Raw genomic sequence first — 72,089 nt, 5'->3', positions numbered from 1 at the left:
CAAAAAAAAAAAAAAAAAAAAATCTATATTTTATGTGAAATCCCTCAATCTTGAAATGTTGGCAACTAATTCAATTAGAAAAAAAAAATTGGATGAAGGGCCATGTCAGCCAAACCAAACACATCTGGGAGCCGGATGAGGCCTCCAGACCATGCATGTGTGACCTCTGGGCTCTAATTTCCTGACCTGTGACTGCAAGCTGAGGGGACAGATGGAAACAGCGACTTCAACCACAACAATGACAAGAACAAAACCCTTTTGTCTGTGCTCTGGGCTAACCCAGGTGTGGTGCTGAGCACTTTATATGATGAACTTCCTTTAATTCTCATGCCAATCTGAGAGGCAGGCCTCACCATGCCCACTTTACAGATGGGAAGACTAAAGTCTCCAGGGAGGGATGTAATTTGGCCAAGGTCACACAGCTGATAAGTGGCAGAGCAAGGATTTGATCTTGGGTCTGTCTGACTGCCAGCACTGGGCTGAAGTCATGAGATTTGCTTTCTTGTTGTTGTTGCTGAATTCATTCACTCATTCATCTTTTCCATAAACCTTTATTGAACTCTTACTATGTGCCAGGCACTGTGCTCAGTGCTTTGCAAGGATTAAATGAGGGAATATACGCAAAGGGCATAGAGCATGTAGTAAGTGTCCAGGTTGTTAGCTACCTAAATGGGGTGTGTCCTGCCCAGGCTATGGGGGCGGGGGGGATGGAGTGTGGAGGAGGTTGAAAAATATGAGTAATGTGTAGCCGCTCCTTTTTTTTTTTTTAATTTTTTAATAAATTTATTTATTTATTTATTGGAGGCGTTGGGTTTTTGTTGAGGTGCACGGGCTTCTCATTGCAGTGGCTTCTCTTGTTGCGGAGCGTGGGCTCTAGGTGCGCGGGATTCAGTAGTTGTGGCACACAGGCTCAGTAGTTGTGGCTCACAGGCTCTAGAGTGCAGGCTCAGTAGTTGTGGCGCATGGGCTTAGTTGCTCTGCGGTATGTGGGATCTTCCCAGACCAGGGCTCGAACCTGAGTCCCCTGCATTGGCAGGCGGATTCTTAACCACTGCGCCACCAGGGAAGTCCCATCTCCTTTTTTTTTAATTGAAGTCTAGTTGGTTTACAATATTGTGTTGGTTTCAGGTTACAGCAAAGCGATTCAGTTATATATATATATATATATATATAAAAATAATATATCTATAAGAATATATATAAAAATATATTCTTTTTCAGGTTCTTTTCCATTATAGGTTATTACAAGATATTGAATATAGTTCCCTGTGCTATACAGTAAATCCTTGTTTATCTATTTTATATATAGTAGTGTGTATCTGTTAATTCCCTACTCCTAATTTATCCCTCCCCCCTCCTTTCCCCTTTGGTAACCATAAGGTTTTTTTCTGTGTCTGTGAGTCTGTTTCTGTTTTGTAAATAAGTTCATTTGTATTATTTGCTTAGATTCCACATGTAAGTGATATCATATGATATTTGTCTTTCTCTCTCTGACTTACTTCACTTAGTATGATCATCTCCAGGTCCATCCATGTTGCTGCAAAAGGCAATATTTCATTCTTTTTAATGAGCCTCTTCTTTTGAAGATGCCCAGCCTTGTGGGTCTCAGCTAGATGTTTCATTGACTGTATCCATGAATTGGGGATTGACTCATCTCTAATCTGTGAAATGGGTACAATATGGACCCAGTCAGAGTCACTGGGCACAGAAGTTCAGCTCAGGGTGGCAAAGCTCTAGATGGTAAGTACTAGGAGGAGGCCTTGCTCATCTTGGTCCCCCCAGGGACAACAGTGATGCTTGTGAAGGTGACTAGCCAATTTGGGAAGCTGGCGGGCTTGGGCAGAAGTCTTCTCTGTGGGGTCAGGGGAGTCTGGACAAAGGTCCCCAGAGCAATCTGACATTTACAATTTGCAAAGCACTTTACAGTTTGCAGGGCCAGAGAGCAGCCAGCTCTCCCTTGCTCTCAAGCATTCGCTGGCTCCCCTTTGCCTCTTATGTTGCCCACAGTGAACCTTGGATAAGAGTTTGAATGTGTGAGTGCACATGAGCAAGACCGGGCCAGTCCTTACTCATCCACCTGGTCATGGCTTCAGCTCCACGTGGAAGGCAGTTTGGATGGCGTTGGGTGGAGAGAGTCCAGAACCTGGCATTCTGGTAAAATTCCAGGGGGATCTAGGAGTTGGGGATGCCCTGTAGAGAGGCAAGGTCAATCCAAGTGCTGACTTCTGGGTTTTATTTTGGTCCCATTTCACGACAAGAATTCCTGCTGGGAGAGTACCTTCACAAGCTCGGGCTGCCATGACAAAATTACCACAGACTGGGTGACTTATAAACAGATATTTATTTCTCACAATTCTGGAGCCGGGAAGTCCAAGATCAGGGTGCCAGCATGGTCAGGTTCTGGGGAGAGCCTTCTTCTGGGTTGCAGACTACCCACATTTTGCTGTATCCTCACGTGGCAGACCCAGGAGAGGAAGCAAGCTCTCTGGTGACTCTTATAAAGACAGTAATCCCGTCATGAGGACGCCACCCTCCTGAACTCATAAATCCTAATACCTTCCAAAGGCCCCACCTCCTAATACCATCCCATGAATTTGGTGGAGGCGGGGAGGGGAGACAAACATTTAGTCCATCACAGGGAGGGAGATCCCTCAGGTTAGGGGGTGAACACCAATCTTGACAAAGACACCCACCATATTTTATGTTTATTGCGTGTTTATTATATGATGGGCACAATGGAACTTCACTTGCCTATCATACCCATTCTACAGAAGGGGAAACTGAGGCTCAGAGTGATGTCATTTAGCAGATGAGTGGTGAAGCTGTATCTTGAACCCAAGCTTGTTTGCATCCAGACACTGCTTATAAGAGCACATCCTGTTTACCCACAGTCCTCGACAAAGCAGACGATACTGCCACACCCACTTCACGGGTGGGAGAGGAAGCCCATCCACAGGCCCACAGCAGTGCAGAGTGGACCTAGGACTCAGGTCCTCTTCCCAGCATCACCATCCCACAGCCCCAGCCCCCTGCCGTGGCCAGTTCAACCAGTGCTTCCCATCCGCCCACTGGATGAGGTTAAAGGCTGATGGGACACGAACTGTCTAACCAGCAGGGTTTCTAAGGGCTCCCTGAAGCCCCCAGGCTGAGGGTGTGCAGGGTGGGCTTGCAGCCTCTCCGCAGGGGCTGTTCCAGAGCCCGGAGCCCAGCTAGCCTCCAGAGGTGGGTGATTTGGAATCAGAACACATGGCTCTTGCTGGTATGTAATGAGCAGGGAGTGAGCTGGTAGATATGCTAATTTCATTATTCATGTACATAATTACAATCTAGAAGTTGGCAGCTTTCTAGGTAATGACAGGAGGGAAGGGGAAATTTACCTAACTTTTGTAATATATGTGTAGTATTATTTAACTCTTAAATTAAGGGACTTAATTCATTGCACGAGGCCCACAGATGTGAGGCACTGATGCAGAACTTCACCATGTCTCTCCACCCAGTAATCCTCCCTTCCTTCAACAAATATCCACCATGTGCCAGGCCTTGTGCCAGTTTGAGGGTTGCTACGGTGATGGAAGCCCAGTCGGATGCCCTCGGCATCTCATGGTCCAGGATGAGGATGAGTGAAGCAAGAATTTGACAGCGCGGCGCGAGAGGGGCAAGATGCAGGAAAAGCAGGGAGTCAGAGAGGGCTTCCTGGAGGAGGAGGCATCAGCACTGGTCTTGAAAGGTGATGAGTAAGAGTTGTCCATGCTGAGAAGAGAGGAAAGGCATTTGAGATGGGCGATAGGTAGGGGGAATAGCTTGGGCCAAGGCCAAGAGTGGAGACCCTGCGACATTTTTGAGGATGCTAGGCTGGAAAAATGGGAGGGAGGGCTGGCGTATGGCTCTGAGAACAGGCCTCTCCAGATTCAAATCTTGAAAGCAGACGTGCTCAGCCTCAGTGGGAACCCCTGTGTGCCGGTGGCTGATGTGTCTGGGGCCCATCCTCTCCCCCCACCTCCCCACTGATAAGGCCTGGGAAAGGGCGATGGCAGGAGGGCTCTTTGAGGCCCGTTTGGTGTCTGCTGGCCATTGGCGGAACACCCAGCTGGGGGAAGTGGGGCTCAGGCCTGGAACAGCCCTACAATGGGCGAGTTTGGAGCTCAGCCCTCTGAACTGGGCGGGGGCATGTCCCGGAGTGGGGCCCCTGTCGTCCCCAGCAGCCCGGCGAACAAAGCCAGCTTTGGGCTTTCACCCAGCTGGATGCGGGGTTTGCAGAGGGGCCTGGTCCCGATGGGGGTGTGAAATTCTTGATTAGGGCTGGCCATGGCCTGCCCCCTCCCCGATGTGGCTCTTCCTGCCCCCTCCCCACATTCGGGGGAGAGGGAACAGCTGCACAAACACAGGCTCAGGCAGGGAGGCAGCCGGGATGTGAGAAGCCGTCTGTCCTGCAGCCGCATGCCCCACGCCCCATGCTGGCGCTCACGGACGCTTTCCTGGGAGAACCTGCATGTGTGTGGCACTTGGGCCTGCGTTCTGGTGGCCAGGAGGGTGGGAAGGTCGCCGCATGAGTGTCTGTGCGTGCGCACGTGGGCAGAGGTGCATGCTGAGGACGTGGCTGAGTGTGTGGAACACATATCAGGTTATGGGTATGTTGACCGTGAGTGCACACAAGTGTGTAAATGCAAACGACTGGGAGTGTGCGTGAGTGTGAGTGTGTACACTAAGCACCCACGTATATACGCGTGCACATGGGCAATTGCGCACACACACACATGCAAATGGGAGTGAGGTGTGGCGTGTATGCACATGTGTGCTTACGCTGGCACATGTGTACAAGAAGTGGATGTGTGTGTGAGCACATGTGTGATTGCTTTGGAGGGTGTGTGGGTAAGTTAGGCTGTGTGCATGTGCATGCCTGTGTGATTGTGATGGCCCGTGTGTGTGGAAGGCATAGGTGTGTGTGATCGTATTTTCTGTGTGCATGTGTACACATGTGTGAAATTGTGTTGGCCTGTGTCTACGTGTATATATAAGTTATAGTGTGTGTGTGTGTTGTGTGTGTGTGTGTGTGTGTGTGAGATGCTTGCCCTGGAAGGAGCAGGGGCTTATTTGGCATGTCGTGGCAGGTGAAGGTCTGAGTCAGGGTTCAGGGCCCATGTGCCAACCACATGGAATGTCACCACCTCCTGGAGTGCCTGTTCCCCCTGCCCGGCCGTTGGCATCTCCCCCAAGGCCCCCGTTCCTCCCTCTGGCTAGTCCTCTGTGGCTGCGTTCCTTGGAGGGAACGGTTTGTTTTCCCTTCCAGTCCATCCTTCTATAATTGCTTCCATGTATTTCCCTTGATCTGTAGTTTGCAATCCATCCCCGCCCTCCTCCACTCCCCTGCCCAGGACCTAGCTCCATTCTGGGACCGCAGATGGAGGGCCCGCAGCCGGGCAAGGAGACAACGGAGCTAGGTGCGGACCACGACGCACAAGGCGCCTCTCCAGTCACGGAGCCCTCCCAAGTCTGCTGGAGAGCGAAGACTTTTACATGAAACAACAGGACCCTGGGATCTATTATGTCCATTGATTAGACAATCTGCCTGAGGCTCACAGAAGGTGGGCAGCTGGCAGAGCCCCTGGGAACCCCAGCTGGGATGGGAACTTAGATCGATTTCCTAATCCATGCCCTGTCATGCCTTTCCCACTGCCTCACGGACCCACCTCGCTGCCCCCATCCTGGCCACTCTTTCTCCACCGGACCTTCCTCTCCAGGAAAGGGGAAAGGATTCGGGATGAGTTTGCAGTTCTCCAGGTTAAAATGGAGACCAAGGAAAATTTATACAATTCCACTTTCCACTTCTCTCTGGATCCCTCATTGAGCCCGTAATGTATTCCCCCTTCTTGCTAACACACTTTTTAAAATGTTAATAGACTGTAAATTACTTTTCTTTTTATACTTCTTAAAATAAGCGTTTCCTCTTGTGGATGGCAAGGCAATGCTGGAGTTACGGGCTTGGTTTTATTACTGTCGAGATGAGATGGACTGGAGAGAGCTCATACAGCTTTTATAGGAACTATTTTATTTATAAGAATTTTCCTAATGTCAGATGGATGTGACATGCCTGGTTTCCTTCTGCCCAGCCTTGAGAGAAGAGCAGAATATAGCATGGCTGGGGCCTGGGTCAACGTGTCTTTGCCTTGGAAACTCCAGAACTGTGGACGGAATCTGTTCTTTAGCAGCCCTAATACAATCGTCTTCTAGTTTCTACTTGCACACTTCTGGTGATGGGGAACTCACTTTCTACCAAGACAGCTGGTCTCCAGTGAAAGGTCTAACTCCTCTCCTACATTAACATCACTTACTGGTCCTAGCTCTGCTCTCTGGAACTAGAGAGGAGATACTAGTGTCCCCACAGAACACTTGGGAACCTCCCAGGGATTTGAAGGTGGCCACCATGGCCACCATGCCTTTTTCTGCATCTTCATTTCTCTGCATGAAAAAGCTCCCCTGGTTCTTTGAATATTTCTCCCTCACTTCATCATCTCACCCACCCTCCAAAACATTCAGATTTTTTTCCTCCAAGGTCAGAAGGATTATTTTAGCTTCTCTTAATTACCAAGACCAGCATTTCCCATTAACACTCCTGGGAAATCCCAATTCTGGTCTTGTTTGTAAAGATTACCTGCTCAAATGAATTTGGGGAATGCTGGGCTAAAGAAATAGAAACAGGTTCCTTTGCAGCAGGACTTATCAGAGCCTTTACACAATGAATACACATGGCGACTCTCCAAAGTGGGTGCAGTAGGCAGCATATTACAAACTCAAGAGACTTGGAACTATGGATTTTTAAAAGACATCCCAGAGGGTATGTGTACCCAAAACTGTTCGGAAATGCTCTACGGTGGTGAATTTCAAACAAAAAATAATGCCCGTTAGCTCATAGAAAACCAGCACGTTGGCTCTGGCATAACAGTTCCCCATGGTGGTCTCTGCTTTATTGTGGCCCCCTTGGGGGGCCAATGCAAGGTTGGCAGATTCTCAGCATGGCGGTGGGAACCTTGCCTCCCCCATGCCAGGTTCAGTTTTCCTGTTACTAACCTTTCAAAGTCACCTCCAGGCTCTGTCCTGCTGGGAAGCTATGGTTTGGGGCAAGTGGGTTTGGGCTCATGGGACAAGTCATGTTAGAAAAGGAATCCAGCTCTGCCATGTATTACCTATGGGACCTTGGCAATGACTTCACCTCTCTGACATTCAGACTCCTCATCTATGATCTGGGATTCATCTCAGAGCCTTCTTTGTGGGGCAGACGGAGCCCGATGCCTGGCACACAGGAAATGCTTGAGAAATGTCAGTGGCTCATTCACAGCTTTCAAAAGACCTCATCTGGTGCCATCTCCTCCCAAGCATTCTCACTCCAGCCAGGCTGAACTTCCTGCACGGCCTCAAGTGTGCCAAGCCTGCCCCTACCTCAGGGCCTTTGCACACAGTGTCCTTTCTGCTTGGAACACACTTTCAGGCTGTATCCTCATGGTGCATGGGAGATGCTCAATAGAAAATGGCTGAACCGCTGTGAGTTGATGGCCGTTACGTATCTTCCCCTCCCCGAGGCCACCCAGCTCATGCCCACAGTCTGGCAAGGCCTGAAATCTGCCGTTGTCCTGCCTTGAGAGAGCAAGCAGGCCCTCGCACACATCCACCCCCACAGGCCCATTTGAGCAGCTCTCAGGAACCCCTGGTGCAGGGAGGCTGTCGGTTGGGGGTTGGCAGTCACACACCCTGGCCACCCAACCCAGCCCATGGCCCCTGCCAAATGCAGGTGATGTGATCAGGGCAGATTGCTGTCCCTTCCCAGTTGCCCGTGCTGGCCACCAACTGAATCATTCTTGAACAATTGGTCACAGGCTTGTTTCCTTAAAAGTGATGTTACCTCTAATTATCTCCGACAGGATGTGATGCAGGTTCCTCATTTTCCCTTTTCAGCTCATCAGAGCAAGTGTGTGCACCATGGCTGAGATAATTGAATCTTCTTTAAACCAACAGGCTGGAAGTGGGGTGGGGTGGCCTCCCCAGGGCTGAGCGGGCCTCCTATCATGACCCCATGAGGCCAGTCTGGGGCATCTGCCGAGAACAGGCCAGTGTCTACGGCGCCAGAGGCTCTTCTCACCCAAATGTCACCTGCCATTGATCTCTAGCATACGCGATATTCCATTGTTTGTTGAGGGGGCATTGGGGTTGAGAGCCCAGTGGTCTGGGTTCAAATCCCAGCTGGACCACTTTAGAGCTCAGTGATCTTGGGAAAGTTGCTTAACCTCTCTGTGCCTCAATTTTCTGGTTTCTTCATCTGTAAAATGGAGGCACTGGTCGTATCTCATGGTTGTATGTAGAAGAGTACCTGGCACATAGTAGGTGCTGTGTCAGTGTGGCCACTACTGTCAAGAGCCCCCTTTTTTGGGGGGGATCGTAGGCAGAGTTGGGAGGGTGATTTTATGGAGGATCTATCTCCTTTGGGAATTATATTTTCAAGTTAACCTTTCGACCCTTTAGGCTGATGCTTCTGGGAAATGGGTGAATCCAGTCATGGCTGCAGAGAAACAGAATTCGAGAGATAGAACTTGGGACCGGAAATGGTAAAATAGTACGAGTCCCAGGAGGTCATTTGGACCAACCCTCTTGCTTTTCAAATGGGGAAACTGAGACCCACAGCAGAGTAAGGACTTGCCCAAAGTCACATGGGGAGATGGTGATAAACTCGGTGGGAACCTAAGACTTAATGAAAATTGTCAGGATAAAGAATATGCATTTATTGAGCACTTATTCTGTGCAGAGCTGCTTGCGCTGTTTTAACCCCCTCCACAGCCCCATGAATGAAGTAAATCTGGGTGCTGTCCCCATTTCTCAGATGGGAAAACTGAGTCTCTGAGGTAGCTCTGAGCAGCATTCAGCTTGCAAGTGCAGAAGCGGGATTGGTGTCTCCACTCCAGATCTGGCATTCATATCCATTTGGAGGGGCTTGGAGGATGGAGTGAGGCTGGAACCCCTTCTGTAGTTACATAGTAGACCGTCTGCTTCCCTCGGCTGAATAGATGGGGCTCCAGCTATGTGGAACCATGACTCCCAGGTGGAAACCTTACCCTTCAGCAAGGACTGGTCCCCTTCAGGAAGAGGCAGCCCTGGGGGTCTCTCCTGACAAGCAGATACTCTTGTGTGGGCTGGACCAGTGGGGGTTTCCTCCCCAAAGAGACAGTTAAGGTAAGGAAGATAATTTTCTCCTTCTTCCACAGCATCTTGATGTCTGTTGGGAAAGCCGGGACACAGCAGACTGGAACAGCATTGCCTGATGATGCCTTCCTGCCCACCGCACCCTCCTCTAGGGCCTTTGTCCACACCCGGCCCTGCTCATCTGCCAACCACGGATGCCCTCACGTGCGGAGCACACCGGCCCCCGTGCAAATCTAGCCAGGCTGATCCCTGCCCCGGCAGCCGAAAGTCTCCTAATAAACAAGTGTTGGTTTGTTGAACAGGAGAGACCCTTGACGTCAGGGGTAGAACTTACTGAGAGGAAAACACTTCATTTCCAGGGCAAGTGTTGCTTGGCTGCCCTGAGACTCAAACATGTTCTCAGCCTCACTGCCTGCAGGGCTGCAGGACACCAACCACAGGAGGAAGAGGCAGCATGGGTGTGTCCAGCTTCTGGGGCGGTGTGGGGTTGAGGGGCAGCTCAAAGAGCACTGGACCAGGAGTCCTGAGACCCAAATGAGAGAGAGCACTAACAACAACAACAACAATAATAATAACGATAACCAGATGCTTGTCCGTTTATTGAGGGCTTACTACGTACCAGGCATGGTGGGAACATCTGATGCACCCAGCCCTTTGAAGAAGAAATTTTCTACCGTTCCCAATTTGTAAAAGGGGAAATAAGGCTCAGGAGGTTGGAGATGACAGGAAGGCTTCCCTGCGGAAGTGGTACTCTGCCTGGAGTCTGAAGGATGAATTAGATGTTAAGTAAGTGAGGAGGGGGAGGGAAAAACGTTGTAGCCAGCAGGGACAGCATGTGCAAAGGGCCTGTGGTGGGCATAAGCCTGGTGAGGCTGAACCCCGAGAGGAGCAAGTTCCATGTGTTTGGAGGGAGGGGTACTGTTGGTTACAAGGAGCTGGCAGGGGCTCGTCCCTGTGGCTCCTATGGGGTTTGGGTCTTTATTCTAAGGCCTCAGAAGCCATGAAATCTTTAAAGAAAGATGTGACAGGCTCAGATCTGGGTTTTTGAAAGCTCCCTCTGGTGACCCCAAGGTTGGGTGGACGGTGGCCTCAGGATGGGAATGCATACAGCTGAGACTTCATGTCAACAGTCTTGCCCAGGGCAGCCCCAGGGGGAGGCTGGGGCCTGCACAGCCTGTGAGGAGGCAGGGAGCCAGGATCCTCCCTTACCCCCAAGCTGGTGGGCTCATTTACATGATCCCAGCTTAATTCTCCCAGGGTATGCAAATATATGCAAACCACGATCCAGGAGAGGCAAAAATAGCAGGGCGCATTAGCATCCCCCACAGGAATATTGTTTTATGCAAAAGACGGGCTTGGGGCCTGCTGAGTGGGCGGCAATGGAAGATGCCAGGGAGTCCAACCTCCTGGCCTGTGCCCTCCAGGGTCCGGGCCAGGCCCCTGCTGCCGGAGAGGTTCCAGGGTCCGGGGGCAGGTGGTGGACGGAGGGCCCTGGCTTCCCAGTGTCCAGGGCCCAGGTACGGTCTCCAGGCTGGGAGGACCCCGACCTCAGGGCCGCACTTGCCCTGGCCTGGCATCCACCCTCTGCCGGTCTCGGGTCTTGTCTTCCTCCCTCCCATCTTCCCCGTCTGGCTTCTCCCCCCTCTGCTCTCTCAGCAATCTCAGCTTCCGCTTTGCTTCTCTCTGATCTTCTTTTTTCTCTTCTCAGCTTCCTCTAGCCCTTCCTTTTCGGTGGCTTCTCTCTGCCCAACCTCCTGGTGCCTCTCCCCTGAGAATTCGCTCTGAGGTCCTTCTCTTGGTACTTGTCTCTCTCTGGGTCTCCATCTCCAACACGACTCTCTCTGTCTCTGTGACTCCCTGTCCCTTTGTCCTTATCTGTCTCTGAGATTTCCTGTCTCCCCTTGTCTCTGTCTCTCTCTCCGTCTCTCTCTGCTTCTGTCTGTCTGTCTTGATATGCATCTTTCCCTGCCTGCCGTCTTTCTGGCTCTGCCGGTCCCTCTCTGTTTTGTTTGAATTTGTTTCTCTTTCTGGCTCCCTTGTTCTCTTTCTGTTGCTGCCTCTATGCTGCCTCTGCTCTTTCTACTTCATGATCTTTCCGTGGCTTTTTCTCTGTAGTTCTCAGCCCAGCATCCTCTTCCTTCAGGGCATCCTGGAGAGCATTCAGGGACAGACAGCAGCATCCCTGAGCTCGTGTCTGGTCCAGGACCCATGTGGAGAGGTGCAGGGACCCCTCCACACACCTCCAAGTTCCAGTGGGCACCAGACCCCTGACTGCAACCCAGTCCAGCCAGCTGTGGAGCCCAGTCTGGACAGCTCTGGGTTTTGGGAAGGGGCTGGGTCTTTCCAGATCCCTGGAAGCCTAGGTCTGGCTTAGGTCAGGTCATACTGCCTGGGAGTTGCCTGAGACTGGGGTACTGGGGAGAGAGGACAGGAATCAGCCAAATCCTCTCTGGACAAGAGCAAGTTCTGGCAACAGGCACTTCCCAGCTGTGCAACCTCTGCAAATGGCTTCCTCTTTCTGATCCTCAGTTTTCATCTCTTTAAAATGGGTTGATCCTGGTGTCCAAGCCTCAGCCTTGTTGTGGGACTGGCCAGCTGCATTGGCATCATTTGCGATGTGTGGCGACACTCAGTAAATACTATCTACAACTGTTATTGTTATCATCCTCTCTCCTGTAGTTCCACTTAAGCTCTCTGTGCCTCGGCCTCCTCATCTGGAAAATGGGGAGAATAGTTCTCACGTCATTGGGCAGTTGTGAGAACTGGATGAGGTAGTTGCAAACCTGGTACATAGTAGGTGTTCAATAAAAGGCCTATTTTCTTTTCTTCCTTCTCGGACTAGCTGTGTGATTTTGGCAAAGCGCCTGCCCTCTCTGGGTTTCAGTTTCCTCATCTGGAATGAGTGCAGCACAGAACACCCTTTCAGACTGGTTTTGCCTCCTCTGAGGTCTTTTGGTCACACTATACTGGACTGGGGTTCCTGGGTTGGCTGCCAGTCGGCAGTGACTCCACAGTGCCGCCAAGTGGTCACCCAGGTCACCATGGTGCAGGCTTTGGGGTCTGGGGCTGGGGGCAGGAGTGGGCCTGACCTCTGTGACCTTGACAGAGCCAACAGGCCCATTACACAGAGGGGAAGAGATCTGCCTAAGGGACCACTGGCTTGTGGTCCTGGAGCTGCCACAGATTGCTGGGTGACCTTGGGTCAGTGCATTCCCCTCTCTGAGCCATGCTTTCTTCCCCACATCAGACCAGAACAGAAGTCCCTCCAGCAGCCATGTCTTCCATCCTCATGGCCGGTCCAAGGCTACATTACCTTGATAGTTCACATTTTTACTAGGCACCTACTCTGTGCTATGGACAGGGCAAACAACAACAACAATGACTATGATAATAATAGTAAGTCATCATCAATAATGAGAGCTTATTCTAGGTCTGGCCTTATGCTAAGCATCTGATCTGCACCAGCTCATTTAATTAACATGAGGTAGGACTTTCTAAGAACTTTACAGAAATTAAGTCGTTTAATTCTCCCAGCAAAGTGAGGCTCGGGGAGGAGAATTGACTTTTTGTCATTAAATGCGTTCACTATGTTTTTGTTGAGAACCTACTACGTGCTTAGCACTGGGCCCAGTGGTGTAGAACACAGATTCAGTTGCGGCCCCCATAGGTTCACAGTTTAGTGGGGAGACACACAGCAAGCAAAGAAAACAGCAAAGAATACAACAGTGGGAAATATAAGAGATCTAAAGGAAAAGAACAGGGAACGGTGAGAGAGAAGAGGAAAAAAAGCAGGAGAATCAGGGAGAGATAGCTTGGAGAAGGTGGTGTTTAAGCTGAGATCCAAGGGAGGATTAGGAACCTGCAAAGGGTGGAGTGCAGAGGCTGCTGCAGGAACAGCCTGTGCAAAGGTCCTGCGGCAGTGACAAGTTTGCCCCATCGAGAAACTGACAGGAGACCTAAGGTAATCCTCGAACCCAGGGTCGCCTCTGCACCTCCAAATTCCCAATGAGGTTCATATCGGGGTTCTCAGAGTCTGAGAAAATCTCCAGGGAGCTTTAAAGAAAAACCTATGCCTGGACCCTCCCCAGGGCAATCCCATGAGACTCTTTGAAGGTGGGGCTGGCTCAGGTAATTATTTTAATCCTCTGGGTGATTTCAATGGGGCAGACTGGGGGTCCTTCAGACTTCAAGGCTGGGGTCTTGCTAAACTTTCCTGACCCAATGGCTGGGGTATGCACAGGGAGAAGGGTTCCTCTTGAGGAAAATATTTATCAATAATTTTCCCCTTGGTAGGCCCAGCTCTGCCCCCTGGATAAGACTCTGTGTAGAATCCTGGCTTATCTCACAGATGCCATGTGACCATAATGCTGATGTGTTAACCATAAGGGCCTCCTGGGGTAATATTTGCACTGTAATAACCCGCACAGAGCCAGACCAACTCCCCCAAAGGGCTATCCAAATAGGGCAGCCTCAGGCAGGCCCCTCTGAGCTGTGCCCAGGACCATCTGTCTTCCTCTGGCCATTCCTGGCCCCCATGGGACTGCCTGGCTGGAGAAAGAGATTCAGGTCACATTGGGGCTGGGGGAGAGTGTGCTGCAATGGACCGGCAACGTCTGCCCTGGGTGCAGCTTGGCGTTTTTGAGTAATCAGTGCTGGTTTACTCTATCTAGCTACATTCAGGCCTAGCACATGGGCTCACCCCCCACACCCCAACCCCGAGAGGCAGGAAGGATCCAAGCCCACTCCATCACTTGCTAGTTGGGCAGCCTGGTGAGGCACTAACTCTTAGAGCTTTGTTTTCCCATCTATAAAATGGGGTCACTGATTATATTAGTTTTCTAGGGCTGCCATAACAAAGCACCACAGACTGGATGACTTAAACAGCAGAACTTTATTTTTTAACAGTTTAGGAGGCTGGAAGTCCTGGTGTCAGCAGGGTTGGTGTCTTCCGAGGCCCCTCTGCTTGACTTGTAGATAGTTACCTTCTCCCACTATATTCACAGGGTCTTTCCTCTGAGAATGTCTGTGTCCTAATCTCCTCTTCTTGTAAGGACACTAGAATATTGGATTAGGGCCCACTCCCATGACCTTATTTTAACTTGATTGTCTCTCTAAAGGCCCTATCTCCAAACACAGTCATATTCTGAGCTACCAGGGGTTAGGATTTCAACATGATATGAATATGAATTTTGGGGGGGACGCACTATGAATTTGTTGGGGGACACAGTTCAGCCCATAAGAATGATGGAGCCTTTACCTTGTGGGGGAGGTGGCGGCCCTTTGAGAACTGCCCATCCGTCCACAGCAAACATCTCGGGAGTGATAGCAAAGCATCAGGCACTCTGCTGTTCCTTCTAGGTGTCTGCTGCTGTATAACAGACCATCCCAAACTTAGTGGCTTAAAACAATGATATTTATTTCGTTCATGGATCTTGAGTTGGGCAGGGTTCAGCATGGATATCTGGTCTCTGCTTCATGGGGTGCCAGTTGGGATGGCTCAAAGTCTGAGAGTGGGGACTTCTGAAGGCTTGTCCCCTCACATAACTGTGGTTGCTGTTGGATCGGGGGCTGTAGGCTGAGACTTTAGCTGGGGCTCTTGTGTGAAACATTGCACATGGCTATGTCCTCCCTGTGTGGGCTGGGCTTCCTCACAACATGGCGGCCAGGTTCCAAGGGCAAATGTCCACATTACCTTTCACGACCTTGTCTCAGAAGTCATGTAGCATCTGCTGCATTCTTTCAAGTCCATGCAGTTGCAAAGACCTGCCCACTTTTCAGAGGGAGGGGAATTAGTCTGTATTTCTCGTTTGGCAAGTTCTGAAAATGTTGCTGTAGTCATTTTTGGAAAACACAATGTGCTCTAATTACAGATGAAGCAGGCCAGGCTCAGAGGAGGAAAGACTCCCCAGGCCCACACCACATAGGATGCCCGTCCTCCCATCATCCCTGAGAGCCCCTTGGAATGTGTCCACCCCCCACGGTGGGGACCGAGAGGTGGCCTTCCTTCCCCAGGCCCACACAAAGGCCTGTGGCGGAGCCTCCATCTGGCTTGTGGGATGGATTTGTCACTGGGAGGAAAAAAACCTGATTTTCTGCTTCTTTTTTCTCAGCTTCTTATTCACGTGTTGCCCGGCAGGGAGCAATCAGGACTCTGTGGTCCTCCTGGCTTGCTTAATTCATCCAAGACCCCTCCCTCCTCCCCCCTCTGCCCTCTCCCCTGTTTGTCCCTCCCTGAGTTTCTCTCTTACCGCTTTGTTTCTCTCTCCCTCTTTCCCTGTCTCTGTGGCCATGTGTCTGCCTCCTCCACAACGTACACCCACTGACACCCTGCGTTTCATTTCTGCGCCCTTGCAGGGATTACCCTCAAGGGACACAGGCTGCTTAGTGCCTGGGCGTGTTTGCTCAGGATGCCTGCCCTGCCCCAGCTTTCAACCCACCGTGCTGCTTCCAGAAGGAAGCCAGGAAGGAATGTGCCAGCTGCCTTCCTAGCTTATTTTATTTAAAAAATGTTTTTAATTGAGGTGAAATTCACATGGCACGGAACTAACTGTTTTAAAGTGAACACTTCAGTGGCTTTTAGTACATTCGCAAGGTCATGCAACCATCACATCTATCTAGTTCCAGAACATTCCCATCGTTCCAAAATTACCCATCAACAGTTCACTCTCCAGGAGTTCCCTGGTGGTCCGGTGGTTAGGACTCGGCACTTCCACTGCCGTAGCCCGGGTTCGATCCCTGGTCGGGGAGCTAAGATCGCACAAGCCCATCTCTGCCCCAGCATCCGCTAATCTACATTCTGCTTCTTCGGATTTTCTTATTTAGCACATTTCATATAAATGGAACGGTACAATCGGTGTCCTTTAGTGTCTGGCTTCTTTCACTTAGCATACTGCTTTCAAGATTCATCCACATTGTTGCATGTGTCAGTACTTCATTCTTTTCTTTTTTTTTTTTTTAATCTTATTTATTTATTTTTGGCTGTGTTGGGTCTTCGTTTCTGTGTGAGGGCTTTCTCTAGTTGCGGCAAGCGGGGGCCACTCTTCATTGCGGTGCGCGGGCCTCTCACTATCGCGGCCTCTCTTGTTGCGGAGCACAGGCTCCAGACGCGCAGGCTCAGTAGTTGTGGTTCACGGGCCTAGTTGCTCTGCGGCATGTGGGATCTTCCCAGACCAGGGCTTGAACCCATGTTCCCTGCATCGGCAGGCAGATTCTCAACCACTGCGCCACCAGGGAAGCCCTTCATTCTTTTTTTATGGCTGCAGAGTAGTCCATTGCATGGATAGACCACATTGTGTTTATCTATTTATCCGTTGATGGACCTTTGAGTTATTTCCATGTTTTGGTGATTGTGAACAATGCTGCTATGAACATGTGTGGACAAGAATTGCTTGAACACCTGTTTTCAATTCTTTTGGTTATATATCTAGGAGTGGAATTGCTGGGTCATACGGTGATTCCACGTTTAACTTCTTGAGGACCTGCCAAACTGCCTTATTGTCTTACTGTGCAGAGCTTAATGATACCTTTAGAGGAATCGCATTGGTGTCTGTCTACCATCAATGTCCTATCCATTTCTATCTGAGAGTTAGCAGGGAGACCTCGAATCAGGTGCTAGCTCTTTAGTGATGAGATACTACTAGAAGGACTATGGAAGGAGAAACCAGTGCGGTAGTGGACAGGGCTGGAAGGTCAAGATTGTGGATTCATTCATTCATTCATCCATCCCTTCATTTACTAATTCATTGGTAAAACGTTTACCTAGCACCCACCATATTGCAGGCTCTGTGCTGGGCACTAGGGAGAGATGAATAAGATAGATTACATGCTCGCAAGGGGATCACAGTCTGGGGGTGGGCAAAACATTCACATAAATAAGCAGTTAGGAAAGAGTATAATACAGTCCCACATGGAGGCTGTTTAAGGTATTGGAGAAGCAGCTGCCTGGGAGGACCAGGCAAGGCTTGACAGATGGGCACCTCTTTAGGCTGGGGATTGAAAGATGAGTAGGAGTTCATCCTGAGGCCAAGGCAGGGAGGGACACTCCAGGCCTAGGGAACAGCATGAACCAAGTTGTGGAATTTGCAGTTATGGTGAGTCTTAGGTGTGCCTGGGGCACAAGGTAAATCTAGTGGAAATAATACTGAAATGGTTGGTATGTGTTTATAAAATAACCAAAGCTTATTAATAATATGCTAAGGAGTTTGAGTTTTAATCTGGAGGTTGTGGGGAGTCATCAAAAGATTTAAACCCGAGTGATTAGGGGCAATAAATGTAGCTTTCATTTCCCTATCTATAAAATGGAAACATTTTAGTAGCTTGCATCTGTCAGGATGAACTGGGCTATGCTGCAGTAACAAATATCCCCCCAATCTCAATGGTATGAAATAATATTTTTCTCTGGCTCACACTATATGTCCATTGCAGGTTGGCTGGGGGATCTGCTACACATTTCCATTATCTGTAGCTTAGAACCTTGATGGATGGAGCAGTCACCTTCTGGAGCATGGCTGGCCGCAGTGGCAGAAGGAAAAAAGAGGGGAGAATCTCAGTCCCAAAGCTACTATGCAGGAAATATATGACATATGACATTGAAGCCAGTCCCATGCCACACCTATCTCTAAGTGGGCAAGGAAGCACAGCCCTACCATGAGGAGGAGAACAAGACATATGAGGTGGGCAACGTGAGTGACCACCACATAGGTCCTCTCTGAGTTCCTTCCTCATTTATGAAAACAGAAATTTTGCTCAGGGATGTTCACCGCAGCACTGGTTGCAATAGCCTAAAGCTGGAAGCAACCAACATGTCCATCAATGGGCCATTAATTAAATGTTGCTACAGGTACACTTTGTAGTATCACGCAGCCATTTAGAAAGAAAATTAGGCAGATTTTTATTTGCTAAAATGAAAAGCAATGCCACAAATATTTTGTTAAATTAAAGAAGTCACTCCAAGGTGTAGAACATAATGTCTGGTATGATCCAACTCATTAAAATACATATATATATATATGTGTGTATGTGTGTGTGTGTGTGTGTGTGTGTGTGTGTGTGTGTGTGTGTGTATGATTTCCAGAAAGATAATGCAATAAATAATTAACATTAATTAGCTCCAAGGATAGGGACTGGGGCAGGGACTCTGCTGCTCTGTTCAATTCTATATCCCCAGAGCTCAGCACATAGTAGGTGCTCAAAGATATTTCTCAGATGGATGAATTAATATTTCTAAGGAGAAGGAATTTGACCTTTTACTTTTATGTCCTTCTGAGCAGTCAGAATTTTTTTTAATCTTATGTTAACATAAAACACAGAATGTAATTTTTTTCTCTCTTTTTTAAAAGAAAATGGGTTAATTCCATTTTCTGATCTTCCTCTCCCATCTGCTGCCATGAAGAAGACAAAGACTTGGGGTCACATTTCTCTAAAGATGCACAAAGAGAAGTAAATAAGTGTAGCTTTTGAAAAATCAGGGGAAAAACTGCCATGTCAGTCCTATAAAAAAAAAAACCCAAAAAACAAACGAGGGTGTTCCTGCTAGCCGTTCCTCGTGCGGCGGTGATATTCGTCTTGGAAGGCACTCAGCAAGGCCTCCCTCGTCTGCCTCCCAGGATGAGCCTGCCAGGGGAGATGGATCGCTCCTGAGGTCCCCCTGCAGCCCGCACTACATGAGGGTTCAATTACGGAATCCATTCCTACATTCCCGCCACCGAATGGCACCGGGCATCTGTGCGACCCTCCACCAGGATCTGCAGCCCGCTGTGCGGAAGAAGCAATATATTTTTTAAAAATCTTATGTCTTTTAATTGCTTATGGGCTGATTTCTTGCCTGCCACCCCCTTCCCTCACCCACCCCATCCCCCCAACATCAGAACCTCGTTTCCCTGCAAGAATAATGTTCTTGCTGGGAAACAGCTCAGCTTCACTGAATCATGGGAATGAGTGTAACTAACTGCAGGGAGCAGTGAGGTGGGGGTCTCTCTGGGGGGGATGTTGGGAGATGGGAGCTGATGGCCAGTGGTGCCGTGACCTCCATCATCTCAAAGGTGGAAAGACCTTGCTCCGTACCATGAAGCCTTGTCATTGGGTCCAGACAGTCTGGGTTCTAATGCTGACTCTGCCCATCCACAGTGGTTGCAAGCCTTGGCAGAATGACTCCACTGCTCTGGCCTCACTTTGCTCATCTGAAAAATGGGCGTGAATAATAGCAGCTCCCTCATAGGGTGTTGTGAGCATTTAAGGACATAGGGATTGTAAAATAAGTGTTGAAGTGTGCTTATTTCAAGGCATACTTTTATTTCATTGTAAAATGACTTTGGGATAGACTGGCTAGAGATGGAAGAGTGATTTTTCAGATGAAATCAAGTACCCCATCTTAGAAGATTTATATTCAGAAAGCCAACAGCCAGCTCTCTCCCTCTCTCCCAAGTCTGATGGATGAGCTTCCGAAAGTGGAAGTAATACTGGGTGAATGACCTCAAAAGTTCTTTCTAAAACTTACATTTAAGTGGAAATAGAGAAAATGAACATTTACTGAGGGTCCATGTGCCAGGTACAGTGCAACTGGCGTGTGTATCAGGGGCTGCAAACCACCCATCTGTTTTGGTAGGATCTGTGGGCTAAAAATAATTTTTTACATTTCTAAATCATTGAAAAAAATCAAAAGAAGAATACTATTCTGTGACACATGAAAATTATCTGAAATTCAAATTTCAGTGTCCAGAAATAAAGTTTTATTGGCACACAGCCACACCCATTCGCTCACATTTTGTCTCAGGCTGGTTTGATGCCACAACGGCGGCATTGAGTAGTTGCAACAGAGACCATCTGGCCTGCAAAGCCGAAAATATTTAATATCTGGCCCTTTACGGAAAACGTTTGCTGACCTCTGGTATATATCACGGCACTGAGGACTCAAGGTAAATAACTCTGCGAGGCTCGTTATTATTGACCCATTTTATGGGTGAATAAATTGAGGCTTTGAGAAGGTAAGTGATTTGGTGCCAGGGTTGTGGGAAAAGTGGTAATTGAGTGACATTATTGTTATACCCATCTTGTAGATGAGGAGACCGGGGCCTGCAGAAGATAGAGCAACTTGCTCAAGGCTAACAGTGAGTAAAATAAGGGCAGTGTTGGCACCAGAATCTTGCTCTTAAGACTGGGGCCATTTTTCTTTGCTCCTGCCTCTCTTCCACGGGACTTAAAGGTGACTCTCCCAGAGTACCTGGGAGGGGCTGTCACTGATGGCTGATCCTGCATCTGGAGGACACAAGCCCCTGCAAGCTGGGGACTGAAGCAGGGCTGCTGATGGAGTGGGAGCGGGTGGTGGTGCTGGGCCAGGCTTCCAGGAGGGCGAGCGGGGAGAGGAGAGCTGGAGTCGCGTGTTTCCTTTGCAGTTTCCTCCTTGGACCTGCCATATCTCTGCCCATTGTTCCAGCAAGGGAAGCAGGTATAACCGGGATGCATAGAACACGCGTTCTTGTCACCACTTGGTAAATAGCTAATCCCTTGTGTCATAAGTCACATTCTCCAAACACAGGCTCTAAAAAGACAACCCTCCTGGGAGGAATCACACTATATTTTGACCTTAAAATGCTTTTCATCTGGGGTAGTCCTAGCTCCCCATGTGGAGGGACTTGGCCTTCCCCCTCCCCACACCCCGCACGCTGAGATTGATGTGCGGAGACAGAGAATGCAGCAAACTTCTATTTCCAAGCATACACATAGCAAAGGGAATCCATGAGAGGTATGGGTCCTGGTGTCAGACAGACAGGGTGTGAATGTGGACTCTGCCTATGAGCCATTGACCTTCACCTCCTTAGCCTTCTCAGTTTTGTGACCTGTAAAATGGGGATATTGAGAGTGTTGTCTTTCAGGGTTGGCAGTGCTTATACATGATAAAGTATATAAATATTTAGTTCCTCCATTAAAAAAATAAAGAAAGAATAGAATCTATTTCTAAATGTGGAGAACTACTGGACTAAACCAACCTAGGCATTTATAGGTCCGGTACTTGTGGCTCAGAGAGGGTGAGTGATTCACCCAAGGTCACACAACAAGTGAGGGGGAAGGTGGGAACTAAGACCCAGGACAGCCCTGGAGCCTCTTCTACCAGATCTCAGAGTTTTCAAGAAGCATTCACAGGAACAAGGTAGGTCCAGGAAGGTCCTGATTCAGGCTAGGGTAAGGTATATGTTATCTACATCCTGACTGTAAAGACTTGCTCACTGGGTACGGGCACATCAGGCCCCCTGCGGAGGCCTTTGCCCACGCCGTCTCCTGTAACCCTCACGGCAGCCTCTGCTGCATTCCTGCTCCATGCCCTCTGGGAACATTAAGCTGGGCACACGGTAGGTGCTGGGCAAATGTCTGCTGACTGAACAACCCCCACTAAGAAGACCTCCTTAGCCCCAGAGTCCAGGACAGAAACTGAGGCCCGGGGATGTGAATGTGGAGTCCAGAGCCTCACAGCTGGTTTCAAGTCTGTGACTCCAGGGAAAATTCCAGAGAGCCCTCCCAGGTGGGGGACATCCAGACACCTGGGCGGCCGCTGGAGCTCTTCTCCCACTGGGGAAGAACAGTAACAGGCAGGGAGAGGAGCTCAGGGCAGACCCTTTTGGGACGCAAAACACGGGAAATAGAGTATAATTTCCCTCTTTTTAGGTTGGTTTGGGGGAGGTCTCACTATGGAATGAATAATTTGCTTTGCCAAATCCAAGTCTCCAAGCCCCTCTGCTCTGGGTTCTGCATTGATATGCTAATACGAGAAGCCCAAAAGACCACCTCCTGGGTCTCTTTGCTCCCAGAGCATTTGTGGAGGCGCCTTTGTGCTGTTTAGGGGTGTGTGTGTGTGTGTGTGTGTGTGTGTGTGTGTGTGTGTGTGTGAGAGAGAGAGGCATAGGTGGGGGCCCTGGAAGGAGTGATGAGAACCTGACTATATATGTGCGTGATGGGGATCAAGGGATGGGAGAGAAACAGGTGCCATTCAGAGAGGAATGGCCTTTCAGAGGGAGAAATATCACTTGTGGCGTAAAGGGAGCATTTCAGTGTTCACCTACCCTTCCTTCCTTCCTTCTACCCACCCACCCATTTACTCACTGACCTATCTACTCTCCTACCCACTCAACTGTCCAACTACTCACCCCTCCATCTGTCTACTAATACATCTACCTACTCATGCATGCACCTACCCTTCCACCCATCCACCCACCCATCCACCCACCCATCCATCCACCCATCCATCCATTCATCCATCCATCCACCCACCCATCCATCCATTCATCCATCCATCCACCCACCCATCCATCCATTCATCCATCCATCCACCCACCCATCCATCCATTCATCCATCCATCCACCCACCCACCCATCCATCCATCCATCCATCCATCCACCCATCCATCCATCCACCCATCCATCCATTCATCCATCCATCCATCCACCCATCCATCCATTCATCCATCTACACAACCATCTGCTGTCCAGCATTTTCATCCATCTACTTTTTCTTCATTCCACCCATCCACTCATCTGCCCCCCCACTCATCCTCTATCCACCTTTCCATCCACCCATCCATCCACCCATCCATCCCCCTACCCCAACTCTCCGGCCAGCACACACCAATGGCTTGCAAGGTGACTGCTGGCATGGTTCTTCCCATTTTATAGATGAGGAAACCAGGTAGAATGACAAGGGACTCAGGTTCTGAGGTCAGATGGAGCTGCGCTCAAATTCTGCCTCTGCCGTTGGCTGGCTGGATGACCTCAAGCAAGTGGCTAATGCTTTGGAGCTTGCTTCTCTCTCTGTGAATTTGAACTGGTGATGGCACCTATCTCACAGCTGGTATAAGGAAGAACTGAAGAGCCACCTGAAATGTGCCATGCATGGGGCTGGGCATGGGCAACGAGCTCAATATATACCTTCCCTTGTTATTTGTTGAGCACTTACTGTGTGCCGGGGATGCCATACGTGTGCTCTCTCATCACTATTACATTGGGGCTGGTATTACTCTACCCACTCTTTTTTTTTTTTTTTTTTTTTTTTGACTTCGCCACACGGCTTGTGGGATTCAGTTCCCTGACAAGGGACTGAACCCGGGCAGCAGCAGTGAAAGCCCAGAGTTCTAACCACTAGGCAACCAGGGAACTCCTTCATCCCACTCTACAGGTGAGAAGATTGAGTCTCTCAGAGCCTAAGCGGAAAAGCAGAGCTTAGCACCAGACCAGGGTGGTAGGTCTCCAAATTCCACCTTTCTTGTACTCCACCACTTGGACGCTGGCCCTCACTCTGCCCCAAGCACGAGGTGTGGCCTCAGGAAAGTCCCTGAACCTCAGTTTCCCCATGTGGGCTATGAATATGAGGGGATGGAATAAATGATTTCCAGGGCCTCACTCCGCTTGGCGTGAGAAGGGCATCCAGTCAGCACACGCTGATGGAGCCTCAGAGGGCTCTGGCCCCACAGCACGGCAGGCTGCGGCCATCTGAGGCTCAGCTCCACACCCGCCCCACACTCTGAAGCTGACAGGAGAGGGGATGGTTCAGTTCCCATCGCTGTCCCTCCCTGCCTGGGCCACCACAGGGAAACGGCTTAACTTCTGGAACCTCAGTTTCCCAACCTGTGAAGTGAGGCTAAGGAGGACCCTCACTTCATTGGGTTGCCGTGAACTCAAATGAGATCGTGCTTGTAACCTGATCGGGAAGGGCGCCGAGGGCAGAAGGAGGGGAGCAAGCAAAAGCCGGGAGCCCCGTCCCCCACCCACCTGCAAGGTCAGATCATTACATCGCTCGACAAATACGTACTGAGCACCTACTGTGGGCCTGGCCCCGAGCTCAGCACTGGGAATGCAGAGGTGACTGAGACGCACAAGGAACTCGCTTTCTCCCGGGAGGAAGCAAAATAGCCACGGCCACAAGAGGATGTACAGATTACTTTCAGAAGTGGAAAAAATTGGAGAAGAATTTAAAGCAGGTAAGAGAATAGCCTGCTTGGGTGGGCGCAGTGTGGAACGGTGATCAGGGAAGGCCTCCACGAGGAGGTGCCGTTTGAGCTGAGAACTAAGTAAGCAATAAGAAGAACGGCCTCGCCAAGGTGTGTAAGGAACAGAGTTCCAGGCAGAGGGAACAGCAAGTGCAAAGGCCCCATGGTAGGATTAACCTTCTGGGGAAATCAGGGGCCTTGTAGACCCTCCAGCTGGGGCACCTTCACGTGGCTTCCATTACATTCAGAGCAGTAACTAACCACCAGCGCCATCTTTTCTGCTCCCTGGGAGAGTGGGAGCCTGCTGACTCTTTCTTATAATTCCCCCTTATTTTACCGATGTGCATTTCAAAATTACGTCCCCACATCCCAAGGCCCCTGGGTAGCAGGTATATTTCTCCAAATCCCAATAAATAAATACAGTAAATCCATGTGTTCCGGGGATTTTTATGGGTCAGCCTGCCGGAGAAATGGGCTGGTTGCCTCGGAGGGCTGAGCCGACGGAGCCGGCGAGGTAATTAGCTACTGAGTTACGGGGGCCACTTGAAGTCTAATTATTGAGAGATCTGAGGTGCCCACCTTTTGGGTCCAGATTTACATGGCGCTGGGCGGGCTCCTCGGGTAGGCATGTCCGTGGGGAAGGGCAGCTGGCGGGTCTGAGAGAGAATCTGAGAGAGAATCTTGGAGGATCAGAGGGACACCTAGAACGGGGTGTGTCTGAGCCAGGGCAGCAGAGCCTCCAGGGGGAGCCCTCTGGATTCTCCCAGCGGGTTCCTGCCGCGTGTTCACACCTATGATTCCATTTCGGGCCTCTGGTTTAGAGTCACCTCGTGATATCTACTTGCTCACAGGTCTCTCCTCTCCTTCATTCATTCACTCAATAAAGAGATCAGGAGTACCCATCGTGCGTCAGATGTAGACACAAAGGTTCAAGAGGCGAGAGGGAACCTCTTATTAAACCAGGGGCCGGAGAAACAGTCAGTGCATAACGTATATTTTTTGCAAGAAGGCAAGTGTGCTTACTCAGTGTGACCTTGTTTTGCTCACCACTTGAATTCCAGGCTGTACGGTGTGGACTGTGTGTGCACGTGTGTGTGCGCACACACCAAAACTGAAAGGCTCCCATGCACCACGTGGCTGCTGGAGGCTCCGGGCATTCAGGGCCCGTTACCCATCACTCTCGCCTTTGGCCTGGAAGGCTCTGACAGCCACCTCCCAGCTCCCTCCTCTTCTCTCCTCCCCACTCGAACCTGAATCCGCCCCCTCCCTCCACACACGCAGCCCAGGATGAGCTGCTGACAGTAAAGCAGATCTGGTCACCCTCCTGACCTCGCCCTCCAGTCCTGGCCCCTCCCGAAGGAGAAGCCAGAGTCCTAGAATGGTCTACGGGGTGCTGAGTGATTTGAGCCCTTATGACCCACCCTCACTGGCCTTTCCCAGCCACACGGGAGGGCCTCCTCCCACACTCCAGGCTCAGTCTCACCTCTGGGCCTTTGCACGCACGAAGTCCTCTGCCAGGAGCGCTGGTCCCCCAGTTAAATGCCTGCCTCCTTCCCTCCTCTCTTTCGTGTCTCTGCTTGACTCTAATCTCTCTGCCCTCCTCTGCTCTATTATGTTCAGCCTTTATCACTACCTCTCGTGCTACATATTTATTTGTTCCTTGATTATCATCTGTCCCCTCCCCCCTCCCCCTAGAATTTCAGCATTACGAAGGCAGACGTTCAGGCTCTTTATGTCGCCGCTACGTTCTCAGTACACGGACAGCGGCTGGAACATGACTGGTGCTCTACTGATAATTCTTTGAATGAACGAAGGTACCTTTGCATCTACAACATCCAGTGCAGTAGCTGGCGTTCAATAGGGGCTAAAGGTTGTTCAACTAAATGTGGGGACCAGTAAATAGAAAATAAGCTAAAAGGAGATCAGTAACATTATGCATGGATGATCAAAGAGTCACAGGAGAGTGGGAGTGTCATGGGGGTCTTAGGAGGTGGGGGATCTGTTGGGGGCATTTTCCAAAAGCTAATGACACTCAAGCTGACAGATGAAGAGTGAGCAGGGGTTTGCCATGTGCCTCGTGTGGCTGAAGGGTCCAGGAGAAGGAAACATCACATCACTTAGGGAGACCTGACAGAGCCTAGTGTCAACATTTGCAAGAAGGAAGGATGGACCCAGGGCTGAGACAGGGACCCAGTCTTGGAGAGGCTTGAATGTCAGGCTAGGAATTAGGACTTGAGGGCCCCGGGGAGACCCCATTTTGGGATGCCAGAGCAACCTCTTTGATGCTTATGGAGATAGCATGGTAGGAACAAGACAGCCCAGGAAAGAGAGAATAAGGGCTGATCTGAGTTGGTGACACTGGAGCCAAGGAAGGGAGTAGACCTGCCCCCACTGCCGAGGTGGGGCAGGGTGGTACAGATGGAATCCCTACATGGCTGCAGAGACAGTACGTGGAGAGACTAAAATTCCATCCTCCCCAAACCGGCAAAACGCAAAGAAATCCTGAGTACCTGGCTCCAAACTCAATTAACCAGATTTTTTAAAAATTGTAATTGCAGCCCTCATCTTTCTCCTCTTCTTCCTCCTCTCTTAAAAATTTTTGTTGTATATGATTTTTGACGGCCAAAGACCCTCAGATGCTTGACGTGCTGTATATTAAGCAGAGTGGCAGCTGTGATATTGCCAAGCAAAACAAAATACAAAATTTACAGCAGTAAGTTCTTCTCTCTTCAGGGTGGTTAATTATCTTAATTACTTTTATTAACTTTTATATTTTAAGATCCTAAATTGCTTATTTTTGCCTCTCCCGCCAAAGGCGACCACATATCTTTTATTAGTGCACACTGAGTAAAGAGTCAGATGCACATCTTTCTGGTGAAATGTAAAGGAACTTTGATTTATACCTGACTTCTCCTTGTGATGTTAATTGTACGAACTGGTGAGAACAAAGTTCTGTGAAATATCGGCCGATGGCAGGAAACACACACGTGTGCGCACGTGCACACTCTCCAAATCTGACAAATGCTTCCCTTTTCTTTTTTTATGTCTCCTCCTCTCTCCCCTGCATTCTTTGTGCGATGTGGGGAAATCCATTTCTCTCCAGCAAACCTTAACTTGGGAGAAAAGAATTACAGTCCTCGCAAACTGTCATACTTTCCCGGGGAAACGGGGTAAGGAGATTTGGTTTGAAATAAATCCATTCACGGTTAACATTTTAAAGCAAAGGGGAAGAAAGGGGGGGAGAAAATCACCAGGCACCTAGACCCGAGGATATTTCAGGCTGGGGGATTCTGCGACAGCTCAACCAGCTGAAGATGGACGCGCTGTAGCCTGAGTTGAGGCAGCAGTGGTGGTGTCAGAGGTCAGATGCTCAGTAAGTGACTTCATTAAGACTCAGTTTTGGAAGAGATGGCTCAGAGGCCACAATCCAAAGCCAGAGCCTTGGGTCCGGATGTGTCCTGGAGTTTAGAATTATTGCCGGGGCTTTGAAAGGAGTAGCTCTCTGGGGAGATCTCTCTGTAGAGTTGTGACTCAGAGCTACAGCTTGAGATCCAGGTGGACTTGGCTTTGAATCCTGTGCCTGCCAAGATTGAGTTGTGTGACTCGGGCACACCCCCAAGCCTGTGTGGGCCTCAGCTTCCTCATCTACACAGTGTGGATGTTAATAATACTCTCTTCTTGGGATTGTGGTGAGGACTGACTAAAAGGGTGGCGTGTGTACAATGGCATGAGTTCTGCTGCCCCCTCAGTGCGATGGGAAACTAAAGCTCAGAGAGGTCAAGTCACCTGCCTAGGGTCACACAGTTTCACACAGGGAGATGATTACATCATTCTATTGCCTCTTCTGATTCTACCTGGGGGCTAGGGTTCTGCAAACTCAGGCTGGGAAGCTTCAGGACCACCTGGGAAGGGGTGTGAGACAGACACCCAGATGGGGGAGGGCAGGGGTGGGAGTGGGGAGCTCCGCTGGAGGGGTGGGGAGAAATGTCTGTGGTTTCCTTTGTTCAAAGGGGAGGTGGCATTAGAGAGGGACAGGTCTCTTAGCTCAGGCTGCTATAACAAAAATGTCATAGACTACGTGGCTTATCTACAGGAGAAATTTATTTCTGTCAGTTCTAGAGGCTGGCAGTCCCAGGTCAAAGTTCCGGCATGGCGGAGTTCCACTGACTTCTTGTGTTCTCCCATGGTAGAGAGAGGAAGCACGTGCTCTCCTGACTCTTATAGGGACACTAATCCCATCCGTGAGCACTCCACCCTCGTGATCTCATCTAATCCTAATCACCTCCTGAAGGTCCCACCTCCTAATATACCACCCCACAGGACGGATAGTGTCCCAACATATGAAGCTGGGGGGGATCCAAGCATTCAGTCCATAACAACAGGTATCCCCTTCCTGCCTCTCTTCAAAGAGAGGAAGGTCAAGTTCATGAGCATTTGGGGGAAGATTTTTTGAGTTTTGCCTGTGGGATTGGGGCCCCGTTACCCCAAGCAACCCCCCAGGGCTGCCCAGCAATGGACCCCAGCCTGGCCTGGGCTTGGGGCACCTGCCAGCCCCTTTCTGACCATCTACTCTCTCCCTACCACCCCCTGCATCTCTCAGGCTTTACCTCTTGGTGTCTGTGGTTCTTGGTGAGGTGACCCCTTCCCCGCCCCGAACTTATCCAGTCTTAGCAGCGAAAGTCCCACATCCCATGTGCCTTTTTGGTCCCAGGCAAACTGGGACAGTCAGTCATCCTATATCTTGAGCCCTTTTCTCTCAAGGATTCTCTGGTCCTTTTTCTGTTCCTGTCTCTCTGTCTGGCTCCATCATTCTGTCTGTCTGTCTCCTACCATCTCCCCTTTCTCTTATCCGCCCCTGCTCCCCTGGCGTTCCTCCTTCCTTTCCTCCAGACTCTCCACCTCCTACTCTTTGGCAAGAAAAGCACTGCATTTGCGTCTCCAGAGAGGGCCGGGCAGCCAAGTCTAGAGGAGGGATGAGGGGAGGGCAGGGGAGGAGCCTCTGTCTGGGAGGAGGGAGGGGGCTGGCAGGTGGAGGGGAAGGGCCCGCATCCTCCAGCCCCGCAGAGAGACTTTCTAAATGCTCCCGGTTCTGCACATGAGGCTGTTTCCATGTTGTGCCAGGGCCACTGGAGGGGCCTTTCCCGGGCTGGGGGTCTGGGGACAGGGAGCCTGGCCCCCTTCTGCCAGTTCTGTGAATCTCTCCAGGCTTTTGGGGGACCTGCAGCAGGAGACACGAGGGTGTAAGAAAAGCAGGTTTCAGGGTGGAGAGAGCGGGAACGCCGCTGACCCCTGAGAATTCTCAGGGGTAACCGCTTGCCCTATGTGGCTGCTCAGGGTTCTACACATGGCTAGTGGGACCCAGGGACTGAATTTTAGGTTAAACTAGATTTTAATTAGTTAAATCTAAAAACAGATACTCTATTCAGTTATTAGAAAATGTTTAAGTGTATTTGGAACAACGTGGCCACGTGAATCTACATTTTCAAATGAATTGAGACGGGCCATGAGGGTAAAATATACACTGGATTTCAAAGACTGGGTCCCAAGAATGAGTGTAAACCTCCTGATTAAACATTTTTAACTTTGGTTGCAAGTTGGAACAATAGTACTTCTGATACATTGGGTTGAAGAAAAGATATTAAAATTAATATCTCAGGGTTTTGGGGTTTTTTTTTTTTTTTGCTTTTTCAGAGGTGGCTTCTAGAAAGTTTAAAATGACATATGTGGCTTGCATTATGTTCCTCTGGGACCGGGCTGCTCTAGGACTTGAGGTCTGTCCCTGTCACCAAGGAGGTATTCCACAGGCCTCACTGCACTGAGACGTGAGACCGCTTTCTTTGTGGTTGCTTTTAGCCTCTGGACTGTTCTCTTATTGTAGAGAAAAGAAAATGTTCCATCCAACTGAAATTCACAATTTTTAGAATGGAAGGATGAATGAAACCTCAGACTGGAAATGTCAGTTTCAAGGCTCCCCTGTCCATTCATACCCCACTCCATTCCTGCCACTCCTTGGGGATCAGGCAGCTGAGGGTGATGTCTGCCTGGATTGGAAGCCATTTTTATGTTTATTTTTTATTTTTTTGTTTGTAAAATTTCTATTTTATTTTTGAAATTTTTATTTTATATTGGAGTATAGTTGATTAACACTGTTGTGTTAGTTTCAGGTGTACAGCAAAGTGATTCAGTTATACGTATACATGTACTTATTATTTTTCAAGTTCTTTTCCCATTTAGGATATTTCAGAAGAGTGAGCAGAGTTCCCTGTGCTATACAGTAGGTCCTTGTTGGTTATCTATTTTAAATACAGCAGTGTGACTATGTCTAGACTTTGAGGTCTTGAGTCTCTTCCTCTGACTGCTGGCTAGAGGCTCATCCTTAGAACTGGTTGGGTGGTTCCCCGGGCTGGTATGACTTTGCTAGGATGGCTCTAGCACCCTGAGGAAGCAGAAGGGGCTGATCTGGCACCCAGATAGATACACATGGTCATGCAGGAAGCTGACATGTAGCTCAACAAATATTCTTTGAGTGTTTCCTGTGTGTCAGGCACCAACCGGGCAGAGAGGGGGCTGTGACACTTCCCAGTGTCGGTGGGGAGACAGACATTGAACAAACACCTACACTGCTAAGCATGCTTGGTTACATGCATTATCTCATCTGATCATCACACCACTACCATAAGGTGAGGCTTACTGCTCTCCCCATTTCACAGAAGAAGAGCCTGCGGTCGGAGAGGTGGAAGCCTTGCTCAGGGTGTACGCACATTGGAGCTGGGGCTGCAAGCCTGGCTTCTGTGGCTCCAGAGTCCCGTAAACCCCGCCTCTGAGCTGCCTCCCCAGTGCTCCCAGAGGGGTCGGGATTAGGGGCGTCCTCTGCCCTCTGTGACCTCGCCTCCTTCCAGGACTGCCTCCTCGCCTAGCTGCTTAGCTTTCCTTCATAACACTCTCCGAATCCATCATCCCTGCTTTTAATCGAAACCCTTCGTGAACCAACATGTATTTTTAGCCTGCACCACCTCTTGGGATAATGAGTCTCACATGTTTACTTCCCACTGAGTAAAGCACTACAGCACTTTAATTTTTTCCTAAAATGCCTTTGAGTGTCCCTGTAGTTGTAGGTGAGGGGAGGGGAGTTGTAGGGGAGGGGAGGGGCGATATTTATGTGGCTTCTCCTCCACCATGGACCTCAGTCTCTCTAGGGCTGGCCCTGCAATGGAGCCCTTTAGACCTGCATCTGCACCTCCCCCCCGCCACCCCCAGTCCTGTGTGTGAGGCGGTGGGCAAGAGACTTCACCTTGCCAAGCTTGCTTTGATCCTCTGTACCTGGGGAACAAGGAAACTGATCCTGCCGACTGTGGGTGCCACTGATGGGGTTGTGTGACGTGTACAGGGAAAGGAAGCCTCTCTGCCCACCTTTGGTGAGGCAGTATTTCTTGCATACAGGTAGAGTGATAAAAGTGTGGATGGGGAACCCTACTTCTAGGCTGTGAGTTGTGAAACGCTTAGAATGCCGGCCAGAGGCCTCATAGTGGCCCTGATACCTCTCTGTCCTTGTCCTCTCCACTCTCCCTTGGTCACTCTGCTCCAGCCCCACTCAGCTCTTCCAAGCCAGGCATACTCCTGCCCCAGGGCCTTTGCATAGGCTGTTCCCCCTGCCTGAAACTCTCTTCCTTGCAATAACTGCCTAAACACCTCCCTCTGATCCTTTTAGTCGTTCTTCAAATGTCACCTTCTCAGTGAAGCACCCGTGGACCACTCTATTGAAAATCACAACCCCTCCCTCTGGTCCCTGCATTTCCCCTGCTGTGTCCTGCGTTTTTCTTCTATAGCATTTATCACCTTCTATCAAACTCTGTAACTTCCCTACTTATGAGTTTCATTTTGTCCACCTCCTCAGGGGCAGGGATTTTTCTTTGTCTTGTTCCCTGCTGTATCTTCAGCACCCATGATGCTGCTTGACACACACCAGGTTCTCAATAGATGTGGGTGAAATGAATGCATCGTCTTTACTCTCAGCTTCCCAAGTGGTGTTTGCACGTTGGTAAATGTTATTATGCAACAAAAGCAACAATAACAGTTGTTGGGGGAATGTCCATGGCCAAATGCATTTTGGAATAAACTGATGTCTTAGAGGAGGACCTTATATTGAACAGGATGCATCAGACTCACATCCTTGCTGGGAAAAGCCAATCTAGACCCACCCACCCACTTCATATGTCAGGAAACTGAGGGTCTTGGTCTCTGAGTCTTGACCCAGATCTCTGACTCTCTAACAGCTCTGCCTGGTTCTCCATACCCACCCTGTATCCCTGCTCCCATCTACCCCGTTAGTAAGGGGGTTCTTAAAGATCTCACGTGGGTGGCCAAAGTCTGTAGGAAATGGGGGGGACCTTCCCAGAGCATGTGGGGAAGCGCTGACAAAAATGGTTCCGAGAAACTTCGATTCGGGTTTGCCTTCCTTTATTAGTTTGTGGCCCAGATTTGGAGGGCCATTTAATTTTAAAAGATTTGTTATTTTTTTTAATATGCAAAACTGAATGGGCTTTGATTTTTTAAAATCTCTAATTTTATTGAAAATGATCATGACACTGTTATGTGATGACCAATACTCAGGTTGGCACTGAGGACTTTACACCTTGATTTCATTATAAGTTCCCCTTGGTGGTCTCACAAGGCATGAATGGGCCCATTTTACAGATGAGGAGACTGAAACACAGAGGAGGTGATTTACCTAAAGTCACAGCGCTGGTGAATGGAAGAGCAGCTGAATGGGATTCAGCCTAGCCTGCCTTATTCTGAAGACTGAGATTTTTACCTCTGTGTGGGAAGGGAGATAAATGATGGGGAAAAAAACCTCATAATTCTTAAGAGAAGAATAGACTATGGTAGACCCTCTCCCCTTCTCACCAAAACAAAACAGATGAGATGCCTTAATTTCCATTTCCGTCAATATAACGAGAGGGTATTTTATTGTTTTATTTAGAGTCTTTGCCCTGTGCCTTTTTCTTTTCTTTTTTTTTTTATACTTGACATCATATTTGCTATGTAATCTTGTGTCTTTTATCCTTTTCAATTACTATTATGTGACAATTATGTTTCCATGTTGTTACTCATTTTTGTAAACATTTCAATGGCTGCATAATATTCTGCCTACAGATAAGTCATAATTCATTTTTCATTTTCCCTTGGGTAGACATTTAGGTCACTGCCCATTTGGGGGCTCATATATAATGCTACAAGGAGCATCATTCTGTGTGCATTGTTTTCTTTCAATATCGAAGGTGTTCCCTCAGGAGCTGGAGCCCAGCGCCAGGGCATGTCTGCTTGTGAAGAGCTTAGCTGGTAGCACCATATTGCTCCAAAGACATCCTGCCCTTGTGTTACATCCCCACCAGGAATGCACGAGGCGGCCCTTTTCACCACATCCTGATTTTCTTGGACAAGTCACCTTAACAACAACAACAAGATTTTTTTAAAATTAAAGGCTTTAAATGTTAATTGCTTTCATTTCTTTTTCTCTGATTCCCATTGAAGCTGAGCTCTCCCCATATGTTTGTCAACCAGGTACATTTCCACTTTTGTAAAGACTCTGTTTATGGGAGGAATAATCTTAAAGTTAGAATGTGAAAAATATTCAGATGCAAGAAATGAAGATGGGGACTAGAAAGCAGGTAGCAGACCCGGAGATTGTCCCCGGAAGGCTGATTTCACTTCCCTCCTTGGATACAAACCGTACTGATTCACTGCGGTGGGCACTGGGTCTAGGATGGGACAGGGGCTGGAAAGACGAAAATATGGACAAGGTCCCACACGGAGACGGCCCTTATGCTGGAGCCGAGAAGATGGGCGGGTCGTCTGTGACCCACCTGCTGTCCAGAATCCAGCCCCCTCCCCACTCCGCGTATAGACAAAGGAAATTATGCTCCACGGTGCTCCGGGCTGTGATGGGCTCACTCAGGGGTGAGGGGGTACAGGGCAGAGCCTGAGCCAGACTAGGGAGCTGGGGATGGGGAGTGGGGAAGCACCTTTTCCCCCCTCCCCTACCACCAGCACAAACACCCACTTTTCTGCCCCTCCAACACACCTGGCCCTTGTAGAGCCTTCACATATGCTGTTCCCTGTGCTTGGAACACTCTTCCTCAGATCCGCAGGGGTTCCTCAGCATGGACGTCTTGGCCCAGACGTCTTCACCTCAAGGAGGTGACTGCTCTTCAGGCTCTGCCTTCTGAGACCCTCTCTTCCCTTCATGGCTCTGAGCTGAGCTGGAAATATCTGTGGATCCTCTGGGGAGCTTTCAAAAAATAGTGATGCCTGGATTCAGCCCCAGACTAATTAAATCAGGACCTCTGAGGGGTGGGTGGGGGCCAGGGTTTGTCCTAAAATCTCCCCAGGGGGTTCTAATGCGCAGCCAGGGCTGGAAGCAGGCAGTAAGAGGTCGCTTGTTTATCGCACATTTATTGTCTGCTCCTCCCACCCACCCAGCTCTGCAATGAGAGCTTCACAAATGGCAGAAACTGTGAATCATGCCCTGGGCTCTACCCAGCACCTTGCCTGGCACTTCTGCCCTGCTTAGTTTGTTTTGAAGAAATGATTATTCAAAAGAGGCCCCAACATATTACAAGTCAGACACCACATAGTAATGTCCCCATTTTCCAGATTAGGAATCTGAAGTTTGGAAAGAGGAAGCAATGCGGCCACTGTTCCCCACGTGGATTGGAGGAGAGTCTGAAGGCAACGTTGGGGTGGGGAGGGGGACCGGCCCTGTGTCACTTAGAAGGCTGACAATTAAGATTTGAAAAACACGGAAGGGAAGTGAGCGGGCTTTGCGTCTATCTCTTTTGAAAGAATAAATAAAAAGACTGCGTGTCTTTAAGGCAATGAATGTGGAAAAAATAATAATAAGGCACCTCATTCTGTGTCCGCTCCTGGGCTTGTCTGTATTCCTGTGGCAGCCCGGTCCACATAAACATTCGGCACACAGCACTTGCAGACACTTTTTAATAGAATCGCTTAAAACAATTAATTACCAGAGTTTTCATTCAAGCTGCAGCGAAAAAGATACGCCGGCAATAAAAGGCATTTATCTGCGGGTTTCTCGAGGCCTGTTTGTTATTAAGATGTAAATTAAATCATCACAGATGTTCCATTTTTTAATCTAGGCCTGGGAAGATCAGGGCCAAGCGTGGCCTAAACGGGTTTATTTCATTATCCGCACATTCATTAGAAACTCACCGTCTTATTGGATATCATTTTTCTTGGGTGCCTTTTCCCCCCTCTTCTTAAACAAATTATCAGGATAATTTGTTCATTTCCCTTTCTATTTGTTCCTAGCGCTCAGCAGTCTCGGGCTGGGGTCCCAGGGCCACAGGGCGAGGGGCTCTGCTTGGGGTCCTTTGGGGGTGGTTGGCTCTCCCGGAGGTGGGGAGACGTAGCATCTTCTCCAGATGTGGAGTTGGGGAGGATGGTCTGGAAATTCCTGTAAAACATTTCCCTCCCCCAGTAGTGCTGCAGAGTGGGTGGGGTTGAAACCCATGGCTCTAGCTCATAAAGAGTTTAATTTCTGAATCAGAATGAACTGTCACGTGATTAATAACCTCCTTCCCATAGCAGAGCCCGCCTCTCTACCCTGGTCGCCATCTGAAATTATCCCGCAGCCTCTGCTTCTTTATTTTCCGCCTTCCGTCTGGGCTGTCAACCCCATAAGGGTCGGAGCTGCATCTGCTCACCGCTGTGTGCTCAGAGCCCAGCCCAGTGCCTGGCACAGAGTAGGTACTCCGTTAATAAATAAATGCATTTTAAGGGTTACTATTAAAACACCCGGCATGGTGCTCAACACACACAATCTCGTTAAATGTTCCCCCCTACCTCCAGCAACTTAGAAAAGAGGTAGTGTTATCACACCCATTGTAACCATGAAGTCACCAAGTTGCAGAGAAGGGCAGGGTGGTACCCAAGGTCATGACTGCCAGATGGAGGGGTTAAGATTAGAACCCAAGTCCCACTGGTTCCAAATCCCTGTGATTTAACTCCTCACTGTTCTACGGATGGGCACTGGGCGTTGAGTCCCAAACTCACCAGAGTGTTTTAACACATATTTATTTGGGGTCAAGCATACCGTGTGAGGCATAGGAAGGGCTCAGCACAGCCCAGGAGGCCCTCAGAAGAGCATAGACATCATTCTGTCACTTGTAGCATCATGTTGTCACCATCCAATGTGCCTGTGTTGTAGACATCGAAGCCGACATGCAGCCAGCCATAGGACACCTACATGGTCTGAGTCTTAGGACCGGCCACATAATTTGCAGGGCGCAGTGCAAACTGACAAATGGGGCCCTTTCTTCAAAATTTATATGAATTTCAGGAGCATGAAAACAGAGCATGAAGCCAAGTGCAGGGGTCCACAGGACCCTGAGTGACCGCAGAGGTGGCATGCCCATGAAGCTGGTCCTGCTGAGACCCCCAGCTAACTTTCCCAGTTCTTTCCACCACGTACACAAAAGCAGGACGATCCCAGGCAACCGAGCTTCTAGGCTGCCCACGCCCCACCTCCCTGACGCCCCTGCCTTCCTGCCTTTCCTGCGTCTTCATCCTATTTACGGTTGAAATAACCCATCGGAGCTTGTGTAACGCTCGTAAACGGGAGAGGATCGACCCTTGTGGTCACAGTCTGTGCTCTTAGGTCTTGCCTTTCTCCAACAGCCAAATGAAGTAGATGCCCCTATTCCCATTTTGTAGGGCAGGAAACAGAGAGGGTGGGTAACTTGTTCAAGGTCACACAGCCAGTAGATTTCAATCCTGCTCTCTGTGTCACCAGTGTCTGTTGGACTTGCTTCTTTTTAAAAATAATCTTTTGCAGAAGCCTACTACTCCAACAAAGTAGAAGCCCGAGTAATTTGTCGGAAGTGAGGACGAGTGTCTGAGCCTTCCCCTTCACCCCCAGCAGCATCAGGATTAGGAGGAAAGCTCTTTCCCAGAGGGGTGTCCTTTGACAAGGGCAAACAGTTAGTAAGAGGTGCATGAACTTGGATCTGCCAGCTCCCCTGAACATCTTCTCCTCCCAGAAGTCAGAAAGTGTTTGCTGGGCCTCTTTAACATCTAATGCCACCCCTTTTGGGGGTGGTGGGCTACGGCAGAGTGCCAGGCTCAGGCAGCCCTTGACCTTACCAGGGAATCCGGACCGTGGGAGACCATCAGAGCAGGAGGGTCTTGGAGCAGCAATGGGGACCCCAAGAGGTGAAGGGCCCCCACTGGGCAGAGAGAAGACCATCCCTCAGAGGCACCGGCCCGATCCCCCCTCCCATGCGACATGCCCTGTGTATAGGCGCAGTGGCTGCCTGCTGTGAAATGATCATTTTCTGCTTCCTGCCTGTGCATGGTCTCATGTTTTCATCAAGTTCTGAAGAAAAAGAATGGGAAAATATTGTGGCTTTTATCCCCCCCTGCGTGCTGAAGAAATTGCCTTTTTATGAAAGTCCTTTCGCTTTCGTGAGTATTTCACAGACTCCCAGGGCCAGGGGGACCCCTTAAACATCTAGCGTCATGTCCCCAAACCTCCCTGCCTTGGGAAGGTCCAGAAACACCGGGTTGGGATCTGGGGATTGAGCAGGGCAAGTGGTAGGAATAAGAGGGAGACACTTTTGGAGAAGAGAATTGAAAACACGCCGCGCATATCACTCAGCTCCTGGGAGGCTGTTAGAAGGAGTTGGTGCAGTCGCCCTTGGCATCCAGAGAAAACCTGGTGTCAGGCGAAAAGGCACAGGCTTTGTGAGCATACAGACCAGGCTCCCAGACCTATCTACGCAGGCTGAGGGACCTCCGGCGACCGCCAGGACCTCTCTGAGCCTGCTTCCTCATGCAGGAAATGTGATGGCGATCCCCGCATGTAGGGGTGTTATGAGGATTAAATGAGGGGCTGTTTATAAAGCCCCCAGTGTGGCGCCTGGCACGCAGCACGTTCTCAATACAGGACAATTTGCCACCCGTCCACCTCATTTCCCTTTAAGTCATTTTACAACAAAAAATAAATCTCATGAGATTAAAATCTCTTTCTTACCCACCCCCTCCCTCCCCCAGCTGGGTCCATGTTGAACGTATAAATAGTTGGGGAAAAAGAGCTTGGCCACGTTCCTGCATAATGGCACCTTGGAGTCATTAAAGGTAGAACACCTGCAATAAGACACCCGGCAGCTTCTCCTCACACGTCTCTGGGTGTCCGGGTTGGTTCACGCGTGGCCGGCACCGGGAGAGGCGGCCTCGGGTGTGGTCCGCCCGGCCGAAGACCTTCATCGCTGTGCAGAGGTCATTGAAGGATTCATGTTTTCTCATTGCATTTTTCTTCTTTTTCAAAACAGATCTTCGTGATGAATGAAGTTGCAACCTTAAAGAACAAACTCACATATGCAAACACAGTCATGTGCACGTATGTATGTATGCAATGCACACATATGAACACTTGTGTACATATATAGGTGCGCTCATATGTATACACATACATGTACACATCTATTTTATTACATATATGTGATAAAATATATTCTAAATCTTTAAGTAAGATTTTGGTACAAATGGATATCTTTCTCACTGCTCTTAGTTAAATGGTTTAGCTTCAGGGTCCCCGCGAATGTCATGTATTGAATGTACATAATATATTTATAATAAAGCAACAAGAGTCTACTTTAAAAAAAAAAAAAAGGACTAGGCCTCTTTAGCAGCTAAGAACAAAGCAGCCAGGAAAAGCAAATTAGCAAGGAGTAATAAGAAATAGAATTAGACCACACTAGTATAGTTTTTGCAGAATTATCTTTCTTGGGGTGATGTCACCATGGATTTTGCTCCTTTGAGGGCACTGCTCGTGAATCATTCTTTTGGTTTGTAAATAAAGTCCCATTTGATAGATTTCTTTCAGAGTAAGGATATGCTTGGTCAACATTAAGAAAATTTTCTTACAAAGTTTTTTCGTCTTCTTTTTAAATGAATTCATTTTATTTTATTTTTTCCCAGGCTTCTAGAATGTTCCATGCAAGATTTTACTTCCCATGCCAGAAACTTATTATTGGGGTTTTAAAAAATTTTGTTTTCCTTTTGGATTCCCATAGTTATTAGTCCTTAGGTATGATTCTTTTCATTTTTTTAAAGAAGTTTCTGAAATCATTTTTCCCCAAAGTAATGGGGTACAAATATTTTTTATAAAGCAGAAGACACGGAATTGAATTTCTATTTGCTTTTTTTTAATATAAATTTAATTTTTATTTTATTTATTTTTGGCTGCATTTTTGGTCTTCGTTGCTGCACACGGGCTTTCTCTAGCTGCAGCGAGCGGGGTCTACTCTTCATTGCGGTGCGTGGGCTTCTCATTGCAGTGGCTTCTCTTGTTGCAGAGCACGGGCTCTAGGCACACGGGCTTCAGTAGTTGTGGCACACGGGCTTAGTTGCTCCGCGGCATATGGGATCTTCCCGGACCAGGGCTCGAACCCATGTCCCCTGCACTGGCAGGAGGGTTCTTAACCCCTGTGCCACCAGGGAAGCCCTCTCTTTGCTTTTTAATGTTCAGTTTAGTTGGTGTTTATGGTACAGGTCTTAGGCACCCTGCTTCGCACAACACACTAAAGGGTTTATGTAAGAGGGGCTCTATGCCAAAGTATCTTTCTTTGAGGAGATCATCCAGATGGGGACACAATATGCCTTTGAGTCATTTGAAGTTCATATAATATACATATACTGACATACAAATAGTGTTAACTCTCTGAGAGGCTGGGGGGCTGCCTTCTCCCTAAGGGTGAAGTGTCCTTTGGCTTCAGTTGGGCCCATGGGATGGGGGAGGGGGGCACAGATGGACTGATTGGGGTGCTGGACCCAGCCCACTTCGGGACACGTAGGATTCTGTGGAAAGGCGAAGACCCAAGTTCTCTTTGCTGCTGGTGCACTGCTTCCGCTCCTCTCTAGGGCCACTGGGGGGTTCAGAGTGCATTTGCAGCCACATTTCAAGCCATCCGAATTCCATTCTGAAGGGCAGAGAGGACAAACTCGCGGGGACCTGGGCACCTCCCCTTGCTGTTTGGGTCTCTGGTTTCCCCTGAATCTGTCTGACAACCGCCAGCAATAACACTCCTGAAAAACCCTGAGTGTCCCTGACACCCTCGGTGGGACTCTGGGAGCACTTCTGCTCCCTCTCCCCTTTCATTCTGTTCATCTTCCTCCCCTTTCTCTCTCCTGAATGCCTTCTCTATTTTATTTCCTCTCTTCTTTCTCTCTTTTCCTTTCCTTCTCTCTTACCTCTTCAGTCCTTTTCTTTTTTCCCTTTTCTCCTTTTTCTCTAGCTATTCTGCTCCCCTCCTTCTCCTTCATTTCTCCATCCCTGTCTCTCCTCCCTCTCCCCTCATTTCCTCACAATTTCTTCGTCCCCTTTTCACTTCCCTTTTCTTACATCTCACCTTCTAGCACCTTCTCTTTCCACATCCTTTTTACTTTGCTCTTTTCTCTTTCCTACTAGGCTCTTCTTTGTCCTGACTCCTCCCACCTCCCAGTTTCCTGTCTCTGTGTCACATGCACTCCCCCTGCCCCCACCACACACTTCCTTGAGAACACAGCAGAGGACTCAGGACCCAAACATTTTGTGCCCTTGGTCTGTACTAAAGGCACAGTGTCCTTACCAACCTGACAGACCAAAAACCCCCCCAAACAAAACAAAACAAAACAAAAAACCCCAAAAGCAAAAAGCAAAAAAAAAAAGATAATGCAGCCAAGTCACTCTGATGCCGAGTGTCCTGTGTCTGACACAGGCATGAAGCACCAGGAGGTTCTTCTATTGATTTGCTCGAAGGGGGAATCACCTCCTCTCCCAGAACTGTCAGCTTCTCAGATGGTTCTGGAGGTGCCAGGAGGCTGGGAACAAAAACACCTCTCCAGGCTGCCTGACATCCCACGTTAAGCACCGGGACAGATCTGGTTGGACTTTCTGGGGGCCAAGGCTCCTGGGTGGCTGAAGGTCATGTGTTTTGTGATTTCAGCCCCAGCAGGGCTGAGGCCGGGGGTGGGGGAGGGGCCTGGCTCAGATGGAAAGGTGAGGGGTGTTTGTGGGGACCGTGCAGGAGTCTGGAGACCCAAGCATCCAGGGCTGGGCTGGGTAAGCGAGCTCTCTGTCCTTCCCGTCCTTTTCACATGCGGGGCCGGCAACTCTGCTGCATCTGAGTGGGGACACCCACCCTCTGCCCCAAGGCCCCTCCAGGGGTCAGGGAGCAGGTAGGTGTGGGGAAGATGAATAGGCAAGCCTGGACCCGCCATCTGGGCTTATTGCCAATCTTCTCATTCATTCCTTCATTTATTCGACAAGCATTCATTAAGCACCTGTCGTGTACAAGGCACTGGGCAGATAGCAGTGAAAGATGACGGGGACCTGGCACTCAAGTATAGCTGAGGAGACAATTTCAAGAGGGCAAGAAGGATCTTAGCATGTAGATCTGGACACGTGCTTACCTATGAGCCAGAAATTCCACTTCGAGGTGTGCACCCAACATTCCTGCCTCTGTGTGTTCACCAAATACTTACTGCAGCAGTGGTTGTGATAGGCACACACTGCCCATCAGTAGTAGAATGGAGACATAAATGGTGGTCCACTGCCATGATGGAGTCCTGTATGGTGGTACAATGAGTGATCTACAACTATATGCAAGAGCACTGATGAATCTCACACTGAATGAAGTGAGACACAGAGGAGATCAAACTATGGTGATTCCATTTTTTAAAAATCAAGAAACTAATGTGTGGGCTCCCAGGCAGGGTAAGAGTTACCCTGGGGGGTATTGAGTAGAATGGGATGCATGGAGGAGCTTCTAGGGTACAGATTGTATTCTATTTCTTAATTTGGATGCCAGATACATGGGTATATTGATGTGGTGAATATCCTTTGAGCTGTACATTAGGATGTGTGTCTTTTTCATGCTTTTGTATGTTATGTTTCGATTGAAATGTTTTACTAAGAAAATGAGATCATGGTGGACTTCCAGGGACATGGTGGATGGAGCTGGTGTAGACTCAGCCCACCCCCAGTACAAACACACAGAATTCTGGATACAATATAATAATAAAATAGTAGACACGATTATAAAAATGCTCCTAAGATGACAGAAGAAGAAAAATCCCCAGGATCCAGAAACAAAGACAGAAATGGAAGACAGGACCCTATGAGAAGCTGGCAGGAAAGCACCCTGCGAGGGTCAGGGCATATATAGACCCCGAGGCCAGGTCTTGGGTCCTAACAGCACTAGGAACCGGAGATGCAACAAGGTAGAAGGCTCAGAAAAAGCCTCACTCACTACCTCACCACCCCTCACCTTGGAAAAGTGGGATCCCACAGACTAAAAGATATGTGACCCTCCCCCAGCTCCAAGGAGATAAGAACACTTATCACTGTTAGTTTGTTTATTTACTTGTTTTTCTTTTCTTTTCTCCCCATTAGACGCTCAGCTTCATGAGGACAGTGCTTGAGTCTTGTTCACGGCTGTAATCCCAGTGCCTGGAATCGGGCTGGGCCCCGAACTGTTGGTAGGGTGACCAACTCTCTGGTTTTCCTGGGGCCGTCCTGATTTTAGTTCCATGTCCCAAGAAACCCTTGAGTCTCAGGCAGACAAGAATGACTGGACACCTTAGTTGTTAGAGTATCTATATTTCGAAATTAAAAACACCCCTGTTAAATTTCAATATGTAGTCTAAGAAAATAATCACTATCATTTAAATAGAGCTTCACAGTTTACTGAGCTCCTTTTACATATATAATCTTAAAATTAGTTCTAAGATAACCTGCATAGTAGGTGCAGACACTCTGTTGGATCTACAGACCCTTCAAGAGCAGGGGTCCTCAGCTTCTTGCAGGGGTCCTGTTCTGCTGTGGCCCGGCGAGGCGCTGGAGGAGCCCAGGTACTCCTCCTACTTCTCGCTGCTGAATCCTGGAGCAAGCAGGCTTTGTATAACCTTCTTATTTTGTAAAACCTGTGTCAGCCAAGAAATCACAAGAGAAGCATAAAAGGCCAGGCAAATCGCTTTATTAACTGAGCTAAAAGGCCCAGTAGGTGAGAGAGCCTTGCTACCTATCAGGTAATTAGCCATCCTGGAAGTCTTCTTTGTCCAAGGTCTCCGGAGAGGAGAAATCCCCCTTTGTCGCAGGGAAGCAGCCCACTTTCCAACCAGCACACTAATTGCCCGATCAGGGGCTCACACATCTGCTGGAGCACACCTGCTGGGTAGGGGAGGTTGAGTGTAGACACATGGTCCCAGGGGACCTGGGTGCCTGGGTCAGTGGGGATTGAGTGGCTGCCCTGGGCTGGGCACCCACAAGTGTGTGCAGCCAGGGGAGAGAGGAGGGATGCGGTCCTCTAAGAGGTGCCACTCCTGCTTACAGTCCTCCCTGGCTTCTCACATCTTCCTGAAACATCGAGACCAGCACTTTTCCAGCATGAACACGCTTTCCCAGGGGATTTTGTTAAAATGCAGATTCTGATGCAGTAGGTCTGGATGTGGCCACAATTCTGATTTTCAGCAAAGCTTCCAGCTGACAGGGATGCTGCTGGCTCATGGGCCACACTTTAAGGAGCAAAGGCTCAGACACTTCCCTGCACAGGCTTCAAGCTGGGTCAAAATGGGCTCTGTGCCTGGCCACCCTTCAGTCTCGGCTCAGAAGCCCCTGTTCCTGGCATCCTGGGCTGCTGGCTGGCCCTCTGGTGCTCTCACGACCTCCCTGAAGCCCATCACAGTGGGGACCACACACTATTGTAAATACCTGTTTCCGTGCCATGCCTGGGCTCCTCCTGGAGGGCCATCTGGGCCCTATACATCATGACCCCATTGTCTAGCATGGGGCTTGGCAGAGGGCATCCCTCACAGGTGGCACCAAATTGAGCTGGATCGTGTACCCTGCTCTGCCACTGCAGCCACGCATCCCTTCACCATTCTCAGCCTCGTTTTTCTCATCAGCCAAGTGGGCACGGTAATAGGCAACCTGCAACACCTACTCACCAGCTGGGGGATACAAACGAGGTCAGGCTGCTCTTTCTCTTTCTTTCTTTTTTACTTACTTTGGGGAAAGTTTATCTTACATAGATTAAAAGGCACAAATTGCTGGATGCGAGTTTATGTACGTATATACCTGTCTTAGTCATCTTGGGCTGCCATAACAGAATACCACAGACTGGCTGGCTTAAACAACAGATCTGGAGGCTGGAAAACCCAAGATCAAGGTGTAGCTGATTCTGTTCCTGGTGAGGACTCTCTTCCCGGCTTGCAGAAGGCCACCCTCTCACTGCATCCTCACATGACCTTTCCTTGGTGCTGTGTTAAAAAACAAAATTTAACTGAGTACATTTGAAGACCTAATTGGCTTTATTAAATGATTCCTGAATTGGACAGCGTCTCATAAGACAGAGAGATACTCTGAGGGGTTACACAACATGGAAGGCTTTTACAGTAAGGAGGGCAGGATAAGCAAAGGAAGTAAGAAGAAAGAAAGAAGAAAAAAAATGTCAGTTCGTTGGAGGAAAGTAAAAATTCAGGTGATGACGGCTTCTCATTGGCTGAGCTGCAGCATTTTCCATTAGCCGGGCTTGTTGCTGGGCAGGAAGGAAATCCTCCTTCCACCTGCTGGGGTGGAGAAGTAGTTGTACTTCCTATTTGGGAGGGCAAGGTACATCACTCCCTGTTGGGGTCAGTTACAGAGGTCTCCCTGTTGGGGTAATTGATGGTGAGTGGTAGGGTGTGAGAGCTTCCTCTGCAGGACTTCTTGACTCCAATTTTAGTTGAACTTTCCTTTCATTAATTTTCACAGTGCAGGTGGGGGAGAGAGAGAGTGCGAGCGCTTCGATGTCTCTTATATGGACACTAATCCTATCATATAATGACCTCACCATTCATATGACTCATTTAATTTTAATTACCTCCTAAATGCCCCATTTTCAAATATAGTCACATTGGAGGCCAAGCTTTCAACATATGAATTTTGGGGTGACACAATTTGGTCCATAGCAATATACATACAACTACCACCCAGAACAAGGCAAGAATATTTCAGGCACTTCAACAAACTCTCTTATGCCCTGTCTCAGTCAATGGTCCTCCTTCCAAAGGAGACCACACTCTGACTTCTATCACTCTAGTGTTTCTAGCTCTTGAACTTCATACAAATAGAATCGATCAGTATGTACTCTTTTGTGTGTGTCTGGCTTCTTTCCCTCCATGTTATGACTGTCACATGTGTGTCCACCTCCTCTTTTTCCTCATCCTACTTCTTCTGCTTCTTTTCTCTTTTTCTGAGTAGTATTCCATTATGTGGATATACCACAGCTTGTTTATCTTTTCACCTGTTGATGGGCTTTTAAGTAGTTTTCGGTTTTAGGCTATTATGAATAATGCTGCTGTGAATGTTCTTGTAGGTCCTTTGTTAAAAAAGAAATATGTATACACTTCTCTGTATATACATGCATTATGACCCAGAAAGGAAATTCTTGGGTCACAGTCTATGCATTCAGCTTTTGTAGCTATGACCCAACTGTTTTCCAAAGTCGCTGAACCAAGGTGCACTCCCATCAGTGGGTATGAGAGTTCTAGTTGCTCCATACCTTCCCCAACACTTGATAATATCAGGCCTTTTATTTCAGCTATTCTGGAGGATGTGTGGTGATACGTCATTACGGTTTTAATTTGCATTTCTCTGATGAAGAATGACATTGAGCCATTTCCCTATGCTTAGGGACCATTTGGAAATTTTCTTTTTTGAAACCAAAGTCTTTTTTAACTATTCAAATGTATCAATCAACCCTCCACCTGCCAAATTTACCAGGGGCTCCAACCTCTCCCTCTACTCCCTTGAGGCCTCTTCCTTTGCCAGAAAATTTTCCAAGAAGTATGATCTGAAAGGGTCATTCCTGCTTCTAAAGCCAAACAGAATACACTACAGTCTCATCCATGAAGTATCAGGATCTAGTTTCCAGTCCCCACAAGGTGACACTGTTGAAAACTAGCCTGAGGCAGCCTGGGGCACCGCTGTCCTCTGCTTTGAGGATGCTGCACCACATTCTTGCCCAGATTACAGGGATGCTCCCGGATGAAGGTTTTGGGCCAAGTCTTTTAGGGGTCACAGCCACACCTCAGTCACTGAACACCCTAGGTCAGTGGCTGTGTTTTAGAAACAATAAAGTTTGGGGGCTGTGGCCAGAGCCACATACCCACTTCACCCACATCCGTTTTCCCCAAACACCTGGATGTTACTGGGGGCGGGGGCTGCACCACCGGACCAGACCCCCCTTCCTTCACAGCAAATCCACTGCAGGGCCCTCCATGTTGTCACCAGCCAATTCGCTTTATCTGGCACCTCCCCAGTCCTGCAGAGAAGTTCGTAAAATGTTGAGTCGTCAAAGGAAATGAGCCCGGGTCTTAATACACTTCTTATCAGGAGGCTCCTTTCCCACTAGGCACATTTATCCTTGCTCATGGAGAAATATGAGGGGCATTCACGTGTCAATGGTTCTGCTGCACTTTTCCCTGATCAATGGGTGTCCATCCTCTTAACTGAAGGGACCATGTATGTGGCTCTTCTATGATCCAAAAGTTTACCCCTGGTGACTTACTGGGTTCCCTTAGAGAAGTGGCTGGTAGGTTCTTTCAGTTAAAATAAAAATAATGATAAGTTCCTCTTCACCAAGTATCTCATTATGGATATTTATTCTACAGGAGTGTTATCTTGATTAGAGATCATGGATTAAAGCACATAGGATACTGGGGGTTGAAAGGTGGTTGGGAGGTCCGGGTTTGGGGAATGATCTAGGAGCCTTAGCAGCTGGCCTCTAGGTTTGAGCAGGTAACTGAAGCTGTAGAAGTGGATGAACGTGTGGAATGGGATTGAGTCCTGAGGAAGAGGAGGCCGAGGTCTGGCTTGCACCTCACAGGTCTGCCAGGAGACAGTGACGCTATGGACATCGGGACTGGGTGGGGGAGGAGAGGGCAAGCTGGGATGTTTCAGTGGGGGTGGGGATGCACTGTAGAAGATGCTCCTTGCTGTTCCGAAGAAGAGGCCGCAGACGGGCACGGTGAGATGCAGGGAGACAGCTGGGGGCTACAGGAGAGGTCCAGGGAGGAGAGGATGGGAACTTGGGCTTGGGGCCTTGGTATTTGGAGAGTCAGGTCCATGGGAGGAGTAGGAGATGATGGGGCAGGGAGTGAGGAAACAGGGAGAACAAAGAAAGTATCCTAGCCCTCCAGCTGGTGTTGGTAGCACTCTGCCTACTGGGGAAGAGGAAAGGGGACCAGGGGGATGGGCAGAAGTGTAAGATCATGAGGCCGAGTTTGGGAAGGCTGAGCTAAAGGAGTCTTGGAGCTACCCAAGTAGGGATGCTATTATGGGCTGAATTGCATCTCCCCCCGGATTCATATGCTGAAGTCCTAACCACACTGAGAGGACCTCAGAATGTGACTGTATTTGGAGGTACGGCCTTTAAAGAGGTGATTAAATAAAAATGAGGCCATTAGTATGGGCCCTAATCCAATCTGACCAGCGTCCTTATAGGAAGAGGAAGTTTGGACACACAGAGAGACACCAGGTGTACATGCAAAGAGGGAAGATTACCTGAGGACGCAGAGAGAAGGTGGCCGTCTGTAAGCCAAGGAAAGAGGCCAAACCTGCTGACACCTTGACCTTGGACTTCCAGGCTCCAGACCGTGGGAAAATTAATGTCCATTGTTTAAGCCCCTCAGTCTGTGGTACTTTGTTACAGCAGCCAGAGCTGACTGACACAGATGCCCAGGAGGCTGCAGCCCTGCTTCAGAGATGCTGTGACTGACTACCAGGTAGCAGCACCAGGCTGGGGTCCGGTGAGCCTTCTCTCATCACTCTGAGCCCAGCCCAGAACATCGGCCTCAGCTGTCTGAGCACCAGAAGACTTCCAATCAGGCCACCCGGAAGGAGAAAGCTGAAAGGAGCAGACTGTAGCTAGAGGCCTCACTTGGAGGCATCTCACTGTCTCCTTCACCCTTCAGTGCTGGTGATTCCAAATTACACATCACCTCTCAGGGCCCACGTCTGCGCTCTTCACAGACCCCACGATGGCATCTCATGAATACTTGCTGAGCTGCTCAAATATGCAGTGGGGAGAACAAATAATAAAGAGGAGAAAGAGAGAGAGGCAGGGAGAGAAAGAGAGAGAGAGAGAGAGAAAAGAGAACCCATTTCACGTTTGCATCTCATAGACAGGACAGAGTGGAAGATGCTGGTACGAGGGGACTCTGGTTTGAGAGCGTGAGCTTTTCCAGTGGCATCAAGGGAACAGCTTCTTGTATAATGAGATTGACTCTTAAATTGCAAGTGCTAGCGCTTGTGCTGCAGTTCAGACGCCCCTACTGTGCGTTTATTCCCAAGGCTCTAACATTAAGACATCGTATGTACAAACTGGGAGCATTCAATTAGGTTTTCTGTTATTAATCAGTCAATTAAGCCACAATCTCAGGGATATACATTTTCACTCTTAAAGAGGTGAGAAGTGTGCCAGGGTCGCCAGTCTGGTTTGGAATGCCAGCATGGTCTGGAGGGAGAGGCCAGGGACCTGAGGATGTTGGGAGGAGAGAGAACGGCATGGGGTAGCAAGCGAGAGTGGGGCCTCTGGGCAGTGTTGGTGTTTCGGTTGTGGAGGCTTCTGGGAGGATGACAGTTTGAGGTTTTCTTGTGGAGGAAATGACAACCGGAGACCAGGCAGAAGGACCACGGATGGTGGAGTCTGGCAGACTTTGGAACGAGGTCAAATAGGGCTTTGCTACTCTGAGACTCAGTTCTCCCATATGCAAAATTGGCAATTCTAATCCCTATTCTTGATTTCTCCCTATTTTGTGAGATGCAAGTCCAATAGGATAATGGGTACGGAAAGTTTTTGTAAGCTATGACATGCTAGAGGAGGCATAAGAAGTTCGTAGTGGCCATGATAGACAACATAATGACATTTTTGTATAAACTGATTGAGGACAGCAATTGCCCCCTTGAATGTGCAAGATGATTACATAAACTGAGTGGGAAATAAACATCTGCACTTCAGTTATTAATTTCTTTGGAGAGTTCCAAACAGACAAAGGGAAGAGAATATTCTTACCCTGGATAATACCTGTGAGCCCACTCTAAGAGATGTTTCCTCAGATTCACAGCACCCCCCCAAAATGTGGCCAGACTGCAATAATTAGGCAGCATTAAGGGAGGAAGGGAGGATAAAGAGAGGGTCCTAAAATTTTTTCATTATGGACTCAAATTTTATTTGTATTTATAATGAGTATCAACCAGGAGAAAGCTGTCAATCTGTTGATGAAAATGGGTCGTTAAAGGAAACAGATAAGAACAGCTAATAATTAGTACATAAATCAATTGCAAGGAAGTGTTTGGATTTGTGATTAGCATACAATAATTTGTTGTTTGACATTTTTGAGATTAAGGGTTGGTGTAATTAGCACATAAATCATTTGCACATGGGTGTTCCTGAAGTGTCTGGTGTGTAATTAGATATAAAGCATTTGAACTTGGGAGTTTCTAAGGTGTTTGGTGTGTCATGAGCACATAAATCATTTGTACATTAGTGTTTTCAAAGCGATTTTGTGTAATTAGCACATGGCTTATTTGCAAATATGAGTTTCAAATTATTTGTTGTGTAATTAGCATGAAAATCGTCAGTGCATAGAATTTTCTAAATTATTTAGTGGACAGTGAGCGCATATTTAATTTGAAAATGAGAAAATCTAACGTGTCTTCCGCAATTAGCACATAGACTCGTTGTATACGGGTGTGTTTAAGTTGCTTGATTTGTAATTAGCGCACAGATCATTTTGTGAATGAGCTCTCTTAAGTGATTTAGAATCTGCATAGAAATCATTTATCAATGGGCGTTTCTAGGGTACTTGATCTATAATTAACATATATGCAATTTGTAGATGGGTCTTTAATAACTGCTTGAAAAAAGTTCTTCCTCTCTTTAAGAGATACTCTTTTATCCTGTTTACATTTGCTTAGCCAGCCTAATTGCACTTGTAGAAAAAAAGAATTTATCAGTTGTTGAATTTTTATGCCTTCTCACTCCCGGAAAGTTCAGAATGCGTGTCACTAATCTCAAAATGTTTCATGAAAGTCTGCTGTTGGTTTGTATGAGACTAAAAGCGGTGCTTCTCTAGAGATTCAGGTCAAATCTCAGATCTCTTTCATTGAGGTGAAGGTGTCTCTTGTGTTCTAGGAGATCAGAAAAAACCCTGTTTTGGACCTAATAAGAGGGATCTGGCAAAAAATAAGCATGGGAAACACCAATTTATGAATAAATACAAAATTTATCCAAATGAGAAGCCCAACTATCCGCCAAGTAACTATGAAGGAAACAGGAAAGGGGGTTAAAATTTTGAGCCCTTAGCGATGCCAGGAATCACCCTAATTGCACTAGGGGAGAAATCTCATTTAGTTATAATGACTATCCTGAGAGGCAGTCATTTCAATTCCAACATTAATCAAAGATGCAATGGAAAGAAACATCTTGAGAATGCATTTGAAAAGCATCATCACATATACACATATACAACTGTACATGTGCTAATTACAAAAGACATTATAGATAAAATAATGAAAAGATGACCATGACTAGATGAATTCTGGCTTTGCATCCCAAAGGCAAATAAAAAATCCTATAAGAATCTAGATAGGAAAAAATGAAACCTTAAAAGAATCATTTTATCTTTGAAAGACCATGATTTCTCCTCCACAATAATAAATTCTCCCAAAAAGGAATATTAAAAGAATAAAAGTTGTGACCCAAGAATTTTATACCCAGCCAAACTGCTTTTAATGTATGAAAACAGCAGAAGGAAACATTCTTATGCATTGAAGGATTTGGAAAATAAAAACATATTCTCATGTACCTTTCTGGAAAAAAATTAATTGAAGAAGTATTCCAGCCAACAAAGGGATGAATCAAAATCCAGGACTCAAGAACGGCTAAATCATGGTAAGAAAGGACTTGCACATAAACCATTTCTTGGTTGGGACCCAGCAAGAGATTCTGTCTGAATAATGTAGTGAATAGTAGGGCTTAGAGGTTGGTCCTGGGAAAGGAAGAGAATACGTACAACTGAGTTGAACTGAACTTACATTACATTCCTTCTTCCTTCTTAGCCTCAGTTTCCCCATCTAGCAGAAAGGTGAAAATGAGCCAAATGTTCATTCAGGGTATCTCCAGTCAGAAGAGACTCTCCCCCAGTATTCAGAAAGGCTTGGAGATGACATAGCACCCATGCTTTGCCAAATCATTTGCAATGGGGTTTCCCAATCTTTAGTTGTTCATTAACCAACATGTAGTATCTGTATCAGGAATGCTACAATTTGCTTAATATTTTCCTTTAAATAAATCCATAAACTTACTTAATACACATATTTACTTAGTATTTAATTTACAGCATTTTATTAACTAAAATAAAATTTAATGATTAAAATTAAACAGTTTAAATATTTTATTTAATAAACATTTATTTCCAAAACTAATTTATATAACCACTTTAAATGGGAAACCCTCATTGCCAGTCATAAATAGAAGGCAACCACAAATATAAAAAGAATGAAAATGTTGAACTTCGTTATTAATAGGATATACATAGTTATTTAGCTGTTGTTAATTTGTATTCATTTTATTTGTCTCTCTCTTACCTTTTTTTTTTTTACACATTTTAGCAACTTTGAAATTGGGATGGAACTTATGATGAGTGGTTTTTTACAATTTATTGGAATTTTTTTCTTTCTTAGAGGTATGCAAAAGTAACAGTTCATCTTGCAATCACGGTGCCTTCGAGTGGGTGAAATACAGTAATTCTATGTTATTACACGTAGCTGGTCAGATAGCCTGTCTTGTTGAAAGTTCTGTTTGAAGACCGCTTACTGCTAAAAAAAGAGAGATTAGCAAATGCTAGAGAGGTGTTAAACACAGAGTAGTAACAAGTGGGATCTTCCCATGTAATCAGAAAGATGGAAAGGGATTTGTGGAAAGGTCTGCCTCATCCCATGGGTCAGGGCTATTGAAAGCTCGGTAGCCTGTGCCCCAGAGCAGCTCTTTACACACCCAGCGGGGAGCAGGTATGTACAGGATTCTTAACCAATCTCCCTCCCAACAACAGTCCTTAAAAGAGCAGCACTGGCCATCGCCCCAGCCTCACCGCCAAGCCACATCTGTCCAAATACAAGCGGATTGTCGCCAAGCCCACAAGAGCAAAATGTCTTCGTATACCTTTAAGATAAAACACCACTGGGCCCCAATGATCTCTTTAATGATATCAGGGAAGAAGCCTAGGCTCAAGGTTTCCTGGGCTGTTTCTAGATGTGAGCAGAGCCCTGGCTGGCTAAGTCCTACTTAACCCTACGCTCACCTGGACACACTGATAACTCCTAAAACATATTCATTCTGTCTCAGCCCTGGCCAGCAATGGTGGGAACATTCACACAGGGCGGGGTCGGGGTGGGAGCGGGGCACTCACCGGAGGCAGGCGAGGGCATGAAACCACGTGGCCTGTTCTGTGCCCACAAAAGCACAGCCTCAGAAAGTGTCACAGAAGTTACTTTTTTTACTCAGGAAGTTGAGAAATTATTTTCCAAATATAAAACTGGCATTGAATGACCTGAATCTCTGGGTTTTATTTAAATAGAGAAAGACAAATTGGTTGTCTAGTGGTAGATATTAGGTGACATCACAATGCTAAGCCTTTTGCTTTCTGCCTGGGATCCCTAAATGATGCAGTGTTAATGCTACTACATCTATCTATCTATCTATCTATCACACAATATATATGTGTATTGAATATGTATATTCACAGTAATATGTATTGAATAAGTAAATATAAATTGAATATATATTCAATAATATATATTGAAAAATTGAATATAAATTGAATATACATTGAATAATTGAATATAAAGCAAATATATATTGAATAAAAATTGAATATATATTCAACAATATATTACTGAATAAAAATGGAATATATAGAATAATTGAATATTTATTAAATATTTAAATAATTAAATATTTATACATATAGATGAATATATAAATATCTATATTGACTTATTCAACTATATATTCATAATATAATGATGTGCAATATACAGATATATCATACACATGAAAAGATAGTTGGAAAGCTAAAAAACAAATCTCACAAAGTTAACAGAAATGATCTCATTGTTGGTTGGATACTGAGTGATTATTTCTACTCCATAATTTAGTCTCTTTCCCAAATGTTTGACCATGAGTGTTTATTGATTTTGGAATCAGAAAGAAAAAGGCAAACATAAGAATTTACAATATTTACATACCTATCAATCTTAAGGATTTTTTTTAAAAGCTCAGCAACAAAAGGCTGGTTACTTCTGGATGACAAGTCTTGGGTAATTTTTATGTTTTTCTCACTTTTTAATATATTAAAAAATTGTTTTCTAAAATGACCATGGATTTATTTTGTAATGGCAACAAATAACATTATTTTAAAAGGGGACAAAAGCAGTTGGATTGAGCTTACCTAAAAGTACTCCACCCCAGACTTCCTAGTTATATGAACAGATTACATATGAAACAAAATATACAAATGTGTTTGTATATACATAACACACACATATATTTATTAATTTAGTTTGAATTGGATCATATAATTTACAACAGAAAGAGTCCTAATTAATACACCGTTGGAACCCAGGTTGGACTTTATCTCATTCCAAACTCATGTTCATCCCTACATCCCTCTCAGTCTGAACTGAAAGGCTCCTTAATGCAAGTCATGTTGAATGGTTTTGCTTCCAAACTAGTTCTCTAAGAAAACAGTCCTGGAGTTCGACGGAGTATATGTAGCCTGGAATAAGTCTGGGAGGAGAGCCCTCCAGATTAAGTTCCCCGCTGCAACGGAAAGTGGACCAAGCGTGTTTTCTAAATAAACGTCGACACAGCCTAACCGAACATCCCTGTTTATTTCTCCTCCTTAGCACTGACCTCTGTCCCCTCACCCACAGCTCCGCCATGTTCTCAAACCTAATTTGTCCAAATAAAACCCGACTGTTTGCAAGCCCAGGTGAAAGAGTCATAGCTGCATACATCTTTAAAGCCAAATATTATATGTATACACATATATTATCAGAATACAGTTCTGGCTTTATGAGCCTCAACTGAAAAAGAAGGAGAGGAGGGGAGATTTCGGGGGCTGATTCTCTGGCTGTGTGGCCTTAGGTAAATTCCTTGCCTTCCCTGAGCCACTGAAATGGGTCACAATGACCTGCAGGTGTTCCTTTCTAGCACTGGCAGTTTTGATTATTTGTGAGAAATGAGGGGACCCACAGACATCCTAAATAATCCTGCGTGTGTTCGCTCACTTCATCTTACCATTTCATTCATTTGTTCAGGCCCTGAAGTGAACAAGCCAGGTGGTGAGGTAAGAGGGCAAGTCTAATCAGACAGACCTGTATTCAAATCCCTGTTCTGGGACCTCGGACAGCTCTTTCCAAGTCCTGGAATCTAGGTTACCTGCTCTCCAAGTGTCAGAGCAAGACAATCCATGCCAAGGGCAGTTTGCAGGGCCTGGTAGCAAATAAATGCCTGGATGGCACCCATTTCAGAGCCTCACTTCACATTCTTTTATCAAAACTTGATCATATGGGGCTTCCCTGGTGGCGCAGTGGTTGAGAATCTGCCTGCTAATGCAGGGGACACGGGTTCGAGCCCTGGTCTGGGAGGATCCCACATGCCACTGAGCGGCTGGGCCCGTGAGCCACAACTACTGAGCCTGCGCGTCTGGAGCCTGTGCTCCGCAACAAGAGAAGCCGCGACAGTGAGAGGCCCGTGCACCGCGATGAAGAGTGGCCCCCGCTTGCCGCAACTAGAGAAAGCCCTCGCACAGAAACGAAGACCCAACACAGCCAAAAATAAATAAATAAATAAATAAATAAATAAATAAATAAATAAATAAATAATTTAATAAAACCAAAAAAACAAAAACTTGATCATATGAGGACTTTTGCTCCCAGCCAAGATGGAATAACATGGCCTGGATTTACCTTCCCATCTGAAAATAAAATGAAAAACATAACAATAAAAGGAGTATAACCTTTAAAAATTGTGAATCACTGTATTGTACACCTGTAACTTATATAGTATTGTACATCAATTAAGCTTCAATAAAAAAGAAAGAAAAAGTAAATAAATAAAATAAAAGCACAAATCACAAAATTTTTTTTAAAAACATATGAAATCATGGTTTTCAGGACATCATTGGGTATCAGGCAACAAAGAAGAGTGATCCCAGAGAGATGGCAAACCAATGAGGTGCGCCCTGCAATAACTCCAGCTTACTGCTCAGAGAGCGACTCCAGGCTACTGGCACAGAGAGGGGCACCCAGACAGATCAGGGTGTTCTTGAGTTGGGGAGATGGAGCTGGGTGTCCAGGGAGGCCAAGAGAGCTACAATTTGCAGAGTACCAGAGAGGAGAGGAGTGTTCATAAAAACAGCTCCAAAGATTTGCAGAGGGCTATCCTCAAGTAGTTGGCAGAATACCTATCAGCACATGCTTGTAAGGAAGTGACTTGGGGTAAAGGAGAAGAGTGCCTGAAAGCAATGATAGAACAATATCCAGGAACAACCCCTGTTCTCTCAGCTGGGACTCTCGGAAGGTTATTGTCTCAATCGTGGGCACTAATTAGTCTTAGACCAAACACTTCTCTGGTCCCACCTGGCAAAGCTTAAAGAACAAGACCTGAAAGAATGAAACTGTTTCCAAGTGACTTAACTGCATCCAAGAACAAAGCTCAAAAATATTTATAGAAATGCAAAAATATCCAGCAACTGAAAGTGTAAAATTCATAATAGCTGGCATGCAACTGGAATATTACCAGGCATGCAAAGAAGCAGGAACACATAACCCATGATGAGGAGAAAAATCAACCAACTGAAACTGACCCCAAAGTGACAAGAACATTGAAAGAGCTTTTATAGTTATATGTTATACGTTCAGTAACCTAGAGAAAAGATTGAGCACATTAAGTGGAGACATGGAAGATATAAAAACAGATTCCAGACGTGAAGACTAAAATGGCTGGGGTGAAAAATATAACATTCGTATTAACAGCAGATTAGACATTGCAGGAAAAAAGATTAATGAACTTGAAGACACTCAAATAGAAACTATTTAAGCCAAACACACAGAGAAAAAGATGATTTAAGAATTGAACAGAGCATTAGTGAGTTGTGGGAAAACTTCAAGCAGCCTGATACACATATAATTGGAGGCTCCGAAGGAAGGGAAAGTGGCCGAGAAAACCTTCGAAGAAATTACGACTGAAAAATATCCAAATCTGATGAAAACCCAGATTCAAGAAGCACAACAAATTCCAAGCACAAGAAACCAAAAGTAACTACCGCAAAGCAAGTGATAATCAAATGCCTAAAAGCAGTGATAAAGAGAAAATAATCTTAAAAGCATGCAGAGAAAAAAAGTATAAGTTACATACAGATAAAAAAAGACAAGCATTATCACAGACTTCTCATCAGAAACAATGCAGTGGAAAAGTATGGAAAGAAAAAAAAATGTGTTTAGAAGTCTATATCCAGAGAAAATATTTTTCAAAGGCAAAGGTGAAATAAATATTTTCTAAAAAAGGATACATGAGAGCTTGAATAACTGCTCTGTGAGAAATGTGAAAGGAAGCATTTTAGGTCAAAGGAAAAAGATACCGGAGAGGACTGTGGGTATATGAAGGAAAAAAGAGCACTAGAGATGACCCCTGCATAGGAGAAAACATTTGCAACCTTGGTTTAGACAAAAAGTTCTTTGATACAACCTCCGCCCCCAAATCATGATCCATAAAAGAGAATACTGAAAAATTGGACTTCATAAAAATTAAGAACTTCTGCTCTTTGAAAAACATTGCTAAGGGAATGTAAATATACGCAGACTGGGAGAAAATATTTGCACAACACATACCTGATAAAGTACTTTTATCCAGAATACGTAAACAGCTCCCACCTCTCAATAATAAGAAAACAAAAAACCTGATTTAAAAATGGGCACATGCTCAAAATGGATGCTACAATTATCTCAACATAAGATGCTCAGTTTATAGGAAAAGGGCAAAAAAGTTTGACTAGACACGTGAGCAAAGAAGATATACAGGTGGCAAAGAAGCACGTGAAAAGATGCTTAACATCATTCATCATTAAGAAAATGCAAATTCAAATCACAGTGAGGTACCACTGTACACCTCTTGGGAAGTCCAGCATTTAAAAGGCTGTTCATACCAGGTACCGGTGACATAGAGAAACTGAAACATTCATTCACTGCTGTTGGGAATGTAAATGGTACAGCTTCCTCAGAAAATGGTTTGCAGTTTTTAAAATATTTAAACATCCTGCTACCGGCTAATCCAGGCTTTCCACTCCTGGGTACTCACCCAAGATAACTGAAAGCACGTGTCCATAAAAAGACTACACCAACGTTCACTGCAGCTTTATCTGAAATAGCTCAAAAACTGGAAGCAATCTGCATAATGCCTATCAGCAGGTGAATGGATCAACAGACTAGCATATTCATACAACGGAATACTACTTAGCGATAAAAAGGAATGAGCTATTGACACTTACAAAAACTTGGATGAACCTCAAGGCTATTATTCTGAGTGAAAGAAGCCAGACACAAAAGAGTGCATGCTGTAGGACTCCATTCATACAGAATTTTAGAAAAGGCAAAGTCACCTGCAGTGACAGAAAGCAGATCACTGGTTGCCTGGCTGGGAGGGTGGTAGAAGTCAAGGCTGGAGGGAGGCAGAGGTTACAGAGAGGCTGGAGGAGACTTTTGGGGGTAACTGATAGATTTGTGATCTTGAGGGTGGTGATAACCCATGAAATAGGAAAGAATTTAAAAGGTAAACATAATCACAGACTCCTGCTCCTGGCAGTTTGAATCCACTGTCAGACTTTGAGCATCAGACCACACTAGTCCCCTCTCATCCCCCCAAGGTCCAACCACTGGGCACACAGGAGGCGGTGGTGAAGACCTGGGCCATTCATATCAAGTAGATCTGAGTTCAAATCCCCACCCAACCTCATGCTGGCTTGCTTGCTGTGAGAATGAGAACAAGTTGCTCAACTCTTGGAGTCTCAGTTTGCCTTTCTGTAAAGTGGGCACATGAGCAGACAACCAGATGTTTATTACCACTTGCATTACGATCAGTCTGCTTGTCTAGCCTCCCCCTGGCTGGGACCAGGCCCAGCAGACAGGGGGAGCTTTCACTGTCCACTCACCATCCCAAGTGAAAAGTGATGTCACGTGCCATCCAACACAGAGCCACTCACAGGTGACCAGAGGCCACTGCCCAAATCCCAGAGACTCTGCCCCAGCCTGCCTTGGACCATGGTGGGCGTGTAGGGCTGAGAAGTGCCCCCTCCATGGTGAGCGGTCACTGCAGGGTCCTCCTTCCTATTCAGGCCTCTCTGAGCACTTGGCCTGGCACAGAGAGGTGGCCACCTCTGCTCTGTGGGTAGAGATGGCTTCTCTCCTGGGCACCCCAGCCTGTCCTGCATCCGAGTCAGGGACCTGGGGGATGTGTGGGCTGGTGGCAGGGCTTTGGCTGTTATAAGAAAGAGATTAGAAACTATACGGGCAGTGCCTGTAGCAAGTGTTCGGTAAAGAGCTCTCATTATTATCATCATGGCATTTAGGATGCTGGGTTCTTGAGGGCTGGCTCTGGGACTGACTGTCATCCCCTGCTTCCCTGTTCGCAGCACACTCCCTGCACATGGTAAGTGCCCAGTTCCTATTTAGCAAATTGATTGAATGAATGAATGCAGCCTGATTTTACAAAGGTGCTGACTAACTGACCACCCTCACCTGGACCCATAAGGCGAGTCCTTATGAGGGCAGCCTGTGCCAGCCACCCGTGTCCCGGGTACCACATGGCAAAGTCCATGGGATGGAAGGATGGGGGGAGAAATCCTGGATCCACAGCAGGAAATAGGATGTTACTTGTATTCTCGTATTCTAATATCTTGAATCCTTAATCAAACCTATAATCTAAAATTCAAAAGAGGGTTTGGGGAAAACACAGTCAGCTGCATACTAAACAGAAGCTTGGGCCCTGGCTGAAATGCGTTGGTGGTTTTGTTTTCTGAAGAGTCAGGAAGAGGGAACTGGGGGAGTGGGTAAAACAAGAACGATGATAATACCTGGCCACCCTCTGGCTCCATGTATCCAGTGCACCGTGTATCGTGCCCGCTGTGTATCATTCTCACTTACAGGGAGGCGCTGGGGCTCAGAGAGGTGAAGTGATGTGCAGATGGTCACAAAGCAAGTAAATGGTCGGGCCAGGGGAAGCCACCTCAAAGCCCACCGCTTCTCTTCTGTCCCAGGCTGCTTCCAGATCCCGCCAGACCGCTCCCGTCACACACCTATTAGGACCATTGGCTAATGCCTTTAAAAGAGCTATTCCAGCACGTCTGTGCAGGTACCACACCTTTGCCTTGGGACCTTGTTAGCTCGTCTCTGGAAAATGCAATAACCCCTGGCAGGCACCTCCCAAGACCCCTGGCCTCTCGGTAATAGCTCAAGCCTGGAAAATAGGAAGATTTCGTGGAAGCAAACCGCCACCATTGGGAATCCATGTGACCCATGGGAGAGGACTTAGTGGGCGGGATGTCGCCTGGGGAAGGTGGGTGGGGGGTGGCAGGAGACCAAGGCCCTGGAGAGAGGGGGAGGGGAGAAGGACAGCGAGAGCTGGGCGGCGGGGGCTGGTGGCGGAGTCGGTAGCCGCGGGCCCCTCACGTTTGCGGGCCCTTTGCAGCGCTGCTCCCTCTTCCTGGAATGCTCTTCCCCCATTACCTCGTAATCCTGAGGTCACAGCCCCGGCCTCACCCTTCACTGCAGTCCCCTCTTCCTGCCCCCCATACCTCGTACGCCCTCCCTTGCCTTATTTCCTTCCATACCTCTTTGAGGGCCTCATATATCTCATTTTATTTCCCTTGCGACTTGCTTTGGCCACTGCATAAATGTATCAGAATTTACTCGCTGGTTTTTCACTGATGGCCATTTAGGTGTCCGGCCTTCTGCCAGGGGGAACATCCTTGCACATACACATTTGTCCCCTGCCTGGTGACTTCCTTAGGATTAAAAAAAATAGTTGCTGGTGGTGGGATTGTTGAATCAAAGAGATCCAGCATCTTTCTGACGTGGTACCTTTGGGAATTAATAGCAGGTACTCAAACTGGAAGAGGCCTAATGAAGTAAGCATTTTGTGTAGCCTTCCATCAACCATGCTTTGACTTGTTCTTTTGTTAGAAAGAAGTGTGGCTTGAGCCCAGTGTTGTGGTGGTAGAAGGGAACGGTGGCCCAAACCTTTAGCCACCCCAGCATCCACGCTCCTTGCCGTGTGACCCTGTAGTGCCCTCCCACACTGACTCTGGACCACTCACATGGCATGGTTTGGCCAACAAATCAGCACGTGTGATACAAATAAAGGCGTGAGATGCAGTTGTGTGGCTGTGCTTTCTCTCTCCTGCCCCCTGATGTTGCCATAAGGATTCCCTGTATAAGCTAGCCTTCTGGAGGATGAGACACATACAGCAGAACAGACATGCCCACCTCCTCCCAGCGGAGGCCAGCCTAGATCAGCCGGCAGCCAGCTGAGCCCCAGACTTGCGTGTGATTCCATTCAAGGCAGCAGAGCCAGCCGGCTGAGCACCCAGAAGCGTGAGCCGTACGAGCTCACGTGCTACTGAGGCTTTTGTAGCTGTTTGTCACCCAGCATTATTACGTCAAAAGATAACTGATACACCAGGCATGACAATGAACCACTTTGTCTAGAATCTCACGGTTCTACCAACAGCAGGGGCTTTGGTGGTAACTCTGTACATGCCCGGACATATTCTAAGATAACTCAGTTGGTATGGACGTTCGGAAAACTTTTGATTCTGTTCATCCACTGGGGGACTTGACACTGCTTCTAGCAAGAGGCAGAGGTAAGATTTTAAAGGAGAGAAGAGGTCAGAGGCCCCTGAAGGGACACAAAGTGACAAATGACTTCAAGCCCATGAGCACTGAATTGTGTTCTGAATGCCCTGCCATCCAGACTTACCTTCCTTGCACGGTTAGGGATTTCTGATGAGAGCGGAGAAAGTCACCTACAAAGGCAAGCGTTAACTTTGAAATAAACTTGCATGGGAATGGACCATGTTAGTTACTGGCATAAAGGACAAGGCCTAACAAAGAGGGTGGATTCATCGAACACAGCTTTGCAAAAAGCCTGCAGTGATGTGGTAAGACGACCAGGCTCCGAGATGAAAAAGTCTCAGTGTGAATTTTAGGTCCACTGCTGATTTCCAGCAGGGCTTAGGGCTGGCCTTCCTTCCCTTGCTGTACAGAGGGATTTCAGCACTCAGCCCCAGCCTAGCGTTCTTGCCTCTGCACCTCCTGACTTGCGGGATCCCCGGCAAACCTCCTCCTTGCTGAGTGTTCCTTTTTCTAAATGTTCCCTTGGAGCAAGTTCCCAGATTGATGCACTCCGACCTTGTGGGTGAGACTCAGAGGGATCAGACAGAGAAGCCAGCTTTGGGGGAAGCTGAATGCTCTCTGTTAGTCAACAACAAACATTAATAATAATAGCTACTGTTACATGAGCACTTACTTGGAACATCAGAGCAGCTGCTGCAGCGGAGAAACTGCCACCTGGCTCCCAGTCTACAGGTGAGCAGTTTGAGCCTTGGAGAGGTTGAGTCACCTGCCCAAGGTCACAGAGCCAGTAATGGGACTCAAGTCTGTCCATCGTAAGTCTGAGAGCTTTTAGCTACTATATACACCAACGTAGCACAGACTGAGTAGGAATGCAGCTGCTCTTGGGGTAAGAACTAAAGTCCCTCCCAAGCAAACCTCACCCAGAGCTTGGTGCCCAGGTAGGGCATGCTCGCACACGGCTTAGTTCCCTCCGCTGCACTCCTTCTTCTCCTCTCCAGGAGCCCTGGGCCTTGAGGTTGCCCCTGGGAACAGTTAGGATAGGCTGAGCTGTATTGTAGTAACAACCCCCAGATCTCAGCGGCTTGAGACAACTGTTTATTTGTCACTTACACTGGACGTTCCCCATGGGTCGGCTGAGGCTCTGCTCAGGGCGGTCCTCGCTCAGAGGCAGGACCAGCTATGAAATTTTCAGGGCTCAATGCGCAATGAAAATGCAGGACTCCCCCTGACACCCCCCCATTCAAAAGTTACTGAGAATTTGAAGATGGCAATAATAGAGCATTAAGCCAAATGTAGGGTCCTTCTAAGTGTGGAATTCTGGGTGTCTGTGCAGGCGGCGCACCTGTGAGGCTGGACCTGCTCAGGTGTCACCATTGGGGACTTCCCTATCATCATAGTGTCATCTGCCTTCTGTAGAAAATCCCGTGCTGGCCCTAAAAACTCCACCTGGAAGTGATGTGTATCACTTCTGTCCGCTTCTGCTCACACTCCGCACTTCCGTTCTGTGTGAAAGGGGAGGTGGAATGTTTGTACACAGCTCTCCCCGCCGGCCTCCTCCAGGGTGTGCCCCTCCACATGCCTCCTCCTGCTATTACTGCCCTCTGCCCACAGGCCGTCTCCCCAGGATCCCGAGATGTCATATCACAGCCAGGAAGTCACAGCCAGGAGGTCACAGCCAGGAGATGCCACTCCACATCCTTCCCAAAGAAGGCACCCGCCCCCAGGGCACCTGCACCTGTTCGGGAACCCCCTTCCACACCATCGCTCCCACTCTCGACCACGCTGCCTTCGTCGCAGTCTGGGTGGTCACCACGCCCTCCCTCTGATCCTGACTACTCTGCATGCCTCCAGTCTTGTCCCCAGTGTGTAATTTCCAGGCTAGTAGCAAAAGGTTCTTTAAAAAGGGTCACTGCTCTGTTTCAAACCTCCTAATAACTGCGTTTTGCGGATTGAATTTTGTCCCACGCACCCCACCCCCCACAAAAGATACGTTGAAGCCCTAACCTCTGGTCCCTGTGACTGCAAATTCATTTGGAAATAGGATCTTTGCAGATTGAATTAGGATGTAAATTGAGATGAGGTCATACTGCAGCAGTGGGGGACCTTCTAGCCAACAAGACTGGTGTCCTCATAAGAAGAGGAGAAAGGACACAGTCACACACTCAGGGAGAGGACACTGTGTGATGACAGAGACAGAGATGGGAGTGATGTGTCTACAGGCTGAGAACACCGAGGGTTCCTGGCAACACCAGAAGCTGGGAGAGAGGCATGTCACTCCTGTGACTATGGTACATAAGACCACTATGCCCATCTCGCTGAGACATTCTCTCCCTGGCTGGCTTTGGGTGAAGCAAGTGGTCATGTTGTAGGCTGTCCTATGGGGAGATCCAGATGGCAGGGAACCGAGGACAGCCTCGGGCCAATAGCCAGCAGGAAGGCCTTCATTCTTCAACCTTTAACGAACAGAATTCTGCTAACAAGTAGGTGAGTCTGGAAGCAGGTTCTTCCCCAGTTGACCCTTGAGATGAGACCATAGCCCTGGCTGACACCTTGATGGCAGCCTCATGAGGGATTCTGAAGCAGAGGCCCCAGCCAAGCTGTGCCTGGACTCCTGACCCACAGTGACTGTGAGATATTTGTTATACAGCAGTAGCTAGCTAATACAGGCAATGACTCATTCTGTCTTGTTTGCTGTTCTAACTCAGGGCCTAGCACAGTGTCTCTTTTGCAGTAGGTGCTTAGTGAACACCTGCTGGTTGATTAAATGCATGGTGCTCATCCCTGGACCTGTTGCTCATTGCCAAGATGTGTGTGTGTATAAATATATATGTTAATAATAATTATAATGTATATAATAATATAATTACATACATATTTATACACACATATGAATTAGACTTTCCAATGTACATGAAAGAAGTCAGAGCTCGCTTTAAGGGTGATTTTTCACTATACTTCCTTGGCCTTCAATTTTACTTATTTTTTAGCACCTGTAAAGCGATGGGTTGAATTAGACCATCTCTAAGTTTCCCCTTCTATTCTAGTCTTCGAAGGTAGGTCATGGAAATGGTTAGTTTTCCATATGTTATTTCCCTTTTTTGGCTGTCCTCAAAATATGTAAGACTGTTCAACTTAATATAATTAAAATAAAGAGAGAGAGAGGGAGAGAAGAGCTAAGCCAGACAACCCATCCTGGCTGAAGTCTAGTGGGGCGCTTATTTAATATTACGAGAAGGGTGAACAATTAGGACATCCTCTCCTTGTGTCTGCAGACTGCATCGTGGAGACTAATAGATATTTACTTAGTCTTGTCGGTCGTGCTGTGTTTAATATTTATCCATCACAGGAAGCTGCTGCATGTTAAATGTCAGCCTCTTGATTTCGACAGCTCGCAGCTTCACGCAGCCGGAATTTCACAAACAGCCCCAGAGACCCCTGGCCTCGAGACTGCCTGCTTCCTGGAGCAGCTGTGCCCTGTGTCTGTGCAGAGCCCAGAACTGGCCACTTGGTGGGTATTCCCAGCCCTGAGGGGTATGACCTAAGGTGCTTCCAGCCAGGTATTCTGTTGGAGCTGTTGGTCAATGCCAAGGGGTGGCAGAGGTGGCAAAGCAGGTGAGGACTTACCTTCCGTGGCTGACGTATGCACCAGGGACCATGGTAGCTACTGCAATCCATGCTCTCATTAAATCTTCAGCACAGATGTGCTCTCTGTTGTTCATTTTCCCCCTCAGGTCCTCTGTGCTCCCTCTCCCTTCTGCTACAGAGCCCAGGAAGCTGTCTTCCATGGGCTGCATCAACAGTCTCCCTTGCTTTCCAGCTGCTGGCTGGGTCAGCCAATAGGGAGCCCCAGCATGAGATCTGAGGGCGGGACAAGGGAGAGGCAGAGGTATTTACTCCTCAGCCCTGTCCTTCCTCCCTGCAGTGTTGCTATAGGCATCTTCACTTGTCCGAAGACCTCAGCTCCTCTTGCCGAAAAGCCCTTCCCCTTAGCTCTCCCTCTCTCCAGGTACCAGTAATCCCTCCCTAGTTCACCCTTTCATATCTTGGGTGGCAATAGCTTCCCACTATTAGTAACCCTGGGGTGCTGCACCATTCCTAGTGGTTTCCCTATATTCTGCCCCATCTTGGTGAATAAGTCCCCTTATTCAATGGTCCCAATTTGAAACATGCCATCTCTTTCCTGCAGGGATTCAGTCTATACACCCCTGAGAGGTAGTTATTATTTGTTACCTTATACAGAGAGGAAACTGAGGCTCAGAGAGCCTGAGAAACTCACATGAGGTCACGGGGAAATCATGGGCAGAGGTGGAACCTCCTGACCACCCATTTGGTGGACTATGCCTGATGCCACCTAATCCACTGGTCACACGTGCACATGTGCAATGATGTTTTGTCTGAAGTCCCATTCCCATTCCTTTACCTGAATGATAATTTCCAAACGCATTACAGTATGGCCCCAGCCACCTCTCCTGCCTCTGTCACATATGTACACACTTGTCTGATCTGCCCCCAGTGAAGTTAACCTGTACAGGAGCAATTGTTCCCTTTGCAAGGCTCCAGAGATCAGCATTAGGGTGTTTCATCAGGTTCAGGTATGGGCTTAAAAGCTATGATAGTGAGTGAGCTCCCTGTCATTGGAGGTATGCAAATGAAAACAGGCCAAGCATCTCTGTCAGGCAGGCTGAATAGAGGAGTCATACAAGAGGTGGAGATAGAGAAGGGTGGGGAATGAGGTGATGAAGCTCTAGAATGCCAGCCCAGTATCTGAGCTGCTCATCATCACATCATGAAGGAGGTGTGAATATTGAAAATGCAGATTCCTGGGCCACACCCTGGGAGATGCTGATTCCACAGGTCTGGGTGGGGCTCAGACAGTGGCATTTTGTATGAAAACCTCCCCAAGGTTTGAACTGTAGTTTCCATAACAGCCAAGGTCCCCTCCAGCTCGGTAATTAGATAACTTCAAGGTCATCCTTTCAGGGTGAAAGTTGTGAGGTCCCTTAGCCACTCAACAAACACTCTGGCCAGTGAGCTGAACAGGGACAGAGATGGGGCAATAAAGCCGAGTCCTTGGTTCTGGTCCTACTCGGGGTACTCAGCCTCCTGCCAGGACTGAGGGAGAAGAAATAAGCGTGTGAAAGACAGTCAGGGCCACTGCTTTGAACAGTGTAAAACAGGAAGACGTGGATTCAAATCCACACTCCTGAGCCGTGTGACTCTGGGGTGAGTTATTTCACGGCCCAACCTGTTTCCTCACCTGTGAAACAGGAAGAACAGAAACACAGGTGCACAATCCCTCATCCAAGTCTCTCGGCAGGGGCCAGATCTCTTTCAGATTTCAGAGATTTTACCCGCGGGCTGGGCCAGAGCCCAAGACCATCCCAGGAGCATTGGGGCAGCAGAGCCTGTGGGCTCCCAGTAGGTGGGATCCTTAAATCAGGTTAGGTCAGGATGGCTGCCAGATGCATTACTTAAAGACTTGAAGTTTCCAGAGCTTTTTGGATTATAGAATTGAGAACGAGGCATTGAATCCACCTAGAAGAGTTTCTTGTGAGGATTAAAACAAATCCTGCACACAAAGTGCCTGGCATATGGCAACTACTCAATAAACGTTAGCTGATTATAATCATTAGCAGTGGCATTTCGAGTAGTAAAATGCTTAGCATAAGTGCCTTAGAAATAGTAAATGCTAAAAAACATTTTTTTTAAGTTGGCTGTGATTATTATTATAAGATTTAACTAGCGTCCACTTCTGTATTTTCTCCATGGCTTCTTTGATGACCAGAGGAGATGCTGGCTCCAGAGCTGTGAGTTTGGGTCTGGGGGGGCTTTCTGATCTCCACAGAGCCCCAGACCCCTTCCCTGGATCACGTGATGGACCCAGCAAAACCCCCAGCTGTCCTCCATTCATTACAGAGAGGTCTTTCTGTTCAGTAAACTGGATATTAAAAACAAATGTACCTAATTAGAAATAAAATGTTTCCAACCAGCTCGAAATAAAATAAAATGTAATTACTAATGATATTTAAATGTTGTAGATATTTTATTTTTTTTAAATCCCCTTAATTTAAAATGAGGTATGACTTTAATTTAGTCGAGAATGCATTAAACTGGGAGGAAAGTGGCCTGGCTCGTGGCTCAGGGTCTCCTCCTGGCAAGTGAGAAGGAAGGTTGGGACTTCCCATAGCATCCTCTGACCTGACAAATTGGCATGAGGGGTTCTGGGGGGGAAGGAGGGGTGGAAGGTGTCTTCCAAGGAACCCAGTGTTTTCTGTAGGGATCTTAGATGCATTCTTTAACTGGGGAGGAAGTTTCCATGCTGACTTCAGCCAATCCAGGTTTATGCCCTGGCTCTGCCATTAACACACCATTTGGGCAGGTCCCTGCAACTTTCTATGCCTCAGTTTCCTCCTCTGTGAAGGGAGCATGCCAATCCCTTCTTGAAGAAAATTTAATGAAGTTAAAAGATGTGAACATCTCGGGGCTGCCGGCAACACTTTTGATAACAGAGTGAATATTACCAAAATGCACCTGACATCACTTTCACTTAAGCCTCACGAGGACAGGGACCATGTTGATACATTTTTTTGTGTGTGTCTTAGCTAAAAGCCCAGTGCCTGGTGCATAGTAGATGCTCAATAATTGACTGAATAATCATATGAATGAGTGAATGACCTATACCTTGGCTATTAAGGTTGGAAGATGTAATACAGATAACCTAGTATACTACCTACTTAAAGCCTATATGTATGCAGTGATTGATTTACTTTTGCTTGTTTGCCTCCAGGGATGGGGAGTTCCCTACCACACATCCACAGCCAATTTCATCCCTTGTCTCTTGCCCACCTCACTCCAGCTGCACTGGCCCCCCCCCCCGTTCCTTGTTTGTGCCAAGCTCTGTTCCACCACAGGGTCTTTGCACTTGCTGTGCATGCTGCCTGGAACACTCCCCGCAGTTCTCCACATGGTTTTCTCCTTCATTCATGTGTCACACTTCGTGGAAGCTTTTCTATCTGAACTGGCCCCCACACACACCTGTCATCCCTTGCCTTTCATCCTGCTTGGTTTTCCTCCATAAAACTTTACACAGCATGACATTATATTATTATCTTTTCATTGTTTCTTGGTTGCCTTCTCCCTCTGAATGACTGTAATTACAAAGAGAAAGCAGGTCTCACAGAGGGAGGGTGGCCTTGAAGGTGTGACCACAGGCTCTTGCTCTGCCACATCCTTGCTATGTGTCCTTGGGCAAGCTCCCTGGCCTCTCTGAGCCTCAGTTTCCTCATTGGTGAAATGCACACAGTGCTGATCTCATAGGACTGGATCGAATTTAGTCTCTGTGATGCACGCCAGCTACCTGGTGTGGAGTCAGGACTCCATAGATGTCAGCCACTCTTCTTCTCCCCTGCTTGGGTGAGCATGGGTGACAATCCAGCTTGCCCAGGCTTGATATCTAACAAAATATTCACTCCCAGCAAAGAGAGTCCTTTGCACCCTATTGGCCTACCCAGCTCATAGTAGGTGCTCAATAAACATGTAGTGGGAGAATGAAGGCACTGTTCCCAGGGAAAAATGGGTCTGTCTCTCCTAAGCCTCTCAGTACTACTGTGCTCAGAGAGACACAAGTGTTTATGAGAACTGAAAAGGAACGACTTCAAGGTGAGAATATTTTGGAGTTGATTGTCATGGTTACATCACTGACACCATCATTATTTTTTAGAGCAAATTCCCTTTTTCTTTTTCCTTGAGGTTGGCAAAGCAGGAATGGCTTTTCTTTGCCTGATGATTAAAGCTCTCTGTTGTCGTGGCATGATGGTTAGTTAATGCAGAATATGTAACAAAGCAGAAAACAAAATTATCCTGCTACTTAGGGAAAGCCACAAGAAATGCCTCGACATAATGTTTTCCCAAGTCCTTTTTTTAAAAAAAAGCACAAACATTGGTGATTTCATATTGTATAACTACTTATATATACTAATTATTTTATTTTGCTCTTATTTTCCATCCTAAACATTTTCTCGTATCATTAACGACACTTTTTCCCTTGTCATATGTAGGGCTATGTAATTCCCATGTGGCTGCAGCAAGGTCCCCCTGCTGTTACCTTTTGGGGGTTGCCACCTACCCTGTGCCATTATAAATAAACCACTATGAATCCCTTGTTCGGGAACATCCCTGATTGTTCTGAAGGCTGGATCCCAGCAGGTAGATATTCAGACTAAAAGAATCTCAAAATGTTTAAGATACTTGCTTACTTACCTTGCTATCAACCATGCTAGGGAAATTAGAACATATTAGATTAACTTACTTGTTCATTCAACATCTAATTAAACATTTACTATGTGCAAGGCAATTTTAAACTTCAAGGAGTAAAATAAAATCCCCATTCATCTATCCCTCCCCCCATCCATCCATCCCTCCCTCCATCCATCCATTCATCCATCCGTCAATCCATCCATCCATCCATCCATCCATCCACTTCTATTTTTCACATATCTTTCTGCTTAGGTTTCTGCTTTCAGTATGTTTCTCTGCTTTTATCCTTTTCTGCCCATCTGATGCTCTTGGCAAATATTTTCCCTCTCCTCTAATCCAGCCCATCCCTTCTTTTCGACTGCGGCCCTCCTGTTGTTTTGTTGTGATGCCTGCCTGTGTGCACCTGTCTCCCGGTCTCACTGTGAGTTCTTTGGAGGAAAAGGGTGGGACTAGTTTGCCTCTGGGCCCCCAAAACAGCACAGAGCCCTGCTCACACCTAGCGTCCATAAATATCCACTGAAAGAGTGTCTGTCCTTTGTCCGTCCATCCATCCATCAATCCATCCATCCATCCATTTTCGGTCCTGTTATCTATTTTTTAAAAACGATTAAGCTAGGGACTTCCCTGGTGGCACAGTGGTTAAGAATCCGCCTGCCAATGCAGGGGACACGGCTTAGAGCCCTGGTCCGGGAAGATCTCACATGTCGCAGAGCAACTAAGCCCGTGTGCCACAACTACTGAGGCTGTGCTCTAGAGCCCACGAGCCGCAACTACTGAGCCCACCTGCCACAACTACTGAAGCATGTGCACCTAGAGCCCGTGCTCCACAAGAGAAGCCACTGCAGTGAGAAGCCCGTGCACCCCAACGAAGAGTAGCCCCTGCTCGCCACAACTAGAGAAAGCCCGTGCACAGCAATGAAGACCCAATGCAGCCAAAAATAAATAAATAAATATTTTTAAAAATGATTAAGCTATAAAATTTACATATAGGAAAGTATATTCCAAAGTACACCGATCTTTATCTTACAACTTGATAGACTTTTACATATATGGTGCCCCCGGATCTCAGCAAAATCAAGATTTAGAATATTTCCAACACCCTCCTGCTCCCCAAGTTACTACCTCCCCTCAGAGGTAACCATTCTTCTGACCCCTCCTGCATAGCTTACTTTTGCTTGCTTTGAAACTCAGGCAGATGGGATTGTAGCTTCTCCTCTTTTGTGACTGGCGTCTTTTGCTAATGTGTAGTCTGTGAGATCTGTGATGGGTGTAGCAGTAAGATGGTTCTTTATTGTGTGAGATGTCATGTTGTTTATATCGAGACCAAACTTCTCTCCTTTCACCTCCCCTTCCTTCCTTCTTTCTCTCCCATCTCCCTCCCTCCTTCCGCCCTCAACTCTGATGTGGGTCCATGTCAGACCCTGTGCTCAGCCCCAGGCACGCAGAGCTTGGTAAGGCTCAGCCCTTAGAAGACAGACAGGGACAGGAGCCTTCGTCGTTCAGGGAGGTGAGTGTGACCACCAGGGCTCAGGCGCCCGGCCACAGAGGGAATGACGGGTCCTGGTCTCATTCTGTCCACACTGCCTGCTGGGTGCCTGTTGGTTAGTGCTTCCATCCACCTGCCCGTCCACCCCCCCTCCCACCGACCCAGCACCAATGACCCTTCCCGAGGTCCGCGCGGCACGGACAGTTCCCCCTCCGCCCACCAGATTTCCCCTCCCGGATCCTCCTGTGTGAGCAGCCCCTCTCATCCCGCAAAACAGCCAACTGCGCCCCAGTCAGGCGCCAGGCGCCCACGTTGGAGCCGCATTTGCTTTGGGGTAAGGAAAAAAAAATTCGGCCAAATGTTGGGAATCGGGCGTTTGAAGTTCGCACTCCAGGACGCCGAGCCTGGGGAGATCACACCTCCCTTGGCTGGGAGCCCCTCAGTCTGCCCGGCAGGCTGCCGAGCCCGAGCGCAACTGCGGCGCGACCCTCCCCCTCGGCCCCCAGCCCCGCCACATCCCGCTTCCCACAGAAGGAGGGCGGGTTTGGCTGCAGAGCCTCAGCTGCGGAGCTGACACCTCACGTGGGGACCTTCTGTTTGGGGAGTGTGGGTGTCACTCCCGCCCCGTGCGGGCTGGCCCCCCAGGGGATGCCAGGAAGGGAGGGGAGGATGGGGATGGAGGAGAAGCCCTGGTCCCTGCTTCCCAAGCCTGGGGAGCCTCAAACCTGCCTGAGGTCCAGCCTGGCAGCAAAGCTCACCCTGTGAAGCATGTGGACATGTCCGGGTGGCCTTGGGCAAGTCATTTCCTCTCCTGAGCCTCTGTTTCCTCTTCTCCAATGTGGGAATACGGAGGCGATAATGCCTTGAGTATTAGGCAAGGTATCGCCTACACAGCTCTCAGCTGAGGGACGGCCCCCAGTACGTCGCTGACAATCATTATTACCGTTGCTCTGAGTATAAAGCCACATGCTGGTGGCTCTGTGACAGTCCTTTCACTGCTCTGAGCCTCAGTTCCCCCATCTGCCATATCTGCCGCCTCTCTCGGCCACCTCTGACCTCCAGAAAGAAACACTGCAGGCGCAGTCAGAAAACTTGAATTGGAGTGGGCTGTGTGACCTGGGGAAGGTGTCTTCCCCTCTCTGGGCTTCCACTTTTCTAACTGCAAAATGAAGATATT

The sequence above is a fragment of the Balaenoptera physalus genome, assembly GCF_965194825.1.
Source record: "Balaenoptera physalus genome assembly, chromosome: 12".
NCBI lineage: Eukaryota > Metazoa > Chordata > Mammalia > Artiodactyla > Balaenopteridae > Balaenoptera > Balaenoptera physalus.
The sequence above is the reverse complement of the archived record's forward strand: the minus strand, read 5'-3'. Positions refer to the sequence as shown.